This window comes from Apium graveolens, unplaced genomic scaffold, assembly GCF_009905375.1.
Source record: "Apium graveolens cultivar Ventura unplaced genomic scaffold, ASM990537v1 ctg6038, whole genome shotgun sequence".
Lineage (NCBI taxonomy): Eukaryota > Viridiplantae > Streptophyta > Magnoliopsida > Apiales > Apiaceae > Apium > Apium graveolens.
Window position 1 is genome coordinate 50,314 of NW_027419195.1, and position 72,089 is coordinate 122,402.

General features: G+C 34.5%; 3 protein-coding genes across 3 annotated transcripts; all 3 read right to left on the minus strand.

Annotated features, from left to right (window-relative positions):
- Nucleotides 1-11,094: 11,094 nt before the first annotated feature.
- LOC141702980 (uncharacterized) lies at nucleotides 11,095-31,752 on the minus strand. The gene is made up of 4 exons (XM_074506608.1): nucleotides 30,635-31,752; nucleotides 14,716-15,003; nucleotides 11,919-13,907; nucleotides 11,095-11,651 (listed from the first exon to the last, which is right to left on the minus strand). The coding sequence occupies exons 1-4, from the start codon at nucleotides 31,638-31,640 to the stop codon at nucleotides 11,263-11,265; spliced, it is 3,672 nt and encodes a 1,223-aa protein (XP_074362709.1). The 5' UTR covers nucleotides 31,641-31,752; the 3' UTR covers nucleotides 11,095-11,262.
- A 2,069-nt stretch (nucleotides 31,753-33,821) lies between these two features.
- On the minus strand, nucleotides 33,822-37,649 carry LOC141702981 (uncharacterized). Its single transcript, XM_074506609.1, has 3 exons — nucleotides 37,333-37,649; nucleotides 35,859-36,368; nucleotides 33,822-34,253 (listed from the first exon to the last, which is right to left on the minus strand). The coding sequence occupies exons 1-3, from the start codon at nucleotides 37,543-37,545 to the stop codon at nucleotides 34,041-34,043; spliced, it is 936 nt and encodes a 311-aa protein (XP_074362710.1). The 5' UTR covers nucleotides 37,546-37,649; the 3' UTR covers nucleotides 33,822-34,040.
- A 3,507-nt stretch (nucleotides 37,650-41,156) lies between these two features.
- LOC141702979 (auxin response factor 17-like) lies at nucleotides 41,157-47,196 on the minus strand. The gene is made up of 3 exons (XM_074506607.1): nucleotides 46,760-47,196; nucleotides 45,439-46,146; nucleotides 41,157-42,015 (listed from the first exon to the last, which is right to left on the minus strand). The coding sequence occupies exons 1-3, from the start codon at nucleotides 47,051-47,053 to the stop codon at nucleotides 41,290-41,292; spliced, it is 1,728 nt and encodes a 575-aa protein (XP_074362708.1). The 5' UTR covers nucleotides 47,054-47,196; the 3' UTR covers nucleotides 41,157-41,289.
- Between the last annotated feature and the right edge of the window lie 24,893 nt (nucleotides 47,197-72,089).

Sequence of the window (72,089 nt, forward strand, 5' to 3'; positions counted from 1 at the left end):
AAGGAAGAAATGTGCTATTTTTTAAGATACTTGGTAACGACAATAGTGATGAAATAAAATAGATATTAAATTCAAAAATAACATGAAAATGAATATTTTGAAGGATTGTTAAAAATGATTGGAATGCTTAAAATTCAAGAGAATGATTTTATTTAACTCAAGAATTTATTGACAAATTTATTTGAGATTTTTACATGTCTTAAAAAATGATTGAAACCATTTTAATGAATTATTTTAGATTTGATGTTATTTAATTAATATATTTATGAGATTGATTAATGTTTAATTTGTTTAAAATACTTTCAGAACTTAGATTTTTAACTTGTAATATATGGTTGCGATCTTGAGAAAAAGATCTAGTTTATGAAATTACTATAAGAATGTAAAACCCTATGAATTTTAGAATTATAATTAAATTAAATATTTAGATATTGATATTTTATTAATTTTTGCTATTTAGCATCTCGTAATTAGATGGATTGGTTTTTTTTAGTTCTTAAATTGTTGTTGTTATATATTGGTTATAGAACTATCATGGTCGATAATTTATCAAGGGGTTATATATTATTCAAATAACCCTACTTTTACTTAATTCTCGATTGTTCTCATTTATCCAAGAAAAATCATTGTTATTGATCACAAGATCGACACATTGTTCATGTCATTAATTCATTTCACTTCATAAATTGGTTTATTGTTCAGACCGGATTAAAATTATTTTTTTATACATTTTTTCATAAATTAATGTCAAATGAATTGTGGTAATCATCGGAGGATTTTTCATCAGTACTCGCCAACATGGAAGTAACCATAATTTATTTATTATTTATCCGAGATGCAGATATTGTTTATTATCGACTCGTGTGTGGCCGTGGGTTTGAGATGAAACCCGTTTTTAATGCTAGCAAGTGTGTTAGGCGTCCTTACGATGAGCCGTGATCGGGTGAGAGTAAGACACGCTGGAGGACGGTACATTGTGGCAGTTGATCACATCTCTGATGTACCGGGGTGGAATATGACCAATTTATTTTAGTGACCTCTTTGGAATCAAGTGTCAGATAAGAGTTTGCTTCTCTTTTACTTATATAACAACTCAAATATGATTTTAATATGAAATTGCTTACAGTTTAAAATATTGAAATAGTTTTATCACTATTTTATTTTTGAACAATTTAAAATTATGTTTTATAAATCGTTGTGTCACGGGATAAATTTGCTGAACATTTAGATGCTCACCCTTACTATTATGAATATTTTTCACAGTCATTAAGAAAAAAATCGTTCAGAGCAGCAGAGGGATAAAAAGGGAAAGAGCCTTATCAGGATTGAAAGTTATGAGTTTCGCCTTTCCCAATGGATGATCTTGCGCTAGTTACGAGTTTTATCGGAGTTATAACAAGACCAGAATTAACCAACTTCAGTTGGTACTGGTACTTTATTATGATGTAAATTATGTGAGAGTGTGAAATCGATTCTGACATCTGTGGAGTGATAGTCCATTGTAGATTATTTTATGATATAATGTGATGGTACCGTGATTTGGGGGCGTCACAGAATTGGTATCGGAGCTGTAGTTATATATATTTTTAGGATTATGTAAACCCTATAAGAATAAGAAAAAGTAGAGTCTACATTGAAAATTCGAATATCAATATACTTATACTCCTCAATTCTCTTTTAACTATACTAGCATGTTATACTATATTCTTATAGGGTTCACGTAATCCTAAAAAATATTATGTTGAGGCAAAGTTTTCTACTCCAGTGGTGGAGATCACTACTGACCAGGATTGTCAGGAGCTCCGCAATTCTGCCATTAATGTTTCATGGTTGGTCAGTACCAACACGCGCTACTTTATTATTTATATTGTCTGGAACATGAGAAAATATCCTTCTTAATTTACTTTCTCTACTACCATTGCACTATCCTTATTCTCATCATGTACTGCACTTGAGACTCTTTTCCTTACCATTAGACGCGGTTATACCTACTATTCTACTGTTTTATAATATTAGGATGGAAATTTATATTTGCATTGATTCTTGCTGATCTAGCCACTAACTCAACCCTTGTCGTGTTAATTAGTTGAATTAGATCTCTATGAAACACAAATAAACAATTACGAGTTACAGATAGAAACTTGTTGCTTAATCACAAATTTAAAACCACCTCTATTTATGCTAAAGACTTTGCTACTTGATCACGAACTTTCACAGCTTGTATTTCTGCCATAAACTTGTTCATAATTGCATCGAGTCTTCCCACAGCTTCTGCTATGTTTATCCTTTCCCTAGGTGTATCTGTTAAACAATTCATCGCTAGTCCAAAGACAGATGAGATGCACTGCAGTTCTGAAGATGTGAATTCCTCGCCTGTTAAATTTGTATCTATGACTTCTATTATTGAACCCCGTATCCTTCATTTACCCAACTTCTCAAGTTTAGTTCAGCAGAAAACATTTCATCAGTTGGCTTTTTCCTAGTGAATGTTTCCAGCAGCAAAATACCGAAACTATAGACATCACCTTCTGCAGATACAATTCCCTCCGTTCCATACTCTGTGCATCACAGACATCCAATTTAAAATAGGTTAGGAAGAACTTCCCTAAATGCGAGCAATAAATTTTATACATTTAATAAATACAATATATATTCATAATATAGTACATATCCAATTTAAATCAGGTTAGTTTCTAACATTTGTTTGGTTCCTACTGACGTCCATTACTTGTTAATTGTTATACATCCAACCAGGAGAAGCACTAACTCTCTAAATAATACAAAACAAAATTTCAAGTTTTCAACTGTAAACAATAGAGTATTACCTGGCGCCATAGAGTCAAATTAATAACCCTAAGTAAGTTATATAATAATCTAAGTTTTCATTTTGTATTATATTACTTGAGTCTGTAAAAATGTCAATATATTAGACTGGAGTATTTTCTGTAAATAATATCAAGCTTAAGAATAAACTCCGGAAGAAGATCATGAAGTATGTCCTAAGTCCAATCATTTATGAGGATTTAGGAATAACTTTTATGTAATCTGTTTTGATTTCATTGATATTAATAAAAGACTTGTTTTGCCTCAGAGAAAGTGTGAAGAAGCTTGGAGTTGAATAAATCTGTTTTAAGAAAAATATTCTAAGTCAAGAAATCTACAAGTCATGGATCAAGTCATATAGAGAAGTCATTCGAGAACTCTAGAATGACTTATCGACAAGTCAAAAATAGCTTATAGAGAAGTCTCAGAGATATCGACAAGTCAAATTTAAGATGTGAAGATTGGAGATATCGACAAGTCAAACTCTCATTAGGGATCTCAGAGATATTAATAAGTCAATATGCCTATAGAGATTTCAGAGATATCGACAAGTCTTTTCTACATGCAGAAATTCAGAGATCTTAATAAGCCAAATTATCTTATAGAGAACTCAAAGACTTCGATAAGTCAAAACAACTATAGAGTAATAAGAGATCTCGATAAGCCATTATACTTATCGAGATGTCGAGTTCTCTATATAACAAACTGGAGATCTCGATATAAAACTCAAGTACAAAATGCAGACCAGTTAAAGATCCAAGATTATCAATCAACAAACAAATCAATCACTGATTTGAAAAGTCTACAAAAAGCAGCTTGAAGAGTACAAGATCAAAAGCCAAGATTAACTGACAAAGTCAAGTCATAGACATACACGATTTGCAAAGATACACTAAGCCAGAAATAGAAAGTTTTAGTTAACTTAAAGTAGGGTTTAGTACATGCTACTGCATGCTGTATAAAACTTGTGTTTACTGTTCTATTAAGTAAATATTGGATGCTTTGTTTTAGTTGTAACAAATAGATCTAGAAAATCTTGTAACTCTCTCAAGAAAGAAGCTGAGTTCCTTATCAATAAAGAACCCAGAAATTTGTAGCAATACATACTTGATTTTAATATAAAATTAAGTGAGTTTTGAAGATATTGTGTTCATGATGTTTCATTATTTCTGTTAAAACGCTTTATCTCTACAAGTTAGATTACTTTGTTCACCACATCCATAACAGCTCAAAAAACTTAAAAATAATCCAAAACACATTCACCCCCCCCCCCCCCCGTGTTGTATTCATTACCTAACACTTGATCATGTGAATAATGTGTTCGTGAATGTCCTTAACTAGAATTGGATAATTTGTTGAAAGTGGGCGATAGGGAAGTGCTTGATTATGTAAATGCCAAAATTTTTTTGAAAGATCTAAAAAGTTTAGAGATAGTTGGAGAAGGGTGTGATATAGTAGGTTCAAAATATTGCACTACATAGTGTGACAAATTTGATGTGTTTAAATAAACAGACAAGAACGAGGATGGCAAAGAACACCCAAGAAGAGTCTTGATGATGTATATAAAGATAGGAATGATGAAAAACATCATGTTAAAGGTGCATCAAAATCATATTTTGATGATTATTAATTAGTAGATCATTTGCAATATTAAAACTTAACTCAAAGAATATGTAAGTTGAGTTCTCCAAGTTTCAAAACTAATGCTTTAATTTTTGATGAGTTTGACGTGAATGTAATTTTAATTAGTATTGTATAAGCCATATCAATTTGATTTGAATATAAGCCAGGAAAATATGAATAAAATATTTGACTTATTAAATAATGATGAAAAGTATATTTTGTATTTGTTAGAAGATAAGGGTATCCTGAGAACAATATATGAATGTTGAATGTTCGATATCTATTGGTACAGTACATGAGTCCTATTATGTCTATTCTTTTTTGTGCTTGAAATGGTAAATCAAGGTTATTTTGGGCCACTTCCAATGATGCTTTTATGCTCAAAAGATATTTTAGAGGAGGAAGTGAGGAACAAAATCCCAGTAACGTGTTTGCCTATAAAAATATATCATCGAGGGATAAACGTCAAGTAGATGCGGTTCTCTTTCTATATGCAAACTTGGGGTCAAGTTCTTTACATATGAGGGAGACTGGTGTAGGAGATTGTTTGACACATATGAAGATTGCGATGAATTACAAGGAAAGAAATGGTAAAAGAACATGCTCGTGTTGGGGACTACCACGTGATCATGTCAATATTAATATTGAGATTGGTTATAGTTATCATGTTAATAAATGCTTCTAGAGATACTTGATTAGCTACGGCACATTTCCCCAAGGGTGTCCGAAAGTTCCTCCACCGAACTGTAGTACGAAATCATCCCCAAAGATCTCAGTGAGCAGGCATATGCCAAACGTGAATACCCCCCGAAGCAACGGGTAGAACGCCTGGTAGAGAGACCCAATCTTGGGTGGAATAAATACCGTGACTTCAATCTGGTCAATCTCTGAAATATTCTCGGCCGGCAAACCGAAGACGGACGACCACGGTCCCGACCTTACCAGCACCTGAGGTGTACTAATCAATGAACCCCCAAAACCTACTTCATTTTATGACAAAAGAAACCAAGCCTAACCGGTCACGACATGTTGTTGATATTGATTGAGTTGGGGGGACTTTCGCTGACTGAATCCATTCGACCCCGGGAACCTTTGTAACCAAAGCGTCACGAGATGATATGCATGATCATGTTCGAGTTTGCATAATCACACTGATGAGAATATATCTGAAAAAGTTAACATTTGCTTTTGAGTATGAATATAAGATATTTTACATGATGATTGTAACACCCGTATAATTTTATGTAAGGGATTACAATATTTTGTATAATTTTCTTCGCGACTCTAGGTGATTATGAGCATTAATATAAAATTTTGGAAAACTAGGCCGGTTGTTAGAATGAAATTTAAGTATATACAATCCTTGAGATTAGTAATATTTAATGAAAATAGTTTATTTAAAAAGTTAATAATTTTATATATCTATTTGGTCATATGAGTTATTATATATATATTGATTTATTAACTTACTTACTTACTTTTGACTTGTGCGGAGTTATTTTGAACAATGTTAGAGGTGATGAAATTATATTCATGCACAAAGGGGTGAGTTGAGAATTTAATGAATAAATTATTTTAATCGTATTTGGTGAACAATTCATATTTTATAAGTATCAAATTATTTTGGAGGTTTCGAATTATTCTAATGGTTAATTTCGATAAAGGGAATATTTGTATAATTATTTTATCCCAAGAATTTATATTTTGCTAAATTGAAGTTATTTAATTAGTAGACGATTTGATTAAATTTTTTTCATATCTAAATATAATTTATTTATTAAAGGTTATAAAAGAAATTAAATAAATTTGAACATAATTATGTGAGTAACTTTTTTTGATATACCACAATTAAATATTTTATTCGGGCCTATAATTATTTTATTTTATTGAAAATCGGTGAAAACCGAATTATTATTATAATAAATATAATATTTATCATTATTTGCATTTTTTTTAAATATTCATTAAAAGTTTGACTACATAAATACTTGTCAAAATTTAGTTATTTAATATAATTATTCATGCATGTTTCCTTTCATAAGTTGAGCCAAAGAAAATTTTTAAGATATTTGAAAACGACAACGGTGATGAAATATAATATATATTAAATTTGAAAATAACATGAAAATTAATATTTTGAAGGATTATTAAAAATGATTGGAATGCTTAAAATTCAAGAGAATGATTTTATTTAACTCAAGAATTTATTGAAATATTTATTAGAGATTTTTATATGTCTTAAATAATGATTGAAACCATTTTAATGAATTATTTTAGATTAGATGTTATTTAATTAATATATTTAAGATATTGATTAATATTTAATTTGTGCAAAATATTTTCAGAACTCGGAATTTTACTTGTAATATATGGTTGCGATCTTGAGAAAAAGATCTAGTATTTGAAATTACTATAGAATGTAAAACCGTATGAATTTTGGAATTATAATTAAATTAGATATTTAGATATTGATATTTTATTAATTATTACTATTTAGCATCTCGTAATTAGATGGATTAGTTTTTTAGTTCTTATTATTGAATTATTGTTATATATTGGTTATAGAACTATGTAAACGGAAAAGACTATTACAGTTAAGGCTCGTAAGAGTAAATACTTGTAATTTTGCAATTGTACATTGGACCTGAGGCAAGTTTATTCCTCTCTGCCTTACCCTGCCTGTTTTTTATAGTTTTAAAATTTGTGAATGTGATTTATAAATTGAATATATTTAAAAATAGAAATATTTCGTTAGTAATCTTCCTAAGCCTCAAGTTGTAAATTATTTAATTCTTTCCCCACTTTGAAAATTTTCTCGCCAAAATTGATTTATTTAACAAATCAAATTTCATTCGCTTTAACTATCTTTTATGGTCGATAATTTATTAAGGGGTTATTTATTATTCAATTAACCCAATTTTGGCTTAATTCTCGATTTTTCTCATTTATCCGAGAAAAATTATTGTTACTGATCACAAGATCGACACATTGTTCGTGTCCTTAATTCATTTCGCTTCATAACTGGTTTATTGTTCAAACTAGATTAAAATTGTTTTTTATATATTTTTTCATAAATTAATAGCAAATGAATTGTGGTAATCATCGGAGGATTCTTTTATATGTACTGTTCAACATGGAAGTATCCATGATTTATTTATTATTAATCCGAGATGCGGATATTGTTTATTATCGGCTCGTGTGTGGCCATGGGTTTGAAATGAAACCCGTTGTTAATGTTAGCAAGTGTGTTAGGCGTCCTCACGATGAGCCGTGATCGGGTGAGCGTAAGACACGCAGGAGAACGGTACACTATAGTAGTTGATCGCATCACTGATGTACCGGGGTGGAATATGACCAGTTTATTCTCGTGACCGTTTTGGAATCAAGTTCCAGATAAGAGTTTGCTTCTCTTTTACTTATATAGCAACTCAAATATGATTTTGATATGAAATTGTTTACAGTTTGAAATATTAAAATAGTTTTGGCACTCTTTTATTTTTGAACAATTTGAAATTACTTTTTATAAATCGTTGTGTCACGGGATAAATTTGATGAGCATTTAGGTGCTCACCCTTGCTATTATGAATATTATTCACAGTCAAAGATGAATAGAACAATCGTTCAGAGCAGTAGAGGAATAAAAAGGGAAAGGGTCTTATCAAGATTGAAAGTTATTAGTTTTGCCTTACCCAATGGATGATCTTGCGCTAGTTACGAGTTTTATCTGAGCAATAACAAGACTAGAAGTAACCAATTTCAGTTGGTACTGGTATTTTATTATGATGTAAATTATGTGAGAGTGTGAAATCGATTCTGAGATCTGTGGAGTGATAGTCCATTGTAGATTATCTTATGATATAATGTGTTGTAATAATACAGGCTTCAGTAGATGGTACTGTGATGACTCAGATTCACAAGGTGGCGGATTTGGGGGTATCACGGAGTTGGTATCAGTGCTGTAGTTATATATATTTCTAGGATTACGTAAATCCTAGGAATATAGTATAACATAAAAGTATAGTTAAAAGAGAGTTGACGAGTTTAAGTATATTGATATTACTATTACGAAAAGAGAAATATTAGTTAAATAATTTGATGACCCTGATTCAGTGTTATATTATGTTGTATCTATTGAAGACTATATCGGGACGTTATCCGTTTATAATAGGAATGAGATTAGATTATCTTGAGAGCTTGTAGGGTCTAGTTATAATAGTGACCCTATAGATAAGTATAAGATATTAGATATTGTTATCAAAAATTCTTTGATCTAGATACTAAGACGTATTCATATAATATTATTGACTGAATAGAGTCTTCACCACCGGATGAGCATGTGGTTGATTATGCTAAATTTATATAAGAGTATGTAACATCTCCGTTTGAGAATTAGCTAGTTGAAAAACCTTTTACACCTAATTTTTTCTTCATTAATGATGATTTGGATTTATGATAATTATTTTCGTGTCCTCAAAAAAATGGTTAGAATTAAGTAAGGATGCATTTTATATTAAGTAAGGAGAGTCAAATCGAGATATAAATTTTCTTGTAGAAATATAATGAATTGTTAAGTAAATTTAGTTACAATAGTTGTGATAACTTAATTAAGTTGAATAATGGACATTCCGAAAAAAAATGGTATTTTCTTATTAAATCAAGGAAAAAATGTGCTAATTTTTAAGATACTTGGTAACGACAATAGTGATGAAATAAAATAGATATTAAATTCAAAAATAACATGAAAATGAATATTTTGAAGGATTGTTAAAAATGATTGGAATGCTTAAAATTCAAGAGAATGATTTTATTTAACTCAAGAATTTATTGACAAATTTATTTGAGATTTTTATATGTCTTAAAAAATGATTGAAACCATTTTAATGAATTATTTTAGATTTGATGTTATTTAATTAATATATTTATGAGATTGATTAATGTTTAATTTGTTTAAAATACTTTCAAAACTTAGATTTTTAACTTGTAATATATGGTTGCGATCTTGAGAAAAAGATCTACTTTTTGAAATTACTATAAGAATGTAAAACCCTATGAATTTTAGAATTATAATTAAATTAAATATTTAGATATTGATATTTTATTAATTATTGCTATTTAGCATCTCGTAATTAGATGGATTGGTTTTTTTAGTTCTTAAATTGTTGTTATTATTGGTTATAGAACTATCATGGTCGATAATTTATCAAGGGGTTATATATTATTCAAATAACCCTAATTTTGCTTAATTCTCGATTGTTCTCATTTATCCAAGAAAAATCATTGTTATTGATCACAAGATCGACACATTGTTCGTGTCGTTAATTCATTTCACTTCATAAATTGGTTTATTGTGATTAAAATTATTTTTTTATACATTTTTTCATAAATTAATGTCAAATGAATTGTGGTAATCATCGGAGGATTTTTCATCAGTACTGGTCAACATGGAAGTAACCATAATTTATTTATTATTTATCCGAGATGCAGATATTGTTTATTATCGACTCGTGTGTGGTCGTGGGTTTGAGATGAAACCCGTTTTTAATGCTAGCAAGTGTGTTAGGCTTCCTTACGACGAGCCGTGATCGAGTGAGAGTAAGACACGCTGGAGGACGGTACATTGTGGTAGTTGATCACATCACTGATGTAGCGGGGTGGAATATGACCAATTTATTTTAGTGACCTCTTTGGAATCAAGTGTCAGATAAGAGTTTGCTTCTCTTTTACTTATATAACAACTCAAATATGATTTTAATATGAAATTGCTTACAGTTTGAAATATTGAAATAGTTTTGTCACTATTTTATTTTTGAACAATTTAAAATTATGTTTTATAAATCATTGTGTCACAGGATAAATTTGCTGAACATTTAGATGCTCACCCTTACTATTATGAATATTTTTCACATTCATGAAGAAAAAAATAGTTCAGAGCAGTAGAGGGATAAAAAGGGAAAGAGCCTTATCAGGATTGAAAGTTATGAGTTTCGCCTTGCCCAATGGATGATCTTGCGCTAGTTACGAGTTTTATCGGAGTTATAACAAGACCAGAATTAACCAACTTCAGTTGGTACTGGTACTTTATTATGATGTAAATTATATGAGAGTGTAAAATCGATTCTGAGATCTGTGGAGTGATAGTCCATTATAGATTATTTTATGATATAATGTGATGGTACCATGATTTGGGGGCGTCACGGAATTGGTATCAGAGCTCTAGTTATATATATTTTTAGGATTACGTAAATCTTAGAATAAGAAAAAGTCGAGTTTTCATTGAAAATTCGGATATCAATATACTTATACTCCTCAATTTTCTTTTAACTATACTAGCACGTTATACTATATTCTTATAGGGTTTACGTAATCCTAAAAAATATTATGTTGGGGCAAAGTTTTCTACTCCAGTGGTGGAGATCACTACTGACCAGGATTGTCAGGAGCTCCGCAATTCTGCCATTAATGTTTCATGGTTGGTCAGTACCAACACGCGCTACTTTATTATTTATATTGTCTGGAACATGAGAAAATATCCTTCTTAATTTACTTTCTCTACTACCATTGCACTATCCTTATTCTCATCATGTACTGCACTTGAGACTCTTTTCCTTGCCATTAGACGCGGTTATACCTACTATTCTACTGTTTTATAATATTAGGATGGAAATTTATATTTGCATTGATTCTTGCTGATCTAGCCACTAACTCAACCCTTGTCGTGTTAATTAGTTGAATTAGATCTCTGTGACACACAAATAAACAATTACGAGTTACAGATAGAAACTTGTTGCTTAATCACAAATTTAAAACCACCTCTATTTATGCTAAAGACTTTGCTACTTGATCACGAACTTTCACAGCTTGTATTTCTGCCAGAAACTTGTTCCTAATTGCATCGAGTCTTCCCACAGCTTCTGCTATGTTTATCCTTTCCCTAGGTGTATCTGTTAAACAATTCATCGCTAGTCCAAAGACAGATGAGATGCACTGCAGTTCTGAAGATGTGAATTCCTCGCCTTGGTCTGTTAAATTTGTATCTATGACTTCTATTATTGAACCCCGTAATCCTTCATTTACCCAACTTCTCAAGTTTAGTTCAGCAGAAAACATTTCATCAGTTGGCTTTTTCCTAGTGAATGTTTCCAGCAGCAAAATACCGAAACTATAGACATCACCTTCTGCAGATACAATTCCCTCCGTTCCATACTCTGTGCATCACAGACATCCAATTTAAATCAGGTTAGGAAGAACTTCCCTAAATGCGAGCAATAAATTTTATACATTTAATAAATACAATATATATTCATAATAGAGTACATATCCAATTTAAATCAGGTTAGTTTCTAACGTTTGTTTGGTGCCTACTGACGTCCATTACTTGTTAATTGTTATACATCCAACCAGGAGAAGCAATAACTCTCTAAATAATACAAAACAAAATTTCAAATTTTCAACTGTAAACAATAGAGTATTACCTGGCGCCATATACCCAATTGTACCCAGCGTACTTGTCTGCGTCATATGCTCTTCTTCTCCTAAGAGTTGTGAAATACCAAAATCACAAACATGCGCGACCATATCTTCATCAAGCAAGACATTGCTAGGTTTCAGATCACTGTGTACAACTGTTGTTGTGAGACCATGATGGAGATATTCCAAGGCTGATGCCACATCTATCATTATATTTATCCTTTGCAGAACATCTAAACAATTGTCCTGTGAGTGCAACCAGTTCTCAAGGTTGCCATTAGGCATGTATTGCAGTATCAAAGCTCTGAATGTCAAATTTGTGCAACTGCTGATGATTTTGGTAAGATTCCTGTGTCGTATGCTACCAATAATGTTGCATTCAACATTAAAACTTTTGTACGCAGCATCAGAGTGCAGGTTGAAAACCTTCACTGCGATATTCACCCCATTTGGAAGTACTCCCTTGTAGACTACGCCCATGCCCCCTTCACCAATCAGGTTACTTTCAGAAAATGAGTTTGTTGCTTTTACAATTTCAGCGTATGTGAACCTTTCCAGTGCACTACGCGATATATCAACTTGGCTTATCGATCTGATGTTCCTTCTTCTCCGTGTTATCATTACAAACATCAGGACTAGAGCAAGGGTTGTTATTGCTATTGATGGCACGATATATTTCAGTATTCTCACATATTTGGACCATGAATGTCGGGGAGCTGTACTCTTGCACACTTGCATGCTTGGAATGCCACACAACCCATCATTTTCAATATATGATTGCATTGTGAAGTTTGAAAACAATCCTCCTGTCGGAATTTTTCCTTGCAAACTATTGAAAGACACATTAAAATACTCGAGATATCTTAATGCCTCCAAGGACTTGGGAATTATACCAGAAAATCTGTTACTAGATAGATCCAAGAACTCCAAGTTAATCAAATTTCCCAGTGTTTGTGGAAGTGGTCCTTGCAGTTCATTGTGAGAAACAGACAAATAAATTAGCATCTGAGCCCCTCCAATGGTACTTGGCAGATAACCAAATAATTTGTTCCATGATAAGCCGATTTCTGTAATCTGCTTCAAGTTCTGAATTTCCATAGGGATAGAACCACTGATCATATTTGACGACAAGTTAAGACCAATAAGATCTGTAAGACTCCATAAACTTGAAGGTATGGTTGAATTCAGCTGGTTAGAATCCAAGTATAGCCTTTGCAAAGATTCAAGGTCACCCAAGCATACAGGTATAGATCCATTCAGCCTGTTATCACTTAAATACAAGTCTCCTAAGTTTTTTAACCGGCAAATTTCATTCGGAATGGATCCTTGTAACTTATTATGTTCAAGATACAAACGTGCCAGATTATTTAATCTTTGCAGAGTTGGTGGAATTTGTCCTGTCAACTCATTGCTATCAAAAAGTATAGCTTCCAAACCGCTCAAGCTTCCAATTTCAGAGGGAATTTCACCTTTGAGTTTGCATCCAAATGCTTCAAATCTAGTAAGAAAGGTAGAGAGATTTCCAATTGATTTTGGAATGACCCCATTAAATTGATTCAGTGATATAGATAGCAGGTTCAACTGTTGGCAGTTGGTTAAAGAAGAAATGAAATTCAATTCCACACTAGAAGATTCTCTTGTTAGATTATTTTCTCCGAGCAAAAGGCGGCGCAAGAATCTTAAGTTACCAATGGTGTTGGGTATAGATCCGGTGAATGAGTTGCTTGACAAGCTAAGAGTGGCGAGCTTAGAAGCATTTGAAATAGAGCTAGGAATTGTTCCGCTCAGCCCGTTACTGCCTAGGTAAAGCTCTTCAAGATTTGGTAAATAAATTCTTGATGGTAAACTTCCTGAAAGGCGATTATGAGTTAAATCAAGCATCTTTAAGGTTGACATATTGAAGATTTTGAGAGGAATGATGCCAGTGAGGCCATTCTCATGTATGCTTAGCTTCTCCAGAGTTTGAAGGTCTCCAATCTCATTAGGTATTGAACCTGCAACATATAAAAAGAATATTACCTACATTGATCATTTTCAAGCATGTTCTGAATAATTATACTACGGTAAACATAATGGAAGTGTTTTTGTTTCAAAAAAAACAAAGTCTCGAAAAATTTAAAGCAGTACTTCGATCTGCTACAAGGTTTCAGGACTATTTTAATAGACTACAAGGTATGTTATTTGCAACAAACTCTGGAATGGTGACCACAAAAACTAGCATTACTAGTTTACTACCTCTCTTGGTTAGATATCATCCGGTCTCTATTTCACTGCTACAAACACCAACTGAGCGAATTGTTATTCTACTTTAAGAGCTTTTTCTCTCTGTGTCGAGAATTAAAAACAAGAAACTTCTTGTCAATAATTCACAACTTACTCTGAAAGAAAATTATTTTTAAAAACAAACAATTATATGAGATAGAGTATAAAATTCTTCAATACATGTCAGCTTCATAGGAAAACAAAACACTTCCTAGGACTTCTCCTTTATATAATATATTTATATATATATATTTATTAACCTATATATTGTTCAATGCACGGATTGTTTTTACATTCATTAACTAAATGTTTATGTAAGTATGTTTATAATATGATTCGCTTCATGTTACTTGCAGGTATCCACTAGGGCTATAAGCCGAGGTATAAAAAGGTAACCTAAGTGAGAGGAAAAAGCAGTGGGAAGGAACAAACACTTGTATCTATACAACCGGAATAATCAAATTATAAATTTATATGCATGTGTCCTTAAACAACAGATGACATATACTATTTTTTATACATGTAGGAAGTGCGACTTACCGGTCAAATTGTTACTACTGAGATAAAGAAGCTTAAGCAGTGTAAGATTCCCAATCTCCCGAGGTATGCCTCCCGTGAGCATATTTTGTGCCAAATAGAACTCTTGAAGACTCTGAAGATTTCCCACACTGGATGATATATTTCCAATGAGCTTGTTGAAAGAGAAATCAAGCATTTTTAAAGAAGAAATGTTGTAGATAGAACAAGGTATAACTCCTGTTAGGGACCCGTTCTTTATGTTCAGTATTTCCAGATTGATAAGGTTACCTATCTCCGATGGGATTGAACCTGCAAAGGACCAAAAGTAAGACATAAGTATCACCAAAATTTTCAGATGCCTGAAACAGAGATTGTTACTTCACTCTCCTAAAAAGAAAATAGTAGTGACACTTCTTTAATCCTTGTTATATGATGATAAATTTGATTAGCACAGAAATACGCAGTAGTTTGTATGTCTAGATTAGTGGTTAGATTTATTCTGCAAAGAGATTTTGTGAAACTATTTTCGTTAAGTTTTTAAGGAAATTGAAAATTACTCCTGCTGGTTGGTTGCTCTAGAGAGGTTCTTTAGTAGGCTGGGCATACAAGAAACTTTGTTAATCCTTAGCACCTGCCGGATATGTTTGTCTTTGATTATGCATATTTATGATATGTCAAAAAGCAGATTATTAGAGATTTGATATTTGATGGCAATTATAATTTACATGTAAGTTGTGATAATTTCTGGTAATTTATTAGTTAAGAAGCGCTTGGCTAACGGGTACTTTGCTTTAGAAATATTATTGATCCAGTAGAAGTTTGTTTTGCATAAATAAGTACTGGTTCCTACAACTACAATCACAAACTGTTCTGTTAGTTTTGCACAGTATCCAGACATCATTTCAATGCAAATATTTGTGGATGACCATAATCAGATGTGACTTTTGTCGCTGTCCCTTATATTTTCCAAGAAATGTAAATTTGCAAGAGTTAAGCTATAACTAGGGACCAATCTGTTCGGGATAAAGCATGTACAAGACAGGAATATATCACTTCCCAGAGATGATCTTAACTGATTATGAGCTAATACCAACAACTCCACTCGTGTTGGTGCAATTAGATGCTCAGTTTGCAATTTGTTACGAAAGATTTTACTGGAGACTGCCTTTTGAGCTGGATTAGTTACTCCATTTACTTTCAAATGCAAGTCCATGATTTTACCAAATATATTCATATAACTGGACTGAAAAACTTTACAATAATATAATATGATCAGATCAATACATTATACTTATAATCTGAAAAGGATTATCTAAGTTATATTGAATAACAATCTGTTAATCATATAGACAAAGAGTGTTAGATATATTTGATAATGTCATGGCTAATATGTTTTATGTTTAGATTTCAGATCTTATTTGAACAGAACAAATCAGTACTTAACTGATCAGTACTTATACTGGAAGTCAGAACTTAAGGGATATCAGTACTTATGTTATCAGGAGATAGATATCAGAACTTAAGTGCTGAAGGACGATTAGATAAGGACAGTAGCTGATTAAAGTTAAGAAGATCAAGATAAACATAAGAAGAGATATGCATGAAGAAGGAATTCCGTGAAGAATGGAATACTTGGAATAGAAGATATCTGATTGATATATTTTAGGAAGCAGAATTATATTCCATATCAATTAGCGATTATCTTGTAACTGTGTAGTATATAAACACAGACATAAGGTTTACACTATAAGTGTTATCATTATCGAGAATATTATTTATTATAACCCTAGCAGCTCTCGTGATATTTTGTTCATCACTGAGAGATAACAGTTCCAGATTGTAACAGAGTTTATTGTTTAAATAAAGTTTGTTTTCTGTTACATAAGTTCTTGAAGTTTGATTTGATTGTAATAAACACTGTATTCACCCCCTCTACAGTGAAAGTGTGACCTAACAAGTGGTATCAGAGCTATCTGTTAACACACATACAGTTAAAGATCCAAACACAATCATGTCTGACACAGAAACTCCAACTAAGCCTACCAAAACTGAGGAATCATCAAAGACATCAACTCAGAGTCGATATGAGACTATCAGAGTTCCCATATTGAGACCATCTGAATATCCCATATGGAAGGTAAGGATGACCATGTTTCTGGAAGCAACAGATCCAGAATACCTTGATAGAATCAAGGAAGGGCCTCACAAACCTACCAAGCTCGTTGTTGTAGTTGCAGGTGAAGCAGCAATGACCGTACCAAAGGAAAAGAATGATTACACTGCTGAAGATATAGCATCTATTGCTAAGGATGCCAAGGTACGTCACTTATTGCATAGTGCCATTGATAATGTAATGTCAAACAGGGTAATCAACTGCAAGACTGCTAAGGAGATATGGGATGCACTGGAGACAAGGTGTCAAGGAACTGAAACAGTTAAGAAGAACAGGAAGACAATACTCACTCAAGAGTATGAACACTTTGACTCTAGGACTAATGAGTCATTGACTGATGTATATGATAGATTTGTCAAACTCTTGAATGACTTGTCATTAGTAAATAAGGAGTATGATCTTGAAGATACAAACCTCAAATTCCTGTTAGCTCTTCCTGAATGTTGGGATTTGAAGGCAACAACAATAAGAGACAACTACAATCTTGATGAAACAACTCTTGATGAAATCTATGGAATGCTCAAGACTCATGAACTTGAGATGGAACAAAGAAGCAAGAGGAAAGGAGGAAAGTCAAGGACAGTTGCTCTCAAGGTTGAAGAGGAATCCCCCAAACCACCTTCCTCAAAGAAAGATAAGGGTAAAGCTCTTATCATAAAATCTGATACTGAGTCATCAAGTTCTGAGAGTGATGATGACTCAGATTCTGAAAGCTTGCCTGAAACTGATGCTGATGAGGAGATGATGAAGCTGTGTGCTCTTATGGTGAAAGGAATCACAAAGATTGCATACAGGAAGTTCAGGAAGGGAAAGAAGTTTTCCAGGAAAGACATAAGTTCTGATAAGAAGAATTTCAGAAGATCTGAAGGAAGAGGAGGAAAGTCTGACAGAGGAGATTACGCTAATGTTAAATGTTATAATTGTGGTGAGAAAGGCCACATATCTCCTGATTGCAAGAAGACCAAGAATGACAAAGGCAAAGCTCTTGTCACAAAGCAGAAAAGCTGGACAGACACCTCAGACTCTGAAAGTGAGGAGAACTATGCATTGATGGCAAATGCTGATAAATCAAGTTCTGAGAGCAGTTCTGAAGCTGCTGAAACAAAGGTACCTCAGACTACTTATGCTTTTCATACTGATGATATTAATGAGTTGAGAAGATATCTTAAAACCATGTTTGTTAGTTATAGAGATCAAACTTTAACATGTGAAAGATTAACTTCTGAAAATCTTGCTTTTAGGAAAAGAAATGATTTCTTAGAAAAAGAGTTAGTCATGTTTCATCAAACTCAGCAGGATAGAGATGATGCTTTTTATGTTAGGGATGAAGTGCTAAAAATGAATGAATCTCTAAAAACTGAGTTAGAAAAGGAGAGAGAGATTATCAGAACTTGGACTAACTCTGGCAAAACAACTCAAAATTTGCTAAGCAGTGGAAACTGGAAAGAGGGCTTAGGCTATGGAGAAAATAAAAAAGGAACTGTAGAAATTAAGCCTGTTGATAAGCAAAAGCCGAAGTTAAAACCTGTTAAGTTTGTAACTGAAAAATCCGAAAATGAAAAATCAGAAGTTAAAAAGGAATTAGCTTCTGACAAACTAAAACAGGAAAAGACAGCTGAAGTTAACATAGGCTTAATGACAAAGAAGCAGCTTAAGCATAAGCTGAAAGATGTTAAGAATGCAAACAAGGTAAAATCACCTAGGAAAAACAGGAATGGAAAGGAAGGTGTGAATAAAAGCAATAACTATAAATCTGTTCCTGATGCTCCTAGGAAAGCATGTCATAACTGTGGAAGTTCTAACCATCTGGCTTCTTTTTGCAGGAAGAATAAGAATATTAACTCCTTATCTACAAAGTCAGGAGTTAAGAGTCAGTCTGTTAGATACAAACCACAAAATCCTTGTTTTCATTGTGGTAGTTTATGGCATTCCATTTATACTTGTAAGGAATATCATAGTTTGTACTATGATTATTATCAAATAAAACCTTCTTTAAAGAAAGTTTCTGTTGTTCCTTCTAGTATAAGTTCTGATAAGAAAACTGTTAACATAAAATCTGATGTTAAATCCGCTGCAAATGTTAACAAACCTAAAAAGGCCAAAGGATCCAAGCAAGTCTGGGTCCTTAAAACTAATAATTAGTGGTCTTTTTGATTGCAGGGCAACAGGAAAAATATTTTAGTTCTGGACAGTGGATGTTCAGGACATATGACTGGAAATAAGGCCCTGCTATCAGACTTTGTGGAGAAAGCTGGCCCAAGTGTTTCTTATGGAGATGGCAACATTGGAAAAACTTTGGGATATGGCAATATCAATCTTGGGAATGTCATTATTAAAGATGTAGCTCTGGTCTCAGGACTTAAACACAACTTACTGAGTATAAGTCAAATCTGTGACAGAGGTTATCATGTTGATTTCTTTGCAGAACATTGTGAAATAGTTAGTAAATCTAAAGGAAAAATTGTTCTGAAGGGATTCAGGCGTGGTAACATTTATGAAGCTAAGCTTTCAACAAGTTCTGATGATTCTGCAATCTGTTTAGTGAGTAGAGCCTCAACTGAAGAAAGCTGGAATTGGCACAAGAAACTCTCTCATTTAAACTTCAACAAGATAAATGAACTGATCAAGAAAGATCTTATGAGAGGACTGCCAAAATCAGTGTTTGTTCCTGATGGTCTTTGTGACTCATGTCAGAAGGCTAAACAAAGAAAATCTTCGTTCAAGAGCAAGACTGAATCATCAATTCTTGAGCCTTATTATCTACTTCATGTTGATCTATTTGGTCCAGTGAATGTCATGTCTATTGCAAAGAAGAAATATGCGTTGGTCATAATAGATGAGTTCACCAGATACACATGGGTGTATTTCTTGCACACAAAAAGTGAAACTGCATCTATCCTGATTGATCATGTCAAACATCTGGATAAATTGATCAAAGATTCTGTGAAAATTTTGAGGAGTGATAATGGCACTGAATTCAAGAATTTGATAATGGAAGAGTTCTGCAAAAATCATGGAATAAAGCAGGAATTTTCTGCTCCTGGAACTCCACAGCAAAATGGAGTTGTTGAAAGGAAGAATAGAACTCTAATTGAAGCTGCACGAACAATGCTTGAAGAAGCAAAGCTTCCAACCTATTTCTGGGCTGAAGCTGTGCAGACTGCTTGTTTTACTCAAAATGCAACACTCATTAACAAGCATGGAAAAACACCATATGAGATGGTGAAGAACAAGAAGCCAAATCTCAAATACTTTCATGTATTTGGATGTAAGTGTTTTGTTCTCAAGACTCATCCTGAACAGCTATCCAAGTTTGATCTAAAAGCTGATGAGGGAATCTTTGTAGGATATCCACTTTCTACAAAAGCCTTCAGAGTCTATAATTTGAGAACAAAAGTGGTCATGGAATCTATCAATGTCTCTTTTGATGACAAGAAGATCACTGGACTTGAAGATTGCATTGATCATGATAAGCTGAGATTTGAAAATGAAGATTCATATTCTGATACCTCAAGTCCTGACAGTCTAAGTCCTGATACTGTAAATTCTGATGGATTAAACTCTGATGTTATTGAAACTGTGGTGACTACGTCAAAGGAAGATGCAATAATGCAGGGGGAGCATACTCAAGATATTATCACATCTCAAGAAGCATCAGAACATACATCTGGCTCTTCAAATTCTGATTCGTCAAGTTCTGATAAGCCAAGTACTGACAGTACTGAAAATCTAAATACTGAAGGATCCAACTCAGAGAGCATAGTTTCAGGGGGAGCATCAGAAAATGAAACCGAAGACAGCATGAATCATGGGGGAGCATCCAGTTCTAGAGAAAATCTTCCATCTGCAAGGAAGTGGAAAAAATCACATACACCTGACTTAATAATTGGAAATCCTGAGGCAGGTGTCAGAACTAGAACAGGTACTTCGAATGAATGTCTTTACAATTCTTTTCTCTCTCAGTCTGAGCCAAAGAAAGTGGAAGAAGCTCTTCAAGATGCTGATTGGGTGCAAGCAATGCAGGAAGAGTTGAATGAATTTGAAAGAAACAAAGTCTGGATCTTAGTGCCAAGACCCAAGAATAGATCGGTTGTTGGTACAAAGTGGGTATTCAGAAACAAAACTGACAGTGATGGCATAATTGTAAGGAACAAGGCAAGGCTGGTTGCAAAAGGATATTCTCAACAGGAGGGAATTGACTATGATGAAACATTTGCTCCAGTTGCTAGGTTAGAAGCCATAAGGATATTCATGGCTTATGCTGCTCACAAAAAGTTTACTGTCTTTCAAATGGATGTGAAAAGTGCTTTTCTCAATGGAGAATTGGAAGAGGAAGTATATGTTGAACAACCTCCAGGCTTTGTAGATTCCAAACATCCAGATTATGTCTACAGGCTTGATAAAGCACTTTATGGACTTAAGCAAGCTCCTAGAGCATGGTATGAGACTTTAGCTCAGTTTTTTCTGGAAAGTGGATTCAACAGAGGAACTATTGACAAAACATTGTTCTATCTCAACCATGGCAAGGACTTACTTTTGATCCAGATTTATGTTGATGATATTATTTTTGGGTCTCCAAATGACAAACTTTGCAAAAAGTTTGCCAACCTAATGCAGTCAAGATATCAGATGAGTATGATGGGAGAACTTAGTTATTTTCTGGGCCTTCAAGTCAAGCAGAGTGAAGAAGGAACTTTTATTTGTCAATCTAAGTACACCAGAAACTTGCTGAAAAAATTTGGAATGCAAGACTGTTCAAGTGCATCCACTCTCATGGCCACTGCAACAAAACTGGATAAGGATACTGGTAATTCAGTAGATATTACTGATTACAGAGGTATGATTGGCTCACTTCTCTATCTAACTGCTAGTAGACCAGATATCATGTTTGCTACCTGTCTTTGTGCAAGATTTCAAGCAGATCCAAGAGAACCTCACTTAACAGCTGTAAAAAGAATCTTTAAGTATCTTAAAGGAACAGCTGATCTAGGATTATGGTATCCTAGAGAATCAGATTTTAAATTAATAGGTTACTCAGATGCAGATTTTGCAGGTTGCAAAATTGACAGGAAAAGCACAAGTGGTAGCTGCCAATTTCTTGGAGGCAGGTTGGTTTCTTGGTATAGCAAGAAACAAAAGTCAATTTCCACATCAACTGCAGAAGCAGAGTATATTGCTGCAGGAAGCTGCTGTGCACAGATTCTCTGGATGAAGAATCAGTTACTAGATTATGGGTTAACGTATTTCAAAATCCCTATTTACTGTGATAATCAAAGTGCTATTGCTATGACAGGTAATCCAGTTCAACACTCTATGACAAAGCACATCAGCATCAGGTACCATTTCATCAGGGAACATGTGGATGAAGGTACAGTGGAATTGCATTTTGTTCCCACAGATCAACAAATAGCAGATATCTTCACAAAACCACTGTGTGAAGCTACCTTTTCAAAATTGGTAAATGAACTTGGAATGATTTCAGGTTCTTTCTCTAAATCTGCTTAAACTTGTTCTATGTTATCAGACTTTATGATCAGTATTTACAGAATTAATCTCTTTGTATATTCTGTGCATTAATTGATAAATGTCTTTAAGTACTGACTGTTGTCTGATATATGTTTCTAAACTCTGATAAGTGATATGTCTGTTTCAGTAACTATTCAATCCTATGAGGATAACTGTGCTAGATACTGACCTACTAGTCTTCAATAAACAAATGATCCCATGAAAGAAATAATTATTTCTGTGGAAATCTTATGACACAAGCAAATTCTGATAACTGAGCTTAGTTAAGTTTACTTTGTATATCTTATTACTAAGTCACAAATTAGAATAATGCTACTCATCTGTTTAAGTTCTGATTCTAGTAAAACTGCTGAATGTACTAAGTGCTGATAAACCTCACTTATCAAAAGAAGAAGAACAATAATCAAAGAATAATATCAGGTACTCCTTTGAGATCTAGAGTAAAAATGTGAAAGGGACGACCCAAGTGCATTGCTGGTATTAAGTAAATATGCATTAGAAAAGCAAAATATTTTCTTGGTGACTTTTCACACTCTATGATTACTGGAGAAATACTCTGATAATAGCATAAATTCTGATAAACAGTCGTGACTCACTTACACTGAGAAGCCTCTGTAAAATAGAATTTCAAAAGATGCATAAAATTAGCACAAAAACAGTAGAGGTGAACTCATGCATGAACTCATTTATCAGTAGGTTTCAGGATAATGACAGCTCTTTAGCAAAATTTTAATTATGACTTATTTCTAAGATGTACTGAAGTAGATCAGACTTTACTCTTTGTCTGTTATTTAGCTTAATGCACACACACATCACTCCATATGAATGATGAAATTTCTGTGGTGGTCTATGTTATTTTAGATCAACAGTCATTGTGTCACTTTTGCACAAATTCTGAGGACAAGTTCTAGTTACACATTCTGATGATTAAGTTCTGACGTTCATAACTAAGAACTTGTATGAGTATTTACTAAGATAGATATTCCTTGTTCGAGTTAAGACATTATGTTCTGATGACTGTTAAGTTCTGGTATAGGTCTAAGTTCTGATTTTTCAGTCTAACCCTTTACTTAACTTATCTGTGAGTAAATTTTGGTAACAGTCTCAGCTCAATTTCGAAATGTTGAAGTGGAAGATTAATAGTCTATGGTTAAAACATAATGGCACTCGTCCTTGAACAGTTCACTCTTGTTACATGTGCACATTCTCTTTCCAATGACTGTTATTCTTTTTCAAAGTCTAGGGAGACGAGGTAGATTTAATTCTACCTGTCTGCATTCAATATCTTTGTGTCTCTTGGCATTCTCATGCCTATATATGCAACCACTTCACATTAGTCTTCTCATGCCACTTGTATCTTTGAGAGATGAATCAGATTCTGAGGATCAGATTCCCTCTTCAGAACCTATGATAGATGAAGCTGAGAAGGCAACTTCTCAGAAGGATTCTGCAATTGGGGGTTCTAGGCTTCTCAAGAGGCTTAGACGTATGACGGTTCCTGCAACTCCCAAGGAATCCAAATCAACAAGGAAGTACAAGAAACAGAGGGCACAGAGGCCAGTTTCAGATGATGAGGAGGAAGCAGCTAAGGAAGGGGATCAGGAATCTCTGATCTCACAAGACAAGGAATTTGCTCCAGTCACTTCTTCTCCATCAACTCCATCTCAGGAACCTGTATCTGACAAGGCTAATTCACCTTCTATATCTCTTGTTGATCCAGGCACAAGTGCTGAAATTGATATTCAGAACTTGGTTGTGCCTGAAATACTTTTCTTAGAAGCTCCAACAGCAAATAATCCTTCCACAACACCTGTTACTGATGCTGTTCAAACTCCTGAGTTATCACTAACACCTTCTCTGCATCAAGATGATGATCAGATTTTAGGTGAGCATCAGGATATGGCTGTTGATCAGAACTTAGTATCAGATCAGCAATTAGAGGATGTTGAAGCCTCCATTGCTACTCATACAGTTGTCTTATCAGAAGATACTGATTCTTTAAGTTCTGATGCTGCAAATGTTGGAGATACTGGTGAAGCTGCTACAACTGTAGATGCTGATGAAGCAGGTCCTTCAGGACATACTCCTCCTAAGTCTGAACTGCTAAAGGAGTTTGTTATCAGGGATGCACCAGTACCTTGGAGTGAAACTCCTGCAGGTCAGGAGTGGACTAAGGAATGGAACTCAGTTTCATGTGTTCCAAATGCTTTACATCTTGCTGAGCACTTGACTAAAGCTGATGAAATGTTACATTCTGATGATTTTAAAATCCAGCTTAGAGTCACTGCATTGAGTACTAAACATCTACAAGGTCTTCATTCCAACACTCATGCAGAGCTACACAAGATTCAGGAGAACTTTATTAAACAGGAACAAGTTTGGAAACTTGATAAGAAAAAGTTCTTCCAACCTACCATTGACAGGGTTGCTTATATTGAGAAAACTCAAGAGAAGCAACAAGCTCAGATTGATCAAATTCTGACAAATCAAGCTTCTCAGCAATCGCAACTTACTGAAATCCAGACCTCAGTGGAACTACTTATCTCTCTTTTATTACCTGCTGATGCCAAAAAGGGGGAGAAGGTAATTAAGTCCAAATGCAAAACCAACAAGTCACTGCAAGGAAAGGATGATGGAAAAGATGACCAAGGAAACTCTGGAATGGGTGGTGGTCATAGTCAAGGTAGAAGGTTTACATCAAGACAAGCTAGTCACAGAATAAGTTCTGATACTGGGAAAAGAATAAGTTCTGCTGCTGGTAAAAGGATAAGTTCTGATGAACTTCTAGATCTTGATGAGAAAATGTCAAGACAGTTATTTCTTCAAGAAAATCCAGGGATGGACTTGGAAAGTTTAAAGGAAGAAGAAGCCAGACTTAAATCAGAGAAAGTCACATCTAAATCTGAAGCTTCTGGTAAAAAGTTACTTCCAAAACCTAAAGGCATTGTGATCAAAGAAAGGATACATACTGAAGAAACTTTGGCTAGATCACAACCACAGATAGATCCAAGATCCAAGGGTAAAGAAAAGGTTGGTGAACCTATCAAGCCTTATGTACCTCCTGATGAAGAAGAAATTACTGATGGAAAAGATAATCTTGCTCTGACTTCAAGAAAAGTTCTTAAAACAACCTCTGACATGGCTCAAGTTGTTCAGAGTCAAGAAATTGTAAGTTTTGATATTCAGAAGAAGCAAGTAACCTCTGACAGTGCTCAAGTTAACTTGATATCAGAAAATAAATCTAAAACACTCCTACCAGGATTCACTAAAGCAAAACAGTCTCAATCTTTGAAGACTACTTCAAGTGGTTTTGAAGCAAGAGTAGTTACTGGAAAGGAAGCTAGAGATAAAACTGGATTGGGAAGTGCTGATGAAAGAAGAGTACACAACACTACCGATGATCCAACTTCCTTGAGTGAACCAGGTATTGGAGCAACTCCTGAGAGATTGAATCAACTAGAATCTGTACAGATGGTTTACCATACCTACTTGAAAGAATACATCATGTTGTATTTCATGACAGATGGTAGGGTTTATCATATAAGACAAAATGCCATTCCATTGAAGTATTTTGAAGAATTGGAGCATGTATTATTCTTACTTCAAGTGGATGACAGAATAACAGAGACTGCTGCAAACTACTTAAAGGAACAGATTCAGAGACAGAAAAGACTTTATTCTGTTAAGTCTGACAGCAGATATGTTCCAAAGTACAGAAATCACAATGGTGATATTGTTGATATGAAGCCTAATACTGCACAGATCAGAACATATCTTGGTATTAAGGGGCTTGAATTCAATCTAGAGTCTAACAAAGCTTATGTCATAAGACTAGATCGGGAGTTGAGAAAAGCAAAGATTAATGATCTCAGAGCTGCAATATTTCAAACTGGTGAAGATACTGCAGAGCTTAAAGATGTCAAACGGAGAATGATTGATGAACTCAGATATGCTGAGAAATGTTTGTTGAAGAATTATCTCAGAACAACTCCTGACATCAGAGAGATCAGAAAATGATGAAGCCAAGTCGAAGATCTACAACTGCTTAAATTCTGATATTTATACAGATTGAAGTTGTTATCAGAAGTTGAATTGGTAAAAACTTTAAGGACTGTAAGTTGTAGTTATCTTGTCTATTTCTCATGCATTTGTACTTAATGTTTTTGACATCATCAAATATCTGTTAAACTTGTATATTTTGTTAATTTACAAGTTGGGGGAGATTGTTAGATATATTTGATAATGTCATGGCTAATATGTTTTATGTTTAGATTTCAGATCTTATTTGAACAGAACAAATCAGTACTTAACTGATCAGTACTTATACTGGAAGTCAGAACTTAAGGGATATCAGTACTTATGTTATCAGGAGATAGATATCAGAACTTAAGTGCTGAAGGACGATCAGATAAGGACAGTAGCTGATTAAAGTTAAGAAGATCAAGATAAACATAAGAAGAGATATGCATGAAGAAGGAATTCCGTGAAGAATGGAATACTTGGAATAGAAGATATCTGATTGATATATTTTAGGAAGCAGAATTATATTCCATATCAATTAGCGATTATCTTGTAACTGTGTAGTATATAAACACAGACATAGGGTTTACACTATAAGTGTTATCATTATCGAGAATATTATTTATTATAACCCTAGCAGCTCTCGTGATATTTTGTTCATCACTGAGAGATAACAGTTCCAGATTGTAACAGAGTTTATTGTTTAAATAAAGTTTGTTTTCTGTTACATAAGTTCTTGAAGTTTGATTTGATTGTAATAAACACTGTATTCACCCCCTCTACAGTGAAAGTGTGACCTAACAAAGAGCAAGAGCCAAAGTTGCAGTCACACACAACAAAAGAAATAAATTCTGATATGCTAAAGTCTGATATGCCAGCTCAGGTCTAGCACATGACAGCTCAGGTCCAGCACAACACAGCTCCGCAAAAGTTAGTTACAGATTAGTGGCTCACAATGAGTCTTGTGTCAGATATATAAGTCAGTCAGAGAGAGAGAGAAAGTTAAGTATTGTAAAAATAAACTTGTTCATTACTAAATAATTTCTTCTTCTTCTTCGTGATTGTTGTATGTTTCATTTCTACATCTTAAACTCCATTAATGGAGTTTCATTTACGAAAGTGACATGGTATCAGAGCTAGCTATATAATATCATCAGCTACATAAATACATATGTATGTACTCATACGCATCTGCTCTTCGATTAAACTCATCATGTCAAAGTAATCGAACATCTACAATGGCGAATAATACAGTCATTGATATAAATCATCCGCATTATCTCAGTTCATCTGATCATCCAGGCTTATCACTAGTTACAAAGTTGTTAAACAACCCAAACTATCACCACTGGAGTCATTCGGTTACGATCGCACTATCTGCAAAATTAAAGCTTGGATTCATCGATGGAACACAACCAAAACCTGCAAATAACTCTCCTCATTTGAGTTTGTGGATAAGAAGCAATGATCTGGTTATATCATGGCTTCTCAATTCCATTTCATCAGAAATTCCCAAAAGTGTTGTTTATCTCACCACTGCAAAGCAGATCTGGGATGATCTTTCTGCAAGGTACTCTCAGAGTAATGTTCCTCGTCTGTTTCAACTTCGAAAAGATCTAGCATCTCTAAGTCAAGGTACGAAATCAATAACTACTTATTTTACCACATTTCGAAGCATGATTGATGAACTCAACAATCTATCACCAATACCTAAGTGTGTTTGTACTGCTACTACTTGTGCTTGTGGAAATGCTCAAAAATTGTTTGAGTATGAGAAATTAACTAAGTTGAGTCAGTTTATGATGGGATTAAGTGAGCAGTTCACATCTGTTAGAGGTCAGATTCTACTCATGAATCCACTACCTGATATTAGTCAAGCTTATTCAATGTTGCTGCAAGAGGAAAATCAGAGAGACTGCTCTAGTAATGTGATTGTTGTTCCTGAAAACATTGTTATGAATGCAAAATTGCACACTAGCTTTAAGCCAAAGCAAGTCAAGAAATTCACGAATCCAAGTGTGATGTGTGACTCCTGTAAGATGCAAGGTCATGTGAAGGATAAGTGTTTTGCACTTCATGGATATCCTGATTGGCATAGATTGTATGGTCAGCCAAAACCAAAGGTCAAAGAAAGTGTAATGCTAATGCTGTCACAACTACTGATGTTGAACAATCTGAAACTGCTGCTGTTACTGGTACAAACAAGGAGTCTACTTCAATGTTCACTGAAAATCAATACCAGCAACTTCTGAATCTACTTCAACAGACTCAGGGCAAAACACCTGCTATCTCTAATGCTACATGGATGAATACTGCTAAGTCTGAATCAAACTGTGCAGGTACACTTCAATGCATTGTTCCTGCTTGTAAAGCCAATAGTGTTCAGTTTAATAGTTTTGCACATACTTGGATTCTAGAATCTGGTGCTACACACCGTATAACTCCTCATAAAAATCTATTAGTCAATATACAACATGTTGAGACTGAATTGCTTCTTCCAAATGGTCACAGATCTTGTGTTACTCAAACTGGACATGTAATTCTTAATTCAGAAATTACTCTAAAAGAAGTATTATATGTTCCAGATTTTCAATGCAATTTGTTATCTATACCTAAACTCACAGCAGATAATGCTTGCATGATTTCTTTTTCTTCTTCAAAATGTCTATTTCAGGACCCTACTGTTCAGAAGAAGACAGAGATTGGTGAATTAGATGCAGGCATGTACAAACTTCATACAAATCATCTCATTCCTTATGCTAATGTGTGTAGTGTCTCAAGTAATCAGTGGCACACAAGATTAGGGCATCCTTCATTGTCTGTTCTTAAAAAAATCCTAGAATTAAGAGTTCATGATAATGCTGATTGTTGTGATGTTTGTCAATTCTCAAAACAAACTAGAATTTCTTTTCCAGACAAACAGTCTTCTGTTAGTGAGTGCTTTGATATTGTTCACTGTGATGTTTGGGGGTCATACAGATATAACACTCATGGCAAATGTAATTATTTTCTCACTATTGTAGATGAATTCTCAAGGTGTACTTGGCTATATCTTTTGTCTGATAAATCTCAAGTGACTTCTTTGATTCTGTCTTTTATGTCTTATGTATCAAATCAGTTCAAAAAGACTATTAAGACAATAAGAACTGATAATGGTACAGAAGATTACTATATCTTACAGTCACCAGGCCTGATATTTGTTACTCTGTCCAAGTGTTATCACAATTTATAGCAACTCCTAGATCTGATCATTTACGAGATGCTCATAAGGTTGTTAGATACCTCAAAAATGCTCCTGGCCAAGGTATTTTAATGTCTTCTCATAATCCAATGTCTCTATCTGCTTACTGTGATTCAGATTGGGCATGTGATAAAACTTCTAGACATTCTCTTACTGGCTACTGTGTTAAGTTTGGCAATTCTTTAATTTCCTGGAAGTGCAAAAAACAACACACTATTTCCAGGTCATCAGCTGAAGCTGAGTACAGAAGTATGGCAGATACTTGCTGTGAACTGACTTGGTTGTTGAATTTGTTTAAAGCTTTTCAAATCCAGTCTCTTACTCCTGTTACTCTTTATTGTGACAATAAGTCAGCCATTTATATTGCTTCCAACTCAGTTTTTCATGAAAGAACAAAACACATCGAGTTAGATTGTCATTTGGTTAGAGAGAAATTACAACTTGGCATGATTCAACCAACCAACATCAGCATTTCTTTACAGCTACTTTTCTTTAACTCCAAGTTAGGAGTTTGTAATCTGTTTTCTCCTCCTAACTTGAGGGGGGATGTTAATCATATAGACAAAGAGCAAGAGCCAAAGTTGCAGCCACACACAGCAAAAGAAATAAAGTTAGATATGCTAAAGTCTGATATGCTAAAGTCTGATATGCCAGGTCCAGCACATGACAGCTCAGGTCCAGCACAACATAACTCAGCAAAAGTTAGTTACAGATTAGTGGCTCACAATGAGTTTTGTGTCAGATATATAAGTCAGTCAGAGAGAGAGAGTTAAGTGTTGTAAAAATAAACTTGTTCATTACTAAATAATATCTTCTTCTTCATGATTGCTGTATGTTTCATTTCTATATCTTAAACTCCATTAATGGAGTTTCATTTACGAAAGTGACACAATCAAATTATTTACTTATGTTTAATAATATATGGAATAGTTCAAAGCAGATACTTGAATCAACTAAAATTTTCAGAGAGTAATACATACCTGTGTACTGGTTTCCGCCAAGATATAGCGAGTTTAGCATAGTTAAGTTTCCAATTTCTCTGGGTATGATACCGTCGAATCCATTAAAAGATAATGACAGGTATTGTAGTGTCTTGCACTTGTATAAAGTAGATGGAATTTGCCCGAAAAACTGATTCTGGGAGATGAAAAATCCTTCAAGTTTGGGAAGACGATGACACATATCTAATGGGAGAGTGCCAGATATCCCATTACCTGTTAAATCAACTCTTGTCAGTGCAGATAAGTTGAAGATGACATTAGAGATGGAACCTGTCAGCTGGTTGTATTTCAAGTCCAAGAACCAGAGCTTTGAAAGGTTGCCTAACTCTTCTGGAATATGCCCGTTAAAATAATTGTATGCCAGGCTCAAAATTTCAAGTTTTCGAACATTGCCTAAAGAAATTGGAATGGTCCCCGCTAAACTGTTGTTTTTCAAGGATATTGTTCGTAGTTTTGGCAAGGACTCGAACCAAGAAGGTACCACTCCGGTGAAGTTGTTGGATTCCAAATAGAATTTTTCTAGTCGACGTAGACCAGACAATTCTTTTGGTATAGTACCATAGAATTTATTAGAAGTAAGATCAAGTGAAGTAAGGAAAGTGAGGTTTCCGATATCGGGAGGAACTGTGCCACGGAGATCCATGTAAGAGAGGTCTAAGGCCGTGACTCGTTGATGTTTGAAACCACAAGAAACACCAATCCAATTGCAAATGTTAGAGTTGGTTGTAGCAGACCAGTTCTTTTGTATGAATTTATAAGGGTCACTAGTAATATGGTGTTTGAGAACAAGAAGAGATTGTTGATCAGTAATCAAGTTGGAGACTGTAGAAGCTGAACCAGGCTTGTAAAAGCTCACCAAGAAGAGTAAGACAGCAAAAAGAAGCATCCTGTAATTTGTATTAATGTCTGGAGAGTATCTATATTTTAAGAAAGTGGTGAAATAATAGTATGGATTGTTGAACTTCCCATCCAAAATCAAATACATCCAGTTATATATTTAAGAGTTGAATTGTCGGTCGACGCACGTAAATCACTGCTTACAAGATGAGCTGATTCAAAGCTGTTTCATCTCAAGGACCCCTTGTCTGCTTAACTTACTACTATATTTAGTTAGGCATTACTATGTTTGGGTGAGAAGTTTATGTTGAATATTAAAATTTTCACCAACGACTTATTCAAATTCATTACTCCATTATTCTCCATCTACAAGTATTAATATCTTCAGCAACCAACTACTTATATTTACTGCCATATTATTTCCGTATAGAATACAAATTTAAATACAAAATAACATGAAAAATGAAGCATTTTGTGAGAAATTTTGTATGCCTGAAGCATTTTCTTTTCATATATACAATGGTTATAATTATAAATGATGATGTTTCGTTTCGGGAACAAACTACTTTTCCAGTTTGGCATTAATTTCCCACCTTCAAAATTGGTTAACAATTTTACTACCTTAATTAGAAAGTATTAAGACTTTAGTTACAAAAGATTAAGACTTTTACCAACTAACTACTTATATTATGAATTAATGGTGTTATAATCACAATACATCTATTTTCTACCTAAATTGAATGTATAAAGACTCTAGGGTTATGAAGTATCAAGACATTTACCAACCAAATACTTATATTTATGTAATTATGGTGTTATAACTACAATGAATAAGTTTTATGGGACCAAGTAGTAGGGCTTATTCACCGTCTGTCGTCCAAACTTCTGATTTAGATTGTCGCTCATTTCCAATAATAATTAGCTTATAAGTAGCTTACAAGTATATACAACCAAAGGTCTTAACATAGTAGTTTCCACCTTAAACCTTTCGAAATGATTTGCAGAGAACATCAGCCTGCACTAGAGGTGGCCAAACGTGCGGGTTCGAACCGCACATTCGGGACCGGCTCGTACAGAAACCGTAAAATATTCGGCCCGATTCGGGCCGGTTCAAACCCGCACAACCCGCCGAAAGAAGCGAACCGAATACGAATTTAATTTTAAAAAACCGGAACCGGCACTAACCCGCACGACCCGCACAGGCGAAGCCCGCGTGAGCCGCACGAACTGTGCAACCCGCACAGCCCGCACAGCCCGCACACGGGTCCACTATCCTATCGAAAATTAGCCCACCAGAACCTATGTCATTGCATTCAATATACATGTTTATCAGAGCTGGACACACATAAATATCATCATTAAGCCCATACTTAACAGCAAAACAATGCAATTGTTTCCCTTCATCTAAACCTTTCCCCTTAGCACAAGCCTTCAAAAGAGAAGGGAACGTGTAATAATCGGGAAAAATACCAACCCACAAAACTCGCACAAAAAGCAGAAATGCTGCAAGTGGAGTGTCAGAACGAGCATACCCACGAGCCATATAGTTAAAAAGTATAATATCTGGTTCAGAAATTATATCAAACAGTTGGTGGGCATATTCCATTTTAGCAGCATTTGGGTAAAGTGTGCACAAATTAATGAACTTGGATAGGATAAAGATATCATTTTGGAGGTGGGTTTTGATGGAATAAGCTTGGATTTGCTTGAATTCATTCAGGGAAGTGCAATTAGGCAAGAGTGATAAAGGGCTAGTTAAATGTGTGTGTGGTTTTGTTGATGTAATGTTGTTGTAAATATTTGGATAAGAGAATGGAAACGTAGTTGTCATTCTAAATATTCGGTTAAGCCCGCACGGCTCGCACGGATACGAGTCTTAGTGCCGGATACGAGTTGACATTTCCCGATTCAAATTCGGCCCGGGCCCGGTTCGTTACTTCTCCGTGCCGGTTCAGTGTTGATGTTTCGAGTGTCCGACCCGTGATCGACCCGGCCCGAACCGCACGGACCGCCCGAATGGCCGGCTCTAGCCTGCACTGGTTGATGCGCATGCAAAATGCCACAACATTGGTTTAGCAACCAATGTGGTATTCAGGAACATTACATTAAGAATACAAACACGGTGAAATGGATTGCCTAAACCTCCGGTCACATTATTCAATTCACGGCCGGAATTAGCACTCAGTACTTATGTGAAAGTATAAAGCCGACCTATATAACCTTGACAATATTCCGGCCATACATGTATTGATGCTCCAGAAGTTGCCAAGTTGGGAGAGGGAACATCGTTGTTTTGTCAAGATTCAGTTTTCTGAACCCAACTTGCAAGGGCTCTAATAAATATGCTATCTACCATGGTAATATGGTATGGCAACTGCCACTTCATGCTCAGAGTACAGCATTTAATATAGGAAGAGATTATGTTATATGGGCCATTGCATTTGCCTTGGCCAATAAATTAAATTAGTAGCATGCTAGAATAAAGTTTCTAGGACAGCCAATCGAATATTAAAAGTATCAAGAGTAAAAAACTAGACTCGTGTTGCATTCACCTAGAATCATCTACTCCGGCAGCTGCAGCAGATTGTTCAGTTGGTTCCTTGGCAACAGTAGACTGTTTCATTGTACCAGGGCCAGCAGAAACTTTAACCGTTGCTGGTCTTAGTAATCGATCACCAAGTAGGAAACCTCGGCGGAATTCTTGAACTATAATACCTTCCTTGTACTCTTGAGACGGCTCACGTGCTATGGCTTCATGCAGCTGCACCAGAAAGATGCCAATTAAAATAAATAAAGGCATCATAAAATAACTTCTAAATTCTCACATAACTCACTGCATAATTAAAGGCCTAGTTAAATCAAGCAGCTGTGTCCGAATGGCAGACACCACATAGTAGGTACCCTAGTTCCTATTCTTGAGCCAATATTTTTGTTTTTTGTTATAAAGACAAGGGAAGTGCAGAAGGTTCCTAGTGAGAACAAAAAGTAAAGAGCAAGATACAACTAACACATATGACTATTAATTTCGTAAGAATAGATGACAAAGAAACCAACTCCTGTGACTTTCTCTTGAGCACCCGGAGGGAGAGGATAGCAATTTCGTCTATTTTTACTCCGCCCTTTTCTTAGTTTTATACTTCTATAGTCACTTCTAATATTTGATTAAGATCCGGAGACACCCTTCACCTTCTAAATTTTCTTCTATCTAGTTCAGCAACAGTTAATATCTACAAAACATGGTAACGTAATGCAAGCCTTTACATAGGTGAAGCGCCATAGAAAATCTCCTCTTGCAAAAAAAGGAGCATATTTGATATGGCATACTCACATATATATTAGTTGTAAGTACTGGAAAAGGGCATGTATGTTAGAAAGCTTTTCTACTAATTATGGATGGAGAGAGTTGCTGTAGATGGTTGGCAGGGAAAAAATATTAAACCCTAAATTTAAAAAATACAGGATTTTATTAACAGCTACATAGTAATACCACCATACAACAAACAGAAGCACTCGTGTAAATGAACTCGCAAAAGTTTGTATCACTCTACAATCTATATCTTTAGGTCGTGATGATTGTAGACAACACTTTCAACTAGATTTAATGAAATAAGAAACGTTTGGGCAATTGCAACTACGACGGTAAAGAAGGATACAGAATATATGTCTAATGTGTGTACATGTAAGTGTGAGTTTGTGTGTGCCTGAGGGTCTATTTAAAAACACAAGCAATTTGTTGTCCACACAGGTATGCTACCTATTGATTCGGCATATACTTCACAATAGTGTTGTGCCATGCAAGTTTATGTGCCATGGAAACTGTTTATAATATAAATAGGGTCCATATAAGTTATTCCTTCTCAATCATTTATAGATTTCCAAGGGTCCTGTAAATTAAGCAACTCCTACAAGAATATAGAAGAATCCAAAAAGAGACATTGTTTACAAGGTGTTCAGATGGGGATCATAAAAAATAATTAAACATGTATATGCACAAAATTAGGAGGGAGTGAAGCAGAAAGCATTTGCTCCTGCGCTGCAAGTTAGTTGAGATGAGTCAAACCTATTCTTAGCTCTTCTACAAAGTTTAAAGCCATGCTGAGATGTTAGTGCTTTCTGGGGTATATAGTGACTATATGAACTGTACGCCTCATTATTTATTATGGTGAATCCATAGACAGCAGAAATGCCAGCCATCAAGAGACAAGACTCCTTTACTCTAAAAAACTAGTTAGATTCTAAAATGTCTAATACTTTCCATATATGACCATCATTTCTTGTGTTCACTAAACTTCGATAAAGAATACAGTTGCGAAGAAATAAAAATTTGGATAGCAATTAGAAGCAACTATGAAACGTTTCAACTTACTAAGGGATTGAATGGCTTCCCAACAGTGGCAACAACAGCTACGCGTAAGCTTCTCATAATCTCCACAAATTGCTTATATATGCCCTGGTAACTTGCATCGATCTTTTTCTCTTGATCTGTTTGTAGTTTGAGTTGTTGCTTGGCTCTCTCAAAATTATCAACCATGGGCAAGAGGCTCCGTATGACTTCACCCTCAGCATCACTCCTTATTGTAAGTTTCTCCTTTTCTGATCTTTTCCTAAAATTATCAAAATCTGCTTGTAAACGTATAAATCTTTCCTTCCCCGAATTCATCTCCGCTGTGAGAGTTGAAGTTTTCATGACCAACTCATTTTTCTCATTTTCAACCTTGCATATCATTGACTCGACTTCAGAAGTGATCCTCTCATCTCCGATCAAGACAGCCTCCTTGTAAATTTTCAGTAGGGACTTCAAAGTAGGACTTCTCTCTTCTTCATCATTTACCATGTTCTTTACGTCATCTAGGTGAACGTCATCTTGATCATTTATCTACCAATAATACAGTAAGGAATGAGTACAGACATTTTACAGATAACATTAAGAGTTCTTACACATCAACAGGAAAATCAATAAAATTTTATAAAGCACATCATGTATTTAATGTAGGATCATTAGGTGGAGGCTAAATTTAACTTAAATTAAATGAACAATTCGAAGACCGGTCATAAACAACATATATAATGTTTAACAACAGTTTGAAAAAATGGGTAAGCAGGAAACAAGTCTAAAAGCAACAGTAACTTCTAAGAGCTCAAAGTCAGAAAGTGACAATCCAAAAAACAATTGTTATTTATCTCTCATAACTTTTAGGTAAAAACTACTCCAAATACGAAACCCTATCAAATTGGCAATGAAATGAATCCATGCATATCTAATTCCTCTGCTCCGTAAGCCAAGGGCAATGTTAAAAGTTCCAAAATATTAACCATATTGTGCAATCAAGTGATGATGGCAATGCTGGCAATTCGTAATATATGCAAAATGGTGCACACAAATTTAACAATTACAACTAATTTCAATGCACTAAACATTTCGGGACCTCTAACATGACTTAGAAATTAAAAGCCAGACTTTAAATTTCAACAATTACAAAAAAACAACTACTAATCATTTCTTCAAAATTCCAAAACAACATAAAGATAATCTTTTTTATGTAACAATATTTATATCCACACATGCTCGCATAAAGTTAAAGGTACACTCATACGAGCTGATACACATTATTTTCTATCAATTTTCAATTAAAATTTCTCGATTCAACAACCATATCTCACAAAGCAATTAGATAAATAACATGTCAGCAATGTCAAACTTAAAATAAATCAAGAAGGAAAAAAAAAGGAATCTCCTTTTTCTAATTTAAATTCAAACTACAAGTTATTAGTTGTTAATTTGCCAAACCCAAGAATTAAATATACATACATGCAGATATATATATGAAGAAAGAGAGTACCTGAGAAGAAAAGTTGGAAGCTTTGACTGAAAATGAAGAATTAAAAGAGAATGGGGTTTTAGTGTTTGATAAAAATAAAAATGGAGATGGGGTTTTACTAATTGAAAAAGAAATAGCACTAGGATTAAAATCAAGAGAAGGGGTTGGTTTTTTATGAAGTAGGGTTTTTGGAGGATTGTAGAGAGAGAAATTGTTAGAGAGAGAAACTGCCATTGTAATACAATAGTGTGATGAAACCAAGAGCAGAGTAGAAAGAGGAAGGCCTTCCTTGAAATTGAGGAGCTCGTGTGATTGTTTGCTCACCTCTAGATGTTTTTTTTTCTTTTAACTTGATTTTTTTTATACTTGTCAATTGTCATTAGAATTCATTTTACAGAAGTCGACTATTGCTATTTTGATCTGCTGGGTATATTTCTTTTAAATATATGTAAAATTGAATATGGGCTAAAATATTTTGTTTCCATATAATTTAGTATAAAATTTAAAGAATTTGTTCTCTTTAATAATATAATATGACAATCATTAAAAATATTGAACAATTAAAAAAATGACGCAACATCTAAATAAAATAAAAAATTGAAATATAGATAAGAAATTTCGATGTATCAAAATATTTAAGTACAAGAAATTTCTTCTCAATTTTCTACATATTCGTCCCTGGGTTTTAAAAAATTAGCTTTATAACCCGTGGAATGCACGGCATGTTCAATAGTGCGTGAATTGATATTATTTGATTGTAATTATCGACGATATATTCATGTTGCTTCATGATGCATCGATTAACTAAATATCTCTTTTTATGAAATTGAGATCGATATTGTACTTAATGTGTTTTTTCTCAAATTGAATTGAATATGCGGAAATGAAATCGAAATATACGATTAAAATATAATACAAATAAAAATACACATATCTCATGAAAATAATTACAACTCGTAAGAATGAAATATTGCGGAGTTAATTAAAGAGTTATTATAATTGTTTACATTGTACAATTAGTTAATACAACATGAGGTAATCTTACTTTTCATATTAGAAAATGTAATAATTGGATATGAAAACCGGCATATTAAATATGAAATTGTACAATTGACAATATAAATACATTTTTCAATATACATTATTTTTTTCTGATAAATATATTAATATATAGATCAATAATCAATGGTTATGAAAATTGAAAAATGGACTAAATCAGTTGAACTACTGATTTACGGTTTATCAAAAATCGAGAATTTATGGAAATGCTAAATCGAAATAATATCGAACATATTTTTATATTCTTTTTAAAATATATAAGTAAAATAATTATATTTGAGATGTGTAAAATTGCATTTGTACATCCGTACTAAGTTATAAAATTATTTTGTGTGCATTATTTATTAAAATAATAAGAGTCTTAATCATCTTTACGCATTTCTCTTCTCCTTCGAATGTCTTTTCAGTTTCTATTCTACAACCGTCTGATTTCTTCATTTAAAATCGTCATTCTTCACCAACTCGATGATGAGTATATTTCTTCTTCCTTTTATTCTCTTTATAACCTCAAATTGTGTGTTTAATTCCTCAAATTTTGACCGGAAAATTGTCGATTTTGATCAAAAATGGCAAAAATGTTGTATGTTTCGATTTTGCTCTATAATATTGTTTGGTTGTCTTCTAGCAATTTATCGACGAAATTTTCGATTTCCATAACATTATAGTAAACTTATAACTCTTTAACTTATACCTCTGAAAAAACTTTAAATTGGTTAATGTAAGAAAAATGATTCACTTGTAAAATATTAATGTAATTGTAATGAACTTGATATTTTAATATTTTATTATATATATTCAAAATTTTCACACCAGTCTTAGTTTATATTCGATTTGGTCATATAATAAGAATCTCAACTTTATTATAAACCCCTCATAACCCACTCTTTTATTCATATATAAATAGAATATCTATTATATTTCTTGAATTTAATACTTGATACACTAACATTGTCATTTTCAGATTATCTAACATATTAAATTTATTTGCTGAAAATAAATTTATTTTATATAAAATCTTCAAAAAAAATAAAAATTTAGTATATATACAGGCAAATATTATTAAATTTTAGATATCCTTTTTAATGTATTTACCCCTCTGAACCTGGGGTTTTTGATGCATACAAGTATTTTTGTTGGAATTATAGGTTGTTAATATTTAATCATAAATGGTAACATATATAAAATTATTAATACTAATGAGTTAGGTGCAATTAATATATATTATTAAATATGATAATTATTTATATTTATTAATAAGGAGTAATAATGATTTAAGTGTAATTAATATATGATATTAAATTTGACAATTATTTGTATTTATTATTGAGGGGTAAATTAGCGGTATGCTATCGGGTACCTGTAGTTGTGATCCGTTTGCCAGAACCAAGGGGTCTTTCTGCGGAAACCTCCACAAACAATCGTCGTAATTTGGAATAAATTATCTCACCCAACCCCCTATTTGCTCTATTATATATATATAACTAGTTTTTTAGCCCGTGAAAGGCACGGGCAATTTCTATAATTATTATTAATTTTTCTAAAATATTAGATATATCTGCATATTTACGATAAATAGATTTATAATCCATGCGAGTCACACGCATGTTCTAAAATATTATGTATAATTTTAATTAGTTTTTAATTATTTTTAAGTTTTTAAAAAATTAAGTTAGTAATAATTGTTCCGAGCTTAACATGTGTTATTCTTGTGTGATATATTCGTTTAGTACATATGAAGTTCGATTATTTTTTAGTTATTTAAAAATTTAAGTTAGAAATAATTGTTCAGAGATTAACATCCATTATTTATGTGTAATGTTTATTTAATAAGTAGGAAGTTCGTGTAAAACACGTGCATGATTTACATGTGATTCAATTTGCGAGTAATTATTTGATAATATACATTATATTTTTTACTCAACATGATTTTCAAGTACTCTAAAATTAGAAGGTTTGTATGTACTTTAAAATTAGTTAATGATAAATAATTTATTTTATCAACTACTCATAATAATTAACATGAAATATGTCATTTTACTAAAAATTTGATGTCACGAAATCACGTAATATTTGTAATTTTTTGAATATCAATAATTTATTATTATATTATATCTTTTTATATACGATATATTACTTAAAATAAAATAATTAGCTATTAATTACGGTTTAATGAAGATTTGCTATTAATGAGTAGAGAATTTAATATGTTATAATAATGGAGGTATTAATACGAAATAAATAGGATGAAGTTAAAATGACATTTTACATTTAGGGGTACAAAAGTCATTTCGATTTAATTGTCTCGTTGTCTTATTGAACTCTCATTTGATATGTTATATATATAATAGATAGCCCTATTTGCTCTATTATATATATAATAGATTAGGAATAAGTCGAGGAAATTAAATATTTACTTTATTTTTTGAAAGATTTACAAGTTATATCATCTAGGCCGCACCTATTAATATCGTAAGCTAATTTTAATATGTAAATTTCATGCTCGGAGTATAACTGAAAAATGTTTTAAATATCTTTGATGTCACGATAATACTATTCAACATACTAAGATTCACATCAAAACATTAGCTGGTCCCATTGCAATAAATTTAAAATTGAAAAAACCACTAAATTCAACTTTACAGAATAATAATACAAACAATGTTTTACTACAAAAATTCATTCCTTAAATTAATGCCAAGTGAAACATTTTCACTGAACTCGGAATTAGTTGCAGAGCTGCTGCAGCAAGTTGCTGTTCACCTCCGGGGGACCAAATAACCGGAACAAGAGGAAACAGAGATAAAATTTAAAAAGGACAGATGTCTAGGTCTAGCATTAGCATTACAAGATGAATGTTTAAACAGGAGACAGGGATACTAACTTAACCAACGATGATACAGCTTTTAATTTAGAAGGCATTCATTCAGAATAAACATCTTCACTAGCTGAGTCTCTTTGGCATTGGACATCACCTGTGTTGCAGAACTCTGTAAATTGATAGGTTAAAGGACGATTTGAAGGGTGGTCCACACCGCTTTCTCTATAAATTTTATTGGCATCTTCTCCAGTGCATTTTACATCATCGAAACCCCCTTCAACAGGATTACTCGTGTGTATAATCTTACCAAATAACTGGAATGAGCTAATTCCAACTTTTGGCGGAAAGTTGCTGACTTTTCGTTTACCAACTTGCTCATTGCCAAAGAAATGCACGCTGCTATGACTATCAGGTGATAAATTATCCACCTGTGTACCACCAATATTCAATTCAGTAGTTTCTGCCGTTGGTGACGTGTCGCCAACGAAAAAGTTACTGCAAATTTGTTGACTAGCTTCCGAAATGTTATTAGGTACACCGGAAACACAAATTTGACTTTGCCTGGCTCCCTGAATGCCAGCAGGGAAGGAATTATAACTCATCCATGATGGGTTCAAGGGCCCCATCAATGAATGAGATGATAAGCATGGCATAGGAAATAAAAGTTCTCTGTCTCCATCAGATAGCAACCCTGGATCCTGAGAAAGTCTACATTTCTTTGCAGGATGAAATTCTGTATGAAGTGATGGTGTTGCCACAACACTTTCAACTTGCCAAGGGCTCACCCTCTTCACATTCTGCAAAGCTTCAGGTTCATCCCACGTAACCTATGACACAGAAACACGAGAACTTAAATCAGACATAAAGACGTAAAGATATAAGGGGGTTTTAATTCACTTCTATATTTTTCATCCAAAACTTGACCTACCGAAAGACTACATCCTACTTGAATCTCTGGTCAAGACTCAAGAAGACTCTTTCATCATCCCCAACTTACATTACTACATACCGTTTTGCACTAGATAAGTATAACATTGCTAAGAAGAAAAACCACTTTCTTTTTCCTCGATTCTTCCATATCATACCAAAAAAAGATGTTCATAGTTTCTTCAAGGTACCGTTAAAGTAATCCGTATGTCATCATACATGTATACATGTAGAGTAATAGGTTAACCAATAAACCATAAAAGTTGCAGATATGTAGACAAAGATTATATTTGACTTCAATAGAAAGTCGATGCAATGCAGGACGACATGATTTTCTCTTGTAGTGCCTTATTTTCTCATAATTGAACAGCTAAAGGTATAACCATTAGGAGAACATATAGCATAAACCACTGAATATATATTTCAACTGTCAGGCTGCAGAATGGATTCCAGGACGGCTTGTAAACTAGTTAGAATGAATATTACAGCAGACCTTGCCGTACCTTCTAACTATCACCACCACACGAGAGTTTGGGTAAAAAAAAAGTTATCATTTGGAAACTCAATAAAAAAGGGTTAATTATCAAGTAGGTCACTTATTGCGGCCAAATGTATCAAGTGCGTCACTGATTATGAAACGGACCCAAATGAGTCACTCATTTGAAAATTTGTATAAAAAATATCACTGTATCGTTAGTCGAAATTCTTAAAAGTATTATATATTGAGTTTTACACATTTTTTATGAATGATATTACATCCAAATGAAAGATTCCGAGTTCTATTATTTTAGATAATATTTTTAGATTTTTAAAAATTTATCTACTATTTATTTTTATTTAAATCAAATAAAACAACCAGAAAATTAAAAATAAATATTTGATGAAATTTTAAAAATCTAACTAATATTATCTAAAATAGTAGAACTCGGAACCTTTCATTTGGATGTAATATCATTCATAAAAAATATGCGAAACTCAATATATAATACTTTTAAGAATTTCGACTAACGATATAATGATATTTTTGATATAAATTTTTAAATGAGTGACTCATTTGAGTCATTTTTATAATTAGTGACTCACTTGATACATTTGGACTCAGTAAGTGACCTATTTGATAATTAACCCCAATAAAAAATAGTGAGCAAAATACATCACCTTTAACCACAAATGTTTTTATACCATAACAAGCATGAGTAAATACAATTCCAAGTTAATAACAAATAGCTTTTCCTACGATATAAAAAGAGAACACCATAAAGTGCATAAACGCCAAGCAGATAGTACAACTTGATACCCCAAGCAGTAATTTCTCAAGGCAAATTAGAAAACATATATTGCAAATGAGAACAGTATATTTTTCAAAAAGTGAACTCTATATTTATTGAGATTCATCAGGCTCAGGCACAAAAGAAGTACATGTACATGTTTTGCCATACTCTTCCATAATGATAAAAAAATGTCGCCTGCACATAGTTTGCAAAATAATAAAGGGATGGTAAGCAAACAAGGATAAGTACACCAACAATAAATTCAATCAGCAGTCATATGATTGAAACATGCATTTTGCACATGCACAAAGATGACTAGACAATGGTGCAACCATTGGAAAAAAATGGGAGAGTAAAATGAAAAATAAAAAAGCCTAGTGGCAATATAAAATAAGAGGCCTACATACTCATGCAACGTATGCAAAATGCATACAGCTAATTTCAACTGAACATCCCAAATTATGCCTTGGAGAGGAGTCGAACCTCCACGCTCTATGGCACGAGTAAAATTCTCGCGTGTCTACCTTTTCACCACCAAGGCATGTGTTCAATGTGTAACTTCTGCATCACCGTGTGCAAACCCCATTTCACAAAGGAATGATCTAAGAAAATAACGCAAATGAGAGCGGAAGAGAGAGCATTATTTTCATCTCTCATGCAAATGTATACATGTCCTTGGACCAAGCAAGATAACTAGGTTTTACAGGGTCAACGACAATTCAGGTAAGAAAGCTATTACTGTAATCTTAGCGATGTTTGTAAACGAATGATACAAAAATAAAAATTAAATGTTGGTAAAAGGGAAATTAAAAAACCCGCACCACGTACCAAACAGCAACCAATACAGTCCATCCTAAAGTATTCTGCCTAAATCACATGCTAGGTCTTCTCAATTTGTTATATTCAGTAAATTTTGATGCTCAAAAGCAATGTGGTGGCAAGTGTTTGCTTACATGCACGACGCATCCCAACCCTACCCCTGAGAAAAAAAAATTCTGCTTTGGAGGTTCTTGATACATAGTTCAAGATGCAGGTTAGCATATTTAAAAGATATTGAAACAGTTCCCTTCTATCTAAACTAAGATATACTCTGACTTCTTATATCAGTTGGCAACATACTAAATTTTTTAAAAGACTATAAACAATATCCAGAACCACTAGGATTTTGTGAATCGCCTTTGGGCTCAAACTAATGGAACAATGAGGATTTGGGCTTGTGAACATTTGGTGCTGACAAATGTGTAAGATGGTCAATAAGTTCCTCTAGTATTCACGATCAAAATCTTGCTGATTTAACTGACATGTTACATGTACATTACTCCCTCCGTCCCGGTGAGTTGTTTACGTACACTGTTTGCACGTATTTCGAGGCTTCAATAAAGTATAGTTTCTTAATGTTTTTTTTTAAAAAAATCTGAATAAAAGTTTAAACATGAAACTTTTTTTCAGATTTTTAAAAAAAAAATATTATGGAAGTATACTTTAAACGAGCAATGAAAAGCGTGCCGAAAAGTAACGTAAACAATCCAGTGGGACTGAGGGAGTACAACGCATCTACTGGTTCCAAGGTTACTCGTGTAGGCAGTTCCTCGCTGAGACTTAAACCTTAATACATATAATCATCTTGTAAAAAATTGATAAGCTAAAGTAAGCGGAGGAAGAAGGTGCCTACTGCGTAACAAAAATTAAAGGCATGGGAATCTAGAGAAATATTAAATGAAGCAAGATTATGCATGGAAGCATTCCAAGGAGAATATATATATACATAGCCAAATTATTAATCACTATGTCCACTGTAGCATTAGAGTTATAAATAACAGTAAATAAGTGATTTTATATAAACTAATTGTGAAATGTATATGCCTATAAAAACATTAACTGCCAATTCTAGCTGTCTAATAAATGATAATCAATGGAGATGTCTAGAAGCTTACAACTAGTGTTTGGCAATGCACCATGATGGAAATTGTACAAATGTTGAGAACACAAATTTCATCTATCTATATAAAAATCAATAAGAAACGACAAACAAGTATATATACATCAATATACCTGAAGCATCCGCCAAGGAGAACCTCGCCAGGGCCCATTATCTGGCAGAACAGCAGATGAAACTGTCCCCTGATACCAAGTCATTCTTGATGAATCTTCCGTCTCCACTGCCATTTTTACCCTCATTCCCATCGTCCAAAACACAGAAAAGGACCTTTCTATCTTTTCTGCCTTCACCACGAAATCTGCAGATCCAGCACCAGGATAATACACAATCTCAAACCTTAATCCTTTGGCAGCCAACTGGGCAGCTTCCTCCACTGCCTCCGCAGCAACCCTACCCCTGACATTTCTAGAAAACCCCTCCCTCTCTCTTTTGTCCTCATAATAATTCCACCTCCCATTGCAATCAGCATTAGCTTTAACAGCCCTCCTTATCCCTACAGAAATCTCACCATTGCGACGGTTTCGCATGAACACAACAGAATCCCCAGCAACTAGCTTCTTATTGTTCACAAACTTGCTCCAACCCGTAGTCAGCAAATGGCGACGGGGCGTACCCCTATAAATATGGCGAAACTCCCAAACAACACCGTGCACATCCCTCACACCAAGGTTCTGGACAGGTGGATCAGCCTCGAAATTCAGCGGTGGAAAAATCGAGTCAGCACAAAACCTCGGGACCGAGAATCCTCCACCATTGTTCGCATCCGATGGAGTCAAAATCTTAGAGAAGGAGACAACATCATTCTCATCCTCTACATCGCCCTATACAATTCATCCACCATTAATAATTTCAATTCCATATTACACATAGGAAATCATCTTAACCTTAGAAATAATAAAAACAATAACTCGCTACCAAAAAAATTTAAACAATTAAAAAAAAAACATATCAATCAAAGTTCATCACCCTAAACAAAAACATGATAACAAATAACTGATAAAATATGTACTAACTGTAAACTCCGTTAATAACTTAGCATATTATTACGACAGTAACATAGATTACAATATAAACAGAGCATTTTCGCCTCGACTATTTGATTACAATTCTCCCGGCTCGAGATCACTAATTTACAGAGGTTTTACTAGTAATAATCAACATATCCAACAAATAAACCAAACAATTAACAAAATCATACCACTAATTAACAAAAACATACCACTAATTAACAAATAATTGACTACATTCCATAATCAATCAATCCTCAACGAATCAGTAAAAACAACACATATAAACAACAATTATCTATGACATAACCTAAACAATCAACAATCAAACCATATGATTAACAAATAAGTAACCGCAGTAAAAAATCCTAACCAGATCAGTAAAAAAACACAATCAAACAGTAAAAACAATTAGATAAACACTTACCTGCTCATTTTGTACAATCACAGTTTGATCAGCAGTAACAGGCAGGAGATGCATTTTAACAAACACCTCATCAGTCTCGGGATTAGCGAAGAATCCAACGGCGAGAACGCGACAGAGAGTGAACGGACGCGAGAAAACGAGCGGCGAGAACGACGGAGTGGACGCCGATTGCTCGGAATGGCCTTGAGGAAAGTAATAAACCCTAGAATTGACCGCCGGAATGTGTACGGAAGTTCCGGCACATGCTCGCCAAATCGCCGACTCGACTTTAAGCAGCTGCCGATTAGTCGCCATGGAGTGATTAGTAGTGAGCAAGTGAGAATTGTGTGTGTGTGTGTGTAATTTAGGGTTTATACATTTGAAGTTGTGGGAGTGTGTTTAGTGGCGTCTAGGGTCGGAAAAAGAGGGGTGTGTTGAAGGCTGTAACAAACTTAAATATATTTTGTGGGGTAGTAATCAAATGTATTTGTTGGATTTATTTGGGTGCTTTCGTGCATGTCAATGTCATGTTTATAAAGTATGTTAGTGCCAAATTTACCTACATTTTTCAGGAAAATGTTAAATTCAGAGTTTTTTTTTAATTTTAGACAATATTGACCTCACATTAAAATTTTTGAGAGTTATTGATGTACATTCAAAAAGGGCAATTTAGTCTTGTCATAATTTATTTGTTCGGGATGTTAAAAATGAGTTCTGAATTTAATATTTTCATTTTTTATGGTAAATTTTTGTGTTTTGTAAATTAATCGGCAGATTTGGTATCGAGCATTAAAGCTTTTATATATATATATGTGCAGTAAATATTTATGATGTTAAATTTTTATTGAGAACTTTAATTTTTATAAATTGTTTTATATTCGAAATATATATATATATATAAATATAAATATATATATATATACTATTTATGTAGGGTATGAAATGCATGAGTGAATGTGTGATTTTTGAATCATATTTAATAAAAAAATTTAATTATTTTCAAGAAAATCAAGTTAAGTATTTAAGTTTCCTTGAACTTAACGGATTAGAGTATTTTGCAGTGATAATTAATTAACGGCAAAAACACAGAGAAATAATTATCAAAACTCACTTGATCTTTTATTAAAAATCAAATACGTTGTGCTACTAATATGAGTTCTTGAATATTAAAGAACGCAACTACTTCTTAAGAGAATACAATTAAAACTAGACTGTTTGATTACTCCTTGAATAAAGGACCTGTGTCATACTTGATAGAACAGCATGCACAGTTTACATAAATTGCAATAAAATAGATAAACATAATTTCTAAAACTCTTTTGTCTATTTCTATTTCAAGTGCTGCATATCTGCATGCAATCTTCCAGGTCTGCTACACTCATTTATCCAGTTCATCTTGATCCTTGATCTTGTAGTCTTCAAGCTACTTTTCATTTTAATGAAAGAATGGTTTGTTGACTGGTAACCTGAAAATCTTCATGATGGATTGCATTCTGTAATTGAACCTGTTATCGAGATCTTCTAAGTACAAAAGGACATGTTGATATCTTCACTTCTTTACATATATTTTGACTTTTCGACATCTCCATATCTCTACATGCGTTTTAACTTGTCGATACCTCCACTTCTCTACATATATCTGACTTGTCGACATCTCTATATCTCTACATGCATTTTGACTTGTCGATATATCCACTTTTCTACATGTACTTGACTTCCATATAGACAAAGTGACTTCTCTATATGTGAGATGACTTATCTACAAGAGAAATGACTTTGTTAGTCCCTAACAATGCAATAAGAATTACAGAAGGGGGGTTGAATGAAATTCTTGAAACTTTTTCCTGGTTTAAAAGTGTTCCAACTTAAAATATATATTTGTGTGAATTGATTTGCAAAGTGCGGAATAATAACTGAAATGAATCAAAACACAAGTAATTAAAAACACAAGTTTTTAAAAACTTTCTGGTGGATTTGAATGTATCCACCAGGGATATATATTATATTAAGAGAACTCTGTGTAGCAAGATTTGCTCACAGCTGCTTACAAATATGAACAACTAAGTTTCCAGAGAAATGCTAAAAATACAGCTTACAAATATTTTTCTCAGAATTTCTTGTTTAGTGTTCTTGTTGTTCTATTTGCTACTTCTTGGTTTATATATGACCAAGATTACAAGGTAATAAGACAAGATAATAAAACAAAACCTATCAAGTCTAATACTATGCTGCTTCATTACTTTATTCCAGCATCTTTGAATATCTTCATAATAGCATGTAAATGGCAATGCTTCTTTGTTCTCTAAAACCCAGTTGAATAGGCTTCCACATTCTTTTTTCATACACTCGACGCATGTGACTGTGTTGTCACTATCAACTGATGTTTGAATTGATTATCCGTCAGGTACATGATCATCCGTCGATGGCTTTGTTGATCATCCGTCGATGGCTTTGTTGATCATCCGTCGGGTAGCAATCTAGCACTTGACTTCATTTCATTTATACAGAATTACAAGACATCATCTATGTACAATTAATCAACCTATTCTGCATATCTAATTAAAGTCAACATGACGTGAGTGCTACTATAGAATCTAAACAAGGTGTATGCAGAAATGTGCTACAGACTCATTATTACATAAGCTACTCACTCGATGGATAATTGATTATCATGCGTTGGGACTATATTGAGTCATCCGTCAGGACTATATTCCTTATCCGTCGAGTGCTACATTTTTCACTAAGTAAAATCTACTAAGGTGTTTTGTTAATGAAATCATCAAGTTCATAACATATCCACAACAATCTCCCCCAATTTATGTCTACTGGAATTGTAGCCATAAATTAAGAGAAACTTGATGATAACAAAAACACCCTAAAAATACAACTTTAAAAGTAAGTATATAAAACTGTAAAGTGCTTCAAATAACAAAATGTACAAAGATTAGCTCACAGTCATTTTCAAGATGCTCCTCTAACCTGAGCAGATTTATCTAGTTCCTTGAAGGTCTGGATCTCTTTCCAAGCTTTCTGTTATTTTCTTCTATCTGATTTTGGAGTTGTCTGTGGAATCCCAGTTCATCAGATTCTGAGAGATTTAGCTTTTCTTACATCTCCAAAAGAGTCTCATTGCTAGAGATGCTCAATTGATCTTCTAATCTGAAAAATCTTCTAACCCCTTTGTCATCCACGAACTCCATCAGCCAGTAGGGCCTTAGATGCACTCTTCTTCCTGTGTAAGGAATAGTTAGAGTCTTTGGGAGTGCATCTTTAGCTCTAATACTCCTCAGCTCTTCAATCTTCTTTAGAACCAGTCTTCTTGCAGTTACATTGAATCCAAAGTTCTTCTTGAATGATGAATAAGCCTTTATCAGCACATATTGACTTTCTTAAAGGATCCTGTGAAGTGGCCATTGAATCTCCTTTCCTCCACTGTACTTGAAAATTAACCTTTCAGGTAGATTCATGTAGGCATCAATCCCTCTAACTTCTTCCAGTTCATCTAGATAAAGGTTTAGATCAGAGAATTCCTTGATGTCACATAAGTACATGTGATCTCCCTTGTTGACTTTGGATTGAGCTTTGATTAGAGATTTGGATTTGAGAGGTGACAACTTCACTTTCTTGACTACTCTTGACTTTGTTCTCTTTGGCTTGTTAAGGATTGACAAATTAAAGTCAGGAATTGGTAGACTTTCCCAGTCTATTGATTCATCCTTAGGCACAATAGGTTCACCATGAGTGTTCTTGTAAGGATCCACCACCTTAATGTCTTCAAATACCACAGAGGGTTTTGATGCTTGAGTTGTAGTTGGAGTGAATTACTTGGAAAACTGATCCCCCAATTCCTTACCAGCAAAGTTCAATTTCCTTTTGGTTCTTTTGGCCAATTCTTTGTATCTTTGAGATTTCTTCTGTTGTGGTTCAACTTGCTTCTTTGGATCTTGAGATTCAGTGATTTAAGATGGCTTAGTAGGAATTTGTTGTGTTGGTTTCACAGCTTGTAGCTTGGCCAAGATAGCACCTTGCTCTTTCTTTTGTTTAGTCTTTTTAGCATCTTGAGCAGCTTGCTTCTTTTCTTGCTTCAATCTTGCCTTTTCTTCTCTCTTTGCTTCAGCAAATTGAGGATGTCCAGCCACCACACAAATCTCTTTACCATTTCTGAAAATTTTAGCAATTCTCCTTTTTAAAGCTGAATCAGATGGATCCTTGTAGAAGGCAATGGATCTTGACAACAGTTTCTTCTCATCAGGCTTAGGTGTCTCATACACTGTGTCCAAAGGGTTCTTTAGTGAGGTTCTTGGATAATTCACCCTTGGCTTCAAAAGTACTTCATCCTTTGGAGATTTGATGCAGGATGGTTGTCCTCTTTCCAGATATTTCATGCTCATTCATTCACAGAGATTTTCCTGACTTGAGAGTGATGAATGGCTGACTTTTCTGGCTTCTTTGCTAGCCCAAACTTCTTTTGAATATCCTCATCAATTTTCTCCCAGTTGATTGGAATCGACTGCTCCTTTTCAGCTGCTCTTAGATTGGTTGCTGCTTCATTTATCAAATCAATGTTATCTTTGGCTGGTGGCTTGGTGAAAGTAATTGAAGGCACAATTACTTTGCTAACTTCAATATTGAGCACTTTTTGCTCCCCCTCACTCCTAGAATTCTCTTTCTCCCCCTTTTTGTTATCAGCAAGTTGAGTAGAGGAGGTATGTGTTGGGAACCACGGACTTAGGGTGTTACTACGTTTTACGATAAAGATTACGAAAAGAGGATTACCTTGTTAATGGTTGATTCCACGCTCTTCTATTGCATTCCCAAATTCCCTTGAGCGAAGTGTGGCCTCCGTCTTCTCAAGTTATCCTCTATTCTTGCTCCTTGGTGGCTACAATATGTTTTCACACAATTGCCAAGCAAGAAGAGAATAAGAATATATATAGGCTACAATATGGACCATGGATAATTAGGTTGGGCCTTCTAATTACATCTTGAGCCTAGCCCAATGTAATTAAATATTAATTCAATCCACTAAAGAATTAATATTTGCACTACCTTTCCTAATACCGTAATTTAATTAATTCGGTTTCAATATTATTTGCTTATTAAATTCCCCATATTTAAAATATCATATGTCCATTAATTAAATAAATTACTGATAATTTATTTAAATAATATCTTTTATCATTCATCATCCACTCAACCTTTATTTAATTATGCCAGAATAAATTCCACCTGCAGGGTTTCACATAATTAAATCTTTTTGAGCTTTCAAGGGGACATCATTAACCCGAATATTATCAGGACATGGATTCCTTCAATAAATAATATCCACCATGTATATAATTCCATCACCCAAACTATAATGATATAATTCAAAAGAATTATTTCATATATAAATCAAAGCATGTAAATAATATACACTTGTCAATTACTATTTCCGGATTAAGAACCTAAGCATTAATAATAACATAGAATCTTAGTTCTCCTTCTTAATCAGTATTAAGAGAATAATTCTAAATTTGATCATGTTCAATATACACAAAGTATACTAGTATTATTTATTAGTCAATATAAACTAATCTAAATAATACTACAGCCATACCAGTGGATTGTCCAACACCACCTGTGCTGTGAACCTTATTATATTATATAACCGTATTTAACAATCTAATATTCTGTATCCCATTTGATACTAGATTGTTCACAATATATAATATTAGACAACATGTAAACATTCAAATGATTCTCAAATAAACTGGCCAGAAATAAATGTACATACTTCAAATAAATATTTTCAGTATATACTAACAATCTCCCACTTATACTCAAAATATTCTATGTGTACATCAGTGTTTATTTAATCCACTATTACATAAAAATCTATGTGTCCATCCATCTGACTCCTATCGCTTCCACATGCTTGTCAAAAACCTTGGTTGGCAAGCTCTTTGTGAAAGGATCTGCTCGGTTGTCTTCTGATGATATGTGAGCCACAACTATATCCCCTCGCTTTATGATTTCTCGTATGAGATGATACTTACGTTCAATATGTTTAGCTGCTTTGTGGTCTCGCGGTTCCTTTGAATTTGCCACAGCACCGGTGTTATCACAATACACCGTCAAGCTCCTAGGCAAATTAGGTACCACATCTAAGTCCAAAAGGAAGTTCCTGAACCATACAGCCTCCTTGGCAGCCTCAGAGGCCTCCACGTACTCGGCCTCCATGGTGGAGTCTGCAATGCATTTTTGCTTTACACTCCTCCATATTACGGCTCCACCTCCCAAAGTAAAAACATATCCCGAGGTTGATTTCCTCTTGTCCCTATCTGATTGGAAATCTGAATCAGTATATCCCAAAGGAAATAGATCTGAGGCCTTGTAAATTAACATATACTCCTTAGTCCTTCTCAGGTACTTGAGTATAGTTTTTACTGCACTCCAATGTTCCTGACCTGTGTTCGACTGATATCTACTAACCATGCCTACAGCAAAGCAGATGTCAGGCCTCATACATAACATAGCATACATTAAGCTTCCACATGCTGAAGCATAAGGAACTGCTTTCATGCTCTCTATATCCTTAGGTGTCGAAGGACACTGCTTCTTAGATAGAGCAACTCCATGCTTAAAAGGTAAAAAAACCTTTCTTGGAGTTCTACATGTTAAAATGAGCTAATACTTCATCAATGTAGGGCTCTTGAGATAAAGCCAACATCCTTTTCTTGCGATCCCTTATAACTTTGATCCCAAGGATGTATGCCGCTTCACCTAAGTCCTTCATGTCAAATTGTTTGAACAACCATGCCTTTACTGATGACAACATCTCAACATTGTTTCCAATGAGTAAAATATCATCTACATATAGTACTAGAAAAACCACTATATTACCTTCACTTCTCTTATACACGCACGATTCGCTTGGACTTTGATCAAATCCATATGACTGGACTGCCTGATCAAAATGAATATTCCAGTCTCTAGAAGCTTGTTTAAGTCCATAAATAGACCTCTTAAACTTACATACCAGATGCTCTTGGCCTTCCTTAATGAATCCTTTTGGTTACTGCATATAGATGGTTTCTTCAAGACTTCCATTAAGAAAAGCTGTCTTGACATCCATTTGCCAAATCTCATAATCGAGATGAGCTGCTATAGATAAAAGAATACGGATTGACTTAAGCATGACTACCGGTGAAAAGGTTTCCTCATAATCGATACCTTCTTTCTGAGTATACCCTTTCGCAACAAGTCTTGCTTTCCAGGCTTTCACCTTTTTATTTAATCCCCTCTTTTTCTCGTAGATCCACTTACATCCAATAGGTTTTATATCTTTGGGTGGTTCCACGAGCTCCCAGACCTGATTAGAATACATTGATTCTATCTCAGATTCCATCGCCTTTTGCCAAAGATCTGCATCTTTGTCTTGTACTGCCTCTTCGTATGTACGGGGATCATCATCATGTTCACCAGGGACCAAGTCTGAAGACTCTCCCAAAAACATGAATCTATCAGGCTGTTGAACAACCCTCCCACTACGACGAGACACTGGTGCGGTATTAGTGACAGGTTGTACATTATGTTGTGGTTGTTCTACTTGTACTATAGCTTTATGGGTATTATTTGTCCCTCCCACTAGTTCCTCTAAAACGACACTACTCATGGGTTTGTGATTCATTATATAGTCCTCCTCCAAGAATCTTGCATCTAACAATGACATCCCGATTCTTCGGACTATAAAATAAATATCCTTTCGTTCCCATGGGGTAGCCTACAAACAACTTTACTTCTGTACGAGATTCTAACTTAGTCGCGTTCTTGTTCAGCACATGTGCTGGACAACCCCATATTCGAATATGTCTTAGACTCGGTTTATCCCCGGTCCACAATTCTAAGGGGGTTTTAGGAACCGACTTAGAAGGTACTAAGTTCAGAAGATAAGCTGCTGTCTCTAAGGCATGTCCCCAAAACGACTTGGGTAAATCCGAATAACTCATCATCGATCTAACACTCTCTAAAAGAGTCCGGTTCCTTCTCTCTGCTACACCGTTCTGCTGGGGTGTGCCTGGTGCAGTTAACTGGGATTCTATCCCATTTTCTGATAAATATTCCCTAAATTCTCCAAGCAAGTATTCGCTACCACGATCTGATCGTAGTGACTTGATACTTTTATTAAGTCGCTTCTCCGTTTTAGCTTTGTATTCTTTGAACTTATCAAAGCACTCAGACTTACGGCGCAATAAATAAACTTACCCATATCTAGAATAATCATCAATGAAAGTGATGAAATATTCATAACCACCTCTTGCTTGGATATTCATGGGTCCACATAAATCAGAGTGAACCAATTCTAATACTTGTTTGGCTCTATTCCCCTTTGCCTTGAAAGGCCTATTAGTCATTTTACCTTCCAAGCAGGATTCACAAACTGGAAATGGCTCCACTGCCAATGAGCTTAAAGGCCCGTCTACTACCAGTCTTTGAATCCTCCTCAAGTTAATATGACCTAATCTCAAGTGCCAAAGATATGTTTGGTTCAAACTAGAAGGTTCCTTTCTTTTAGTAGAGTTAGAAGATGTGTTGTTCAATTCCCTAAATTGCAGTTGCAGTGCAGGTTGACTAGGATTAATTATATACAAATTGTCTTGTAATGTACCAGAACATATAATTCGTTTATTCATCATAATAGAAACATTACGATCCAAACAAACATTATAACCATCCAAAGCAAGTTTAGAAACCGAAATTAAATTCCTTCTAAAACAAGGTACATAAAGACAATTGTTCAAAACCAAAATCCTATCAGAACCAAAAGATAAATGAATAACTCTTACTGCAACTACTGCTACTTTCGTAGCATCTCCCATAAACACGTATATCTCACCATCTCTAAGCATTCTGGATAGCTGGAACCCCTGCATAGAATTACAAACATGATCAGTGGCTCCTGTATCTACACACCAAGTGCTCGTAGATATAGCCGCTATAAATGTTTCTGTAACTAGAGAAAGAGACATACCAGTATTTTTTATCTTCTTAGGAAGAGGACAATCCTGTTTCCAGTGACCTGACTGTTTGCATCTGAAGCACTTTCCCTTAGGCTTTTTCACACCACCCTGAACTCCCACTGCCTTCACAGCTTTCTGTGTCTGAGCCTTTTTCTTCTTCTTAATACCTTTCGGCTTAGAGGAAGAACCTTTCTCAGCCACATTCACTTGAACACTCTGCCGAAATAATCCTTCAGCTGCCTGAAGTTCTGTCAGCAGTTCCGCGAGACTATACTGCCTCTTGTTCATGTTGTAATTCAAGCGGAACTGCTCAAAACTCTTGGACAAGCTCATAAGGATAATGTCAATCTGGGTTTCCCCGTCAAGTTCAGCACCAAGGATCTCTATCTCATTCAGATGAGACATCATCTTGAGAACATGATCCCTTACAGGTGTGCCTTCAGCCATCTGAGTGTTCATTAAAGCCTTCATGGCTACTTGCCTAGCAGCCCTATTCTGATCTCCAAAAAGTTCCTTGAGATTAAAGAGCATATCTGAAGCAGTGGCCATAGACTGATGCTGATGCTGCAAAACACCCGACATTGCTGCCAGAATGTAACATCGCGACATTTCATCAGCCTTAATCCACCGTTTATAATACTCTTTCTCATCTTCAGGAGCATCAACAGCAGGCTGTTCAGGCTTGGGTTCATAAGTGCAAAACTTGTACTCCTCAGCAGTCAACACAATGTCCAAATTTCGTTTCCATTCAATATAGTTAGGTCTGGTAAGTTTGTTATCCTTAAGTATGGTGAATAGTGGATTAAAACCCATTTTATCCTGAGAATCATACATAAAAACATCACATAAATAAGGGTGCATTAATTATTAAGATCTATTGATTCCTCTAACAATTATTAAAAACATATAAACACCATAAGCTTCTGGTACACCACGATGTGTGACATGTATACCACCTAATTTTGTTTAAATGTTACTTCGGTCCTATTACTAAACAATATGCCACGTTGGGGTGGACTATATTATTTTTCATAGCTAAGTGTATACCATCATCAAATCTTAAATTATTTGAAATCTATGGAACTTGGTATGCCACGATGGGGGCGTGTATACCTTCCAATATTCGTAATTTTGCCTTGAATAGAATACTTCAATTCAATATTCATCAATGATTTGATTTCCAGGTAGTGAAGGAGTCACATCGGTCTCGCTTAAAACCCACAGCCTTACAATTTCGATGAACTCGTTTTTGACAAAATCGCCCCAAATCAGAAATAAAGAAAATTCGTATTTTATTCCTTTTAAAATTAATTTAAGAAGTTTGTTCTAATAATTTCTATAACATTCTAGACACCATAAATTACATGCCACGATGGGTGACGTATATTAAATTTATATTCGTCTTTATGTTAAATTACCTACAACCAATAATGGAGACCATGGGATTTCATATTAATTCCCTCTCCCACTTAGAATTTTTTATTAAAATTAAGGAATTTTAAAATTAAATGGGGCCCTATGTTGTTATAATTATGTCTAATCATGCATTCAAAATACATACATAATTTTAGCAACATATAATATTTAATTAAAGTAATAAATAAATTTTATGTCCATGTCGTCCTAATTAAGTTAAACATGCAATTTTAAAAGAATTACACACATAATTAACGACACACATAATCAATAAATTAAAGCAATAATTAAAATTTAATAGAAAAAATTAAAATAAAATTTCCACTATTATGGCCCTTGAAAAAAAATCCAGCTCTCAAAAAAAAATCTGCCCCAAGCGCGCCCCGACGCCCCCAGCAGCCCCAGCAGCCCCAGCAGTCACAGCAGCCCCAGCAGCCCCAGCAGTCCCAGCTGCCGCAGTGGCCGCAGCGCGCGCGCCTGTTGCTTTTCTGTGAGTTTTGTTTTGATTTTGTTCGATCCAAACATCAACAACAGTCCCTTGTAATCGCACAGCGGAACAAAAAACTACCGGAATTGATTTCCGATCGCACATAACTATTACAAAATACCCGGAACAATTACAAAAAAATAGATCTAATACAAAACTAATTTTGTAAAATCTATTCTAACACGATCAACCCTCGTGTAAATTACAACCACGATTAAACCACGTGGAAACCAAAACAAAAATTAACCACGATTAAACCACGTGAGATCCAAACACATAATTAAAATATATATGGCCATAATAGTGGATTAACAACCTGCATCAAAACCAATACAAGCAAAACACTATATACACGCATATATAATTACGACATGGACATTATATCATAAAACGTAGAACCCATTACCAGGCTCTTGATACCAATTGTTGGGAACCACGGACTTAGGGTGTTACTACGTTTTACGATAAAGATTACGAAAAGAGGATTACCTTGTTAATGGTTGATTCCACGCTCTTCTATTGTATTCCCAAATTCCCTTGAGCGAAGTGTGGCCTCCGTCTTCTCAAGTTATCCTCTCTTCTTGCTCCTTGGTGGCTACAATATGTTTTCACACAATTGCCAAGCAAGAAGAGAATAAAAATATATATAGGCTACGATAGGGACCATGGATAATTAGGTTGGGCCTTCTAATTATATCTTGAGCCTAGCCCAATGTAATTAAATATTAATTCAATCCACTAAAGAATTAATATTTGCACTACCTTTCCTAATACCATAATTTAATTAATTCAGTTCCAATATTATTTGCTTATTAAATTCCCCATGTTTAAAATATCATATGTCCATTAATTAAATAAATTACTGATAATTTATTTAATTAATATCTTTTATCCTTAATCATCCACTCAACCTTTATTTAATTATGCCAAAATAAATTCCACCTGCAGGGTTTCACATAATTAAATCTTTTTGAGCTTTCAAGGGGACATCATTAACCCGAATATTATCAGGACATGGATTCCTTCAATAAATAATATCCACCATGTATATAATTCCATCACCCAAAATATAATGATATAATTCAAAAGAATTATTTCATATATAAATCAAAGCATGTAAATAATATACACGTGTCAATTACTATTTCCGGATTAAGAACCTAAGCATTAATAATAACATAGAATCTTAGTTCTCCTTCTTAATCAGTATTAAGGGAACAATTCTAAATTTAATCCTGTTCAATATACACAAAGTATACTAGTATTATTTATTAGTCAATATAAACTAATCTAAATAATACTACAGCCATACCAGTGGATTGTCCAACACCACCTGTGCTGTGAACCTTATTATATTATATAACCGTATTTAACAATCTAATATTCTGTATCCCATTTGATACTAGATTGTTCACAATATATAATATTAGACAACATGTAAACATTCAAATGATTCTCAAATAAACTGGCCAGAAATAAATGTACATACTTCAAATAAATATTTTCAGTATACACTAACAGTATGTGCAGCCATCAGTTTCCGAAGCAAGTCTGTCTGTTATGCTTGGTGTAGATGAATTGCTGTTAGAGATGCTTCCATTGCTGACATTCTTGTATCTAAGGCATCTATCTTTGAGGTAATATCAGATTTTTTCCTGAGTTGTCTCTTGATGTCAAGCATTGTAGCTTCTGGAAGTTTAGAGTTCATCTTGTCAGAAATGGCCTTTTTTATCTCATCAATATCACCTTTGATAGTGTTGACATCTCGAGCATATTGAAAACCTTGAATTTGTTGTAGTTGCAGAGAAGCAAGATGTGCTTGAAGGAGCTTTTTGGTGTTGGCATTTGTGGTGGTTTGAAGAGCAGAATTTGTCTGATTTATGAGTTGAATCAGGGTTGTCTTGAAGTAGTGTTCATCACAGTGTTTTGAAAATGCCCAAGATGGCATGCCTGATCTTGAACTAGAACCTATTTCTCCTTCTATGTCCAATGGCTCTTCTTCACTATCTCCACCTTCACCTCCAAAGAAATCTTCTGAACCACCAGTCTCATAATCAACATCACCAGCTATAGAGGGCCAAGCTGTGATGGCATCCTTAGCCCTTAGCATTGACTGTGTGGTGTGCACCAAGTTAAGCATCCTTTCTGCATTGTCATTGCCCTGTTCAGCTAGAAGTTGATATGCTGGAACAGGGTGAGTAAATGTGTCAGCATCAAGGGAGGTGGATTCTATAACAACTTGAGGTTGCTGAGATAGTCCATCACTGTCTGCATCCTGGATATTCATTAACTCACTTACAATAACATCCATCCTTATATCTTCAGTACCTGCTTTTCTCTCATTTTCTCTCTTTTGTTGCATCAAGATCTCACCTTGGCTCCCCACCCTCACACCCTCACCTTCACCGTCTAAGGTGGGACTCCACACACTCTCTTTTGCCAATCCTGAAGAACTGGATTGCATATTTTTACTCTTTTCCTCTCCTTTTTCCTAGGAGCAACCCAGACTCTCACTCAGTTCACTCCCTTCCCTCAATCCTAGGAGTGATTGTACTACCACTAAGTCTTTTGCACTTGAGATAATTGATGAGATTGGAAGTTGTGCAGAGACACTCGACAGATAAGGGATATCCGTCGGGTTAGCAGTTTGACTATCCGACAGATAACTGCTGTTAAGCTTATCCGTCGGGATATAATCACTACTCGACGGATGAACAATATCCATCAAGAGAGTAGGAATAAATGAGTTTGGAGTGGAAACTATTGTGGATTCTGTGCAGATTGATGAAAATTTTGGCACAGATCTCTCAATGGTTCCTGAAAGAATTGGCAAGTGAGCCAACAAATCATCCAAAAGATGATGCTCACTTGCACTAGATTTTGGCTTCCCCAACAGAGTTAAAGAAGGGGAATCGGGAATTGATGTGTTGATCATATCCACATCGAGAGAGTTCATGGGAGAATTTGGTGTTTGGGGTGCTTCTATAACTAAAGATTTTGGTTGTGACTCCACATATATTGGAGCCACATCAAATTGACTTTGAGAAGGTGCAGTGACTGTGTCTTTAGCACCAGTTTGCACAGTGTGTGAACCCTGTGCATCCCCAAGGGTTTTTGATTTCTTCTTTCTTGTATAGGTTTGGGGTGAGCTTGTGTCCCTTACCCTTTGGCCTGTACTCTTGGCTGAGAGCTTTGTTCAATAGTCACATCCTTTTAGGAGGATGTAACTAGCAATGAGATAATTTCCTTATTAAGCACTGCAGTCTGTTGGGAAACTGCAGTGTGGCTAGGCTGGGAAACACTCACCTCTCCAACCTTATCCTTAGGGTTTATTTGATGTTCACCCTGTCCCTCACCTACCTTACCCACCTTCACACTCCCCTCTTTAGATTTGGTGGATTTTGCAACTGGCATCTTTTGAGAGATACCAGAGGGGGCTTTCTTTGACTTGGATTTTGAAATTTTGGATTTAGTAGCTTGGGTTGGCAACTGTTGGGTCATTGACACAGTTGCCATAGCTACATTATATTGCAAAGAAATTTGTGAGGTTGGAATAGTAGAGACAGATGAACTTATCTCACTTACCTGAGGTGCTTCCATTACAGGGAAATAGAAGAGTGGCACCTCTTTGTGATGATTTGCCTTGTTCAAATCTGCAATAATTCTTCTCTCTTGAACCCAACAATCTAGTTTGTTGGTTGGGTTCTCAAGCACAATTCCCTCAAAGAGGTGGTTAGCTAACATCATGAAAAATCTAGCATAGTAGACATTTTACCCCTCTTATTTAACTCTCCTAACTTAAATCCCAACTCAAACAAAACAGATCACTAAAGTTAAAGTACTTATCAGTAACTAGCATGTAAAGCATGTTAAGCATAGAGATATTGACAGAATCAAAATTACTGATTTTACCAGAGAATACCTTAGTAACTACATCACATAGATAACTCCATTCGTTCCTAAGATCCAACCTCCTAATTTCACTTAACTTAGAAATAAAGGGTGCATAGTTCATGAAGTTAAGCATATTAACAATGTCAGTGTCCGTGTGTGGTGAAGTTACAGTATTATCAGGAATTTTGAAACATGCTTTAACAACATCACTGTTAATACAGAATTTTTTATCTTTAATAGTGAGTGTGATGGTCTTATCAGTTGAGTTGTACACAATAGTTGACCACATTTCCTCAACAACCTCATAGAAGATGGTGGGTGATTCTAGCATGGCATAGTTGAGTTTGCAGTTCTTCATAAAATCCATCATTTTGTGGTAGTCACCAGACTGTTGAATCCCCTTGTTTACTAGAGCCATAAAGTTGTTCTTCTCATAGATGAATCCAGTTTGTGACATAATCTTGATGACTGGTGCCATTGTTAGAGAGTGAAAATTGCAGAGATAGAGATGATAATTGCTTTTGAGAAAGAGAGAATTTAGAGCAGATGATTTGAGAATGATAAAAGAAAAGTAATGGAAATGAATTAAGCTTTTATACTATCTCAAAAATAACTGTAAAAAAGTAATAAAGTAAAATAAAGTAACCAATAAGAATTGCCCAAAATAGCCGTTTAAAAATAAACTGTAAAAATTCCTTCAATTATCCGTCGTGTTATACTTATAAACTGTAAGTATACTCGATGGATAAAGTTCAAGGAATTAACGACTAAGATTCAGATAATTCGACGGATGGGGATAAATCAGTTATCCGTCGAGTCATAAAATATTACATAAAAGTATTTGATTTTTTTAATAAAACATATACCGACGGATGATCAAACTCGATGGATAATGATCATCCGTCGAGATGTAAATTTTGACTTAGCCAAAATTTCATCAAAGATTGTAAAACCAATTAAATTTCTGGCTGCATTATAACTTGAAAATTATCTGAAAAGATTTAAGAGTAATTTAGCATACCTAACTCACTTACCAACCTTGAAAATGTGGATTCATCCAGTGGCTTGGTAAATATATCTGCAAGCTGCTTTTCACTTGGAACAAAATGTAGTTCCACAGTACCATTCATTACATGTTCCCTTATAAAGTGGTACTTGATGTCTATGTGCTTTGTTCTTGAATGTTGTACTGGATTTTCATTGATGGCAATTGCACTTGTGTTATCACAGAACATGGGAATTCTTTCCACTTGCAAACCATAGTTTAGCAATTGGTTTTTCATCCACAAAATCTGTGCACAGCAACTGCCAGCAACAATATATTCAGCTTCCGCTGTAGAAGTAGAAACTGAATTTTGCTTTTTACTGAACCAGGACACAAGCTTGTTTCCTAGAAATTGACAGGTTCCTATTGTACTTTTTCTATCAATTCTACAACCTGCATAATCTGTATCTGAATAACTAGTTAGATCAAAACCAGAATCTCTAGGGCACCAAATGCCAAGTTTTGGTGTTCCCTTGAGATATCTGAAAATTCTCTTAATAGCTACTAAGTGAGATTCTCTAGGATCAGCCTGAAATCTAGCACACAAACATGTAGCAAACATTATATCTGGCCTACTAGCTGTTAAGTACAGAAGTGAGCCAACAATGCCCCTATAACTTGAGATATCCACAGACTTTTCAGTAGTGTTTTATTCAAGCTTAGTTGCAGTGGCCATGAGAGTTTTTGCAGATGTGCAATCCATTAGATCAAACTTCTTTAAAAGATCATAAATGTATTTAGTTTGACTAATGAATATTCCATCACTAACTTGCTTAACTTGCAAACCAAGAAAGTAAGTTAGTTCTCCCATCCTACTCATTTCATACTTACTTTGCATAAATTTGGCAAACTTTTTGCAAAGTTTTTCATCTGTAGAGCCAAAAATAATGTCATCTACATAAATTTGAACAAGTATACTAGAGCCATTAACATTTCTAAAGAAAAGAGTTTTGTCTACAGTACCTCTAGTGAAGTGATTCTCTAAAAGAAACTTTGACAAAGTGTCATACCAGGCTCTAGGTGCTTGCTTCAGTCCATAAAGTGCTTTCAAAAGATAGTAAACATATTCTGGAAAATTTGGATCTTCAAAACCAGGAGGCTGACTCACATAGACTTCCTCCTCCAAATCTTCATTCAGAAAGGCACTTTTGACATCCATTTGATAGACTTTAAAATTGGCATGGGTTGCATAGGCTAAGAAGATTCTGATGGTTTCAAGTCTTGCAACAGGAGCAAATGTTTCATCAAAATCTATTCCTTCTTGTTGACAATAGCCCTTAGCAACCAATCTAGCTTTGTTCCTGATTACTATGCCATTTTCATCAATCTTGTTTCTGAATACCCATTTGGTGTCAATTGGATTCTTTCCTTTAGGCTTGGGCACCAGCTTCCATACCTTATTCCTCTCAAATTAATTTAGCTCCTCCTGCATAACTAAAATCCAATCAGGATCCAACAAAACTTCTTCTACCTTCTTTGGTTCTTTCTTAGAAAGAAAGCTGCTGTATAGACATTCTTCTTGAGTTGTTTTTTTTGTTTGAACTCTAGAAGATATATCACCAATGATGAGCTCAAAGGGGTAATCTTTTATCCATTTCCTTTATTGAGGTAGATTAGCTCTAGATGAAGAGGCCTCATTGTTGTCTTGATGTGTGATTGAGTTTTGACTATTAGAAACTCCCCCTGAGTTAATGGATCTTTGATTTGAGAAATGGGAGCTTTCTGTAAGTGATCTATTCTGACTTCCAGCTTCTTTTGATGACCCGACGGATGGTGAATTTTGAGTAATGACGGATGAGGCTGGTTGTCTCCCGACAGATAAAGCAGATTGTCTCCCGACGGATGAAGTATTATGCAACTCGATAGATGTTGAATTTTGTGCTTTATTGGTAGTAGATTTTTCTGCATTATCCTTTGATACTGTTTATTGATCACTTTCATCATCACTGTCATCACTAACCATCTCCACATTGTCAAATTTGAGGCTCTTATGGTAATCTCCATCTTGTAGTCCTTCAATCTTTTTATCATCAAACACAACATGTATTGATTCCACAACAATGTTGGTTCTTAGATTATAGACTCTATATGCTTTACCAATAGCATATCCAACAAAAACTCCTTCATATGCTTTAGCATCAAACTTCCCATTCTGATCAGTTTGATTTCTCAAGATATAACATTTGCAGCCAAAGACATGAAGAAAATTTAGAGTTGGCTTCTTGTTCTTGAACAATTGATAGGGAGTCATGCATTTTGCTTGATTAATCAGAGAAATATTTTGAGTGTAGCATGCAGTATTTACAGCTTCAGCCTAGAAATATGTTGGTAATTTAGATTCTTCAAGCATTGTCCTGGAAGCTTCAATAAGTGATCTTTTCTTCCTTTCTACTACTCCATTTTGTTGTGGAGTTCTTGCTGCTGAAAATTCATGCAAAATCCCATTTTCTTCATAAAATGCTCTCATAACAGAATTCTTGAACTTAGTTCCATTGTCACTCCTGATTCTTCTAACTTTGAGATCAGGATGATTATTGACTTGCTTTATGTGATTGATGGTGATTTCACTAGCATCATCTTTAGACTTTAGGAAATATGTCCAAGAGAACTTTGAGAAATCATCTACAATTACTAGGCAAAATCTTTTCCTTGAGATGGATAACACATTGACTGGTCCAAACAAATCCATGTGTAGCAGTTGTAAAAGTTCTTCAATTGTTGAATCAAGCTTCTTTCTGAATGATGCTTTAATTTGCTTTCCCTTCTGCCAAGCATCACACAGTCCATCCTTAGAAAACTCCACTTGAGGAATGCCTCTAACCAGTTCTTTCTTTACTAGTTCATTCATGGTCTTGAAGTTTAGATGGGATAGCTTCTTGTGCCATAACCAACTTTCATCCTGACTTGCTTTGCTGAGAAGACAAGTAATAGATTCTGCATTTGATGAGTTAAAGTCAGCTAGGTACACATTTCCTTTTCTCACACCAGTGAGAACCACTTTGTTGCTCCTCTTGTTAGTCACAACACAGGCTTCTGAGCTGAAGGTTACTGAATTGCCTTTATCACAAAGCTGGCTGATACTCAACAAATTGTGCTTGAGACCATCCACTAAGGCAACCTCCTCAATGATGACATTGTCTTTTGAAATCAAGCCATATCCCACAGTATAACCCTTGCTGTCATCTCCAAAAGTAATACTTGGGCTAGCTCTCACCTTGAATTCTGTGAGCAGGGTAGAATCACTAGTCATGTGTCTTGAAAAACCACTATCCAAGTACCATAAATTCTTTATGTTTCCCTGCACACATCAAAATCAAATCAAGTTGATGTTGGTACCCAAGTTTCCTTGGGTCCTGCCTTGTTAGCTTTCTTTTTCTCTTTCTTAGGTTTGATCTCATTTGACTTGGGGATATCAGATTCATCCTTTGTCATTTGAGTTGGACCTTTAAAACCATTCATTACAGCAGAATTATCATGCATATTTTGATTAACAGGGAATGGCATGATATTAGTAAACATGTTATTCCAGTAAGGCATGCTAAATGGCATTTGTGGCATACTAAATGCAATATAATAATGATTAGGTGCAAATGGCATTTTAGCAAACTGAGCATTCATATTCTGCGTAGACATAACATTCATAGGCATAGAAGGCATGGCATTCATGTTGGGAAAATGAGGTGGCACAAATATGGAAGTAGGCATGACAGTTTTGCAATTAACAGATAAATGATTTATACTACCACACTTGATACAGATTTTTCTTGGAGCATATTTAACAGGTGTGTAGTTGTTATGCTTGTTAATTCCTACTTTACCATTTCTATTATTTTTCCTTTTAGCCTCTGTTTTAACCTCAATCTTTTCCAGTCTGTCACTCAATTGCTTGACAGTCATATGACCAACATTAGCCTTTTTCTCCTTCTTTACTTGACTGGATTCTCCTGGAACAAAATTCTTGGAAACTGATCCATATTTCTCATTTAACTTGGTAAGTTTGGCTTTACTCACAGATTTGCTCACAGTCGACGGATGAGGATTTATATCACTCGACTGATAACCCTTTTTGTTATCCGACGGATGACCCTCATCATCCGTCGAGTCTACATCTATTAGCAATCCTTCAACTAGATTGGATTCCAGCTTCTCCTTATTCTTCTTCCAGGCTTCATCACAAAAGGACTCAATACCTTGAACTTTGGTGATTTGAGCATGAACATCTCTAGATATTTTCCATGCCTTAATCACCTCATGTTCTCGTTCAAGCCGCTTCTTCAAGATCTCTTCTTTCTTCAAGGACTCAGTTAATTTATCCTTAGCAATTTTACACTCAATTCCCCATTTTTCAAATTCAATGTACTGAGACTCTAGCACATTGTTCCTCTCACTTAAAAATAAATTGTTTTCTTTGATTTTAGCATTTTCCTTAGTAAGAGACTTAAGTGTAACACACAAATGATATAATTCTGTAGACATGTCATTTATTGCATCATTACACCCAGCTTTAGATAAATGTGCAAGGTTAGTGGTGATTACCTGATTACTTGAAGAACTTGTCTCTGTTTCATCAGACTTGGCCATTAGGGCTAGATTGACATAGCTGACATCCTCATCCTCATTCAGACCATCTGCTGTCTAGTCATTTTCTTGTGTAATGAAAGCCCTTTCCTTTTGTTTGAGCAACTCAAAGTATCTCTGTTTATAATCCACAGTCTCAAACTTCTTTTTGCTGGAATCTGACTTTCTACACTCACTGGAAAAGTGCCATGCTAAGCCACATTTGAAACATTTGAATTTTGATTTATCCACCATGTTTCTATTTGGCTTAGCTACTCCAAAGTTCTTCTTGAACTTGAGCTTGGCAAATATTCTAGAAAGAAATGCTAGATGTTCATCAATATCTTCCATGTCATCTTGGCTCAAAGAATCTTCATTTTCTGCTACCAGCCTCTTGCCCTTGTTTTCACAGACCTTTGAAGTTGATTCAACAGCTTCCATCTTCATTTCCTTCTCTTTCTCTAACTCAGCAACTAGTGCAATGGATCCTCCTTTCTTCTTTCCTCTATCCATCCTCTCATCTTGCTCTATTTCAAGCTCATAAGTTTTCAGGATGCCATACAGTCTCTCCAAAGTAAACTCCTTGTAATCTTGAGAGTTTCTCAATGAGACTGTCATAGGTTTCCATTCCTTTGGAAGAGATCTAAGGAACTTAAGATTGGGGTCTTTTATCTGATAGACCCTTCCATGCAACTTCAGAGCATTTAGTAGTTTTTGAAACCTACTAAAGATGTCAGTGAGAGACTCACTTTCTTCACTATAAAAATGCTCATATTGCTAAATAAGTAGCTGCATCTTATTTTCCCTTACTTTCTCAGTGCCATCAGAGATAATCTGTATAGTATCCCAAACTTCCTTGGCAGTTTTGCAATTGATGATGTTGTCAAACATGTCACCATCAACTCCATTGAACAGGATATTCATGGCCTTCTTATCTTTCCTGACTTGTTCAATATCAGGATCAGACCATTCATGCCTTGGCTTGGGGACTGATGGCTCATTTCCAATTGCAACTCTCATTGGTACATGAGGGCCTCTCTCTATGTAATCAACATAGGCCTCATCTTGAGAAAGTAAATGGAGATGCATTTTTACCTTCCAATGATGGTAATTATCTTTATCCAGAAAAGGAATCTTGACTCCAACATCCTTCTTGTTCATCTTGCTGTTTTGTTGTGATCTTTAAACTCTTTATTTATCAAGAGCTTGCTCTGATACCAATTGTTAGTCCCTAACAATGCAACAAGAATTACAGAAGGGGGTTGAATGGAACTCTTTTTGTGTGAATTGATTTGCAAAGTGCAGAATAATAACTTGAAATGAATCAAAACACAAGTAATTAAAAACACAAGTCTTTAAAAACTTTCTGGTGCATTTGAATGTATCCACCAGAGATATATTATATCAAGAGAACTCTGTGTAGCAAGATTTGCTCACAGGTGCTTACAAATATGAACAACTAAGTTTCCAGAGAAATGCTAAAAATACAACTTACAAATGTTTCTCTTAGAATTTCTTGTTTAGTGTTCTTGTTGTTCTATTTGCTACTTCTTGATTTATATATGACCAAGATTACAAAGTAATAAGACAAGATAATAAAACAAAACCTATCAAGTCTAATACTATGCTGCTTCATTACTCTATTCCAGCATCTTTGAATATCTTCATAATAGCATGGAAATGGCAATGCTTCTTTGTTCTCTAAAACCCAGTTGAATAGGCTTCCACATTCCTTTTGTATACACTCGACGCATGTGACTGTGTTGTCACTATCAACTGATGTTTGAATTGATTATCCGTCGGGTACATGATCATCCGTCGGGTTGCCTAGTTTATCATCCGTCGAGTGGCATTGTTGTTTATCCATCGGGTAGCAATCTGGCACTTGACTTCATTTCATTTATACAGAATTACAAGACATCATCTATGTACAATTAATTAACCTATTCTGCATATCTAATTAAAGTCAACATGTCTTGAGTGCTACTACAGAATCTAAACAAGGTGTATGCAGAAATGTGCTACAGACTCATTATTACATAAGCTACTCACTTGATGGATAATTGATTATCATCCATCGGGACTATATTGAGTCATCCGTCGGGACTATATTCCTTATCCATCGAGTGCTACATTTTTCACTAAGTAAAATTTACTAAGGTATTTTGTTAATGAAATCATCAAGTCCACAACATATCCACAACGGACTTCTCTATAGCTTAACTTGACTTCTCGATAAGCTTGAGTAGTTCTCGATATATTTCTCGATATTTCTTGATCTATGACTTCTCGACTTTTGACTTAAAACATTTTTTCAATCTACAACATTATTCTTCACAAGCTATATATATATATACACAATCTAAGCCATGATCAGGTTTGATCTTCTTCAAGAGATTTATTCCTAACTTGTTGGCTGTTTACTGAAAAATATTTCAGTATAGTCTTCTTTAACATTCTTACATACTTAAAGAATACCATTACAGATTATATAAGAATTACAAGTCAATTTAATATTAGGTTTGTCAATATGACTTATTCTTGTTATATTAAGGCACGTGTTGCACAACAATTTATATTATACTTGGTTAGAAATCGTGCGATGCACGATTTTTTTTGTAATATCGTGTAATTTTTTAAAATATAAGTTGAATTACAACTCACAAGATGTGAAATTTGTTCATTCGAAATTTTTTATGTGATATGATTTGATAGTAATTATACAAATGCACGTACATTGACAATCCTAAGACTTAGTTGACTTGAAATTTTATGTAATCTATAATGATATCTCTTGAGTCTATAAAATTGTTTGAATAGACTAAATTGGAGTATTTTTCAGTAAACAGCCAACAAGCTAGAAATAAATCTCTGAAAAAAGATAAAGCCTGATCATGTCTCAGAATGAAGATAAACAGCTTGATGACTAATAATGTTGTAGATTGAAAAATGTTCTAAGTCAAATGTCAAGAAGTCACATATCAAGAAATGTCAAGAAGTCTATCGAGAAGTCACTACGCCATACATTGGATTCTGCAACTCCAAGAAACCGTTACTAAAGGCCAAAAAACCGTTGCTACAGGACAAAAAACGCTATAGCAACACTTTTTTTGCGTTGCAATTTTAGCCGTTGGGAAAGCACTTTTTTGCAACCCCGACACACCCTATTGCAACCCCTGCTTATCTGTTATAGAAAATTGTTAGGAAATGAATAACACAAAGAGGGGGGTGAATGTGTTTTACTGTTTTTGAGCTTTTCTTGAATTTTTATGGTTGAACAAAGTAAATTAATTCTTGTAGTGAGATGTGTTCATGCAGAGATTAAACTTGCAGAAAAATAAAGAACACAGATCTTTAAAACTCACTTAATTTTATATTAAAATTAAGACTGTTCTGCTACAAAATTTTTAGGCTCTTTGTTGATAAAGAGCTTAGCTTCTTCTTGAGAATGTTACAAGAAATTTGATCTAAATTGTTACATCTGACTAAAGGACTAGTGTTAACTTTATAACTTAGTTAACTGCTGGTTTACACAGTGGATAATAAAACATTCTATTAGCTTTTCTAAACTATCACTTATCATTTCTATTTATAAAAAATCAGATCTTCCATTTTTGGCTTAGCATATCTTTAGCATCCCCTGTTCACTTTAATCTTCCTCTGTTAGTTAATCTTTGCCATTGATCTTGCACATTCTTCAAGCTGCTTTTTGTAGACTTGTCAATCCAGTTGTTGGATTGTTTGTTGATTGTTTATCTTGGATATTCAACTGATCTGTAATTTTGTACTTTGAGATTGTACCTCGAGATCTGCAGTTTAGGTTTATAAAACACTTGACATCTCGATAAGTATATTGACTTATCAAGCTCTCCAATATTCTATGTTTAGTTTGGCTTGTAGAGGTCTTCAGTTCTCTATAAGAGATTTTAGGCTTTTCGAGATCTCTAGTCTTCACATCTTCACTTTGACTTATTGATAACTCTTAGATCTCTTGTGGCTTATTGACTTGTCGATATCTCAGAGTTCTTTAGTCAAATTCACCTTGCCGATATCTCAAAGTTCTCTAGAGAATTTTAACTTATCGATATTTCTGAGTTCCCTAGTGGAACTTGACTTATCGATAACTCAGAGTTCTCTACTGAATGTAGAATTGTCGATAACTCTGAGTTCTCTAGTGAAGGAATGACTTGTCGATATCTCCAATCTTCAGTTCTTCAATTTGTCTTGTCGATATCTTCCTAAGTTCTCTAGTAGCTATCCTGACTTCTCGATAAACCATTCTGGAGTTCTCGAATGACTTCTCTATAACATTAAATCTTTGACTTGTAGAGATCTTGACTTAGAGTATTTTTCTCCAAACAGATTTATTCAACTCCAAGTTTCTTTAAAATTCTTCTGAGTCATGATCTTCTTGATCTTCTTCCAGATATAATCCTTAGGTTTGATACCATTTCAGGAAAAAGACTCCAGTCTGCTCCTTTGCATTTTTACAGACTTTAAGTGTTACAAGTACAAAATACAAATTAAGATAACAATACAACTTACTTAGGGTTGGCCCCAAGTTTAAGTGATTACCAAAAGTAACAGTTCATTAATCTCCTCCTAAGATCAGATGTCCATCTAGCTTGCTTCATACTTTGATCAGAGACACTAATGATATTGTTATCTCCAATGATCTTTGACATCATCACTTATATATTACAATCTCCCCCAACTTGTTCATTATGGAATTATGCACAAGTTCTGATTGATGATGTCAAAACTCTAGCTAAATGCAGAATTTAATCTCCCCATCTGGTCAGAATTTAATCTCCCCATCTGGTCTTCTTTTGCGAGTTGCATTTAGATTTATTCTTCTCCCCCTATGAAGAATAGAATTTTATTATCTGTCAACATCCATCAGTTGTTTTGGCATGTAGACATATTATCCCCATTTTTAACATTATCTCT

What these genes read in the sequence shown, in the direction of transcription:
- LOC141702980 (XM_074506608.1), bottom strand. Translation starts at nt 31,640, where the DNA reads ATGTATTTGATTTTGGATGGGAAGTTCAACAATCCATACTATTATTTC. An exon ending in TGGCGGAAACCAGTACACAG is followed by an intron (nt 15,004 to 30,634) that starts GTATGTATTACT and finishes GGTCCTTTGCAG; the next exon opens with GTTCAATCCCATCGGAGATA. An exon ending in CAGTAGTAACAATTTGACCG is followed by an intron (nt 13,908 to 14,715) that starts GTAAGTCGCACT and finishes TATATGTTGCAG; the next exon opens with GTTCAATACCTAATGAGATT.
- LOC141702981 (XM_074506609.1), bottom strand. Translation starts at nt 37,545, where the DNA reads ATGGCAGTTTCTCTCTCTAACAATTTCTCTCTCTACAATCCTCCAAAA. An exon ending in CTTCCAACTTTTCTTCTCAG is followed by an intron (nt 36,369 to 37,332) that starts GTACTCTCTTTC and finishes TATTATTGGTAG; the next exon opens with ATAAATGATCAAGATGACGT. An exon ending in GGAAGCCATTCAATCCCTTA is followed by an intron (nt 34,254 to 35,858) that starts GTAAGTTGAAAC and finishes TTTCTGGTGCAG; the next exon opens with CTGCATGAAGCCATAGCACG.
- LOC141702979 (XM_074506607.1), bottom strand. Translation starts at nt 47,053, where the DNA reads ATGGCGACTAATCGGCAGCTGCTTAAAGTCGAGTCGGCGATTTGGCGA. An exon ending in TGATTGTACAAAATGAGCAG is followed by an intron (nt 46,147 to 46,759) that starts GTAAGTGTTTAT and finishes TGAATTGTATAG; the next exon opens with GGCGATGTAGAGGATGAGAA. An exon ending in CTCCTTGGCGGATGCTTCAG is followed by an intron (nt 42,016 to 45,438) that starts GTATATTGATGT and finishes TCTGTGTCATAG; the next exon opens with GTTACGTGGGATGAACCTGA.